The 72,089-nt window shown below is 31.8% G+C and overlaps 3 protein-coding genes and 1 long non-coding RNA gene across 5 annotated transcripts; all 4 read right to left on the reverse strand.

Moving 5' to 3' along the window:
• Positions 1-5,847: 5,847 nt before the first annotated feature.
• Positions 5,848-13,207, reverse strand: LOC127705562 (toll-like receptor 4). The gene is made up of 2 exons (XM_052209888.1): positions 13,077-13,207; positions 5,848-7,177 (listed from the first exon to the last, which is right to left on the reverse strand). The coding sequence occupies exons 1-2, from the start codon at positions 13,205-13,207 to the stop codon at positions 5,905-5,907; spliced, it is 1,404 nt and encodes a 467-aa protein (XP_052065848.1). The 3' UTR covers positions 5,848-5,904.
• Positions 13,208-27,627: 14,420 nt separating this feature from the next.
• LOC127704798 (toll-like receptor 4) lies at positions 27,628-31,682 on the reverse strand. Its single transcript, XM_052209014.1, has one exon. It carries the CDS (start codon positions 31,603-31,605, stop codon positions 29,104-29,106), a length of 2,502 nt encoding a protein of 833 aa, XP_052064974.1. The 5' UTR covers positions 31,606-31,682; the 3' UTR covers positions 27,628-29,103.
• Positions 31,683-46,318: 14,636 nt separating this feature from the next.
• Positions 46,319-52,254, reverse strand: LOC127704795 (toll-like receptor 4). Its single transcript, XM_052209005.1, has 2 exons — positions 52,094-52,254; positions 46,319-51,779 (listed from the first exon to the last, which is right to left on the reverse strand). Exons 1-2 carry the CDS (start codon positions 52,095-52,097, stop codon positions 49,195-49,197), a joined length of 2,589 nt encoding a protein of 862 aa, XP_052064965.1. The 5' UTR covers positions 52,098-52,254; the 3' UTR covers positions 46,319-49,194.
• Positions 52,255-57,739: 5,485 nt separating this feature from the next.
• On the reverse strand, positions 57,740-63,749 carry LOC127704806 (uncharacterized). 2 transcript variants are annotated; one of them, XR_007983529.1, is made up of 3 exons: positions 63,605-63,749; positions 61,434-61,624; positions 57,740-58,632 (listed from the first exon to the last, which is right to left on the reverse strand). It is a non-coding gene; the product is annotated as an uncharacterized LOC127704806 (long non-coding RNA). The 2 variants fall into 2 exon arrangements; XR_007983530.1 differs by lacking the exon at positions 63,605-63,749 and adding an exon at positions 63,190-63,246.
• Positions 63,750-72,089: the final 8,340 nt, after the last annotated feature.

Below are 72,089 nucleotides of genomic sequence, written 5' to 3' on the forward strand. Positions count from 1 at the left end.
ACTCAACACAATAAGGTATTTAAACAAATAAGAATATATTTCTTCTGTTATTATGCACATCTACATAGGTATCCGAATTCGGAAAAGAAGAAATTATCACATATTTCTGAAACTGATACCAGTTTTTTTTAAATTACAATAAAAATTCTTATCTGAAATCGGATAAAGGTGTTATATACAAATTCACCTTAGATGTTATCCGAATTCCGATTAGAATATGAATTGTTTCCACTGAGCAATGTTTTTTCTCATTATATTGATTCTTTATTCGAAAAGATATATCTACTATACAAATAAATGGAAGAACATACAGGACAGAGAAACACACAAAAAATAATACAATAGAACATTACGACAAGTTAATAGTTATCTAAGGTGCCAGGCCTAAAGATGAAGAGCATTGGTGACCCAGAATTCCAAAAAGTTGTGCCAGATACGGCTTGGTAATCTGGCTGGAATAAGAAAATATTGAGTATTTAGAATAATTCATATTTTTGCAAACAGTAAATTTATAAAACATAAAAATGACCATATAATTGATATACATGTTAACACCGAAGTGGTGACTAACCTTATAAGATAGCTTGAAATTGTTGAATGTCATAAAGTACCTAACATCCACGTTTGTCTTTTCCTCTAATAACAAAATATATGATCAAACGCTGCTCAAATGATGGTTAGTAGCTCCTTCAGAAGTCCCGACCCACTTCTTCATAGTTTTCTAAGGTTTGACTAGCGAGCTAGTCAGTATTTCTTTAAAGTTGCAATGTCTACTATACGCAACCATCGGTAGTTTTGGAAAAAGGGCGAAGTAGTTTTTAATCATGTTTACGCTAAACTATATTTATATTACCTAATGAAAAAAGATATTTGGTTACAAATACTAGTGGTATCTACTTGTCAGGTTCTGGGTCAAAGCGGAGTAACTCCGATCGTTTGATCCTGAACAAAGATTCAAAGTTACGATATATCATGCTCTTTATATCCCCTTTGCTTAAGATGACATTTGAATTCAAATTGTATCTTCTAAATTCTGGGTGTTACTTTTAATTTTTGGGGCGAATATCTTCCCCTTTTAAAAACTTTCTTTGTTTAAAATTTTATAAGTATTTTAAAAAAGGGCGATAATCATTTGATACTTAAAGAACTCCTCAACTACTTCTCTTTATGAATGAGCTATTATAAACGCATCGTCTATCGAAAAACAAAATCTTACCTTTATACTTATATTTTTCGATGATTTCAAATTTCTTGGCTGCATTTACTTGCCATACTGGCGCCTATTTTCTGTACAAAGTATCAGCCATTAAATGCAACACAACTGTTTTTCAACACTTTGGCTACTTAAGATTTCCCTGCTAGGTAATTTTATCGCATAATCACATTTTACTGCAATATTATAAACCCGTAAAACATATTGAATGATTAAATTGAACTCAATGTTGGTAGATACACACTGGTGAAGTAACACACAGAATGTAAAAGATATAATTTGTAAGTCCAAAGGTCATCTTAAGCAAAAGGTATATAAGGAGCATGAGTAATATCATAACTGTGAATCTGCTCTCAATATCAAACGATCACAGTTACTCCGCTTTAAAAAAAAAAAAAAAAAACAAGCACGTACCGCTAGTATTTGTTACTAAATATCACTTTTCATTAGAAAATATAATATGCAAAATGTAGGGAACTATTTCCTTAACCACCAATGGTTGCGTATAGTAGACATTGCAACCTTAAAGAAATACTGACTAGCTGGCTAGTCAAACCTCAGAAAACTATGAAGGACTTGGTCAGGACCCCTGAAGAAACACCCACCCTTCATTTGAGCAACGTTAGATCATAAGGTTTGTTCTTTTCTGTTCTGCAGAAACACGATGTGTTGAGTCCTAAGGAATAGACGTACGTTGCAGTTGGGTACTTTCTGACATTCAACAATGTTGTCTTATTTGTAATTACTAGGTTAAAACACGAAAGAAACTTCGCACCTTCATTAGTTTTACTCTTTATTTATGATTTATTACAAACCTTAGTTCAGAAAGTTAAAATTTATCCATTTGCAATTACTATTAACCGAATTGCTTTCTGTATCAGATGTGGTTGTCAGAATGTTCTGAACTCATATATTATTCATTTCTTTGGATTATGACCTTGTATTCTCCACCACTTATGGATTTTACAGAAATCAAGAAATATACTGATTAAAATAATAAAATTTCTGATAAATTGAAAAAAAAAAAAAAAGTCCTGTAAATTATCATGTTATATTAATTAAATAGTATATAATATAATCTAAATTAATTTATTAACATAGAATATGTGTTCGTCTATGTGCTTATATACAAATATCTTGATATATTGTCTTAAAGTTAATTTGAAAATCATATTTCAAACTGACTTTCATTGTATAACTAACAATTTACCATTTTATGACAAACACTTTTTCAACTTTTATTTTGATTTCAGCAGCTAGGAAAAATAAGGTTAAAGCAATTAAAGAATACTAGGAAACTAGTGATTTTGCGATCGACAAGATAGTTCAGTATATGACTCATAAGAAAGAATTAGCATTTATTCTCAAGTATTTTTATTAGTTGAAAATACAAAGGATGCAATAAATAAAGTGTCAAACTATTCCCGTAATGACATTCAAATACTTAATCTTTCCTTGTTTGGCGTGTAAAAATATAGAATTCAGTAAATAATGCTAAAAACGAGAACGAATACTTCATTAATTGCGTTCCGTTTATTACTTTTTTTGTCTGCATATTAGTATCTATCATGTATACAGTTTTTGAATAGGCTTGATCCTTCATTATAATATTAGAAATGAAAAAAAGGACGATAAATAACTTATTAAAGAATTGGAAAAAACATTGCATGTGTTTGTATATAGAGAACATTACTGTTGATAATCAATATGTCGTTCAACGATTGATTCCTAATCGCAGTTTGTCTTATGTGTAACTGTTTATTTTAATTTCTGAAATAGATGCACACATAACTAAAATATTTTTTATTCTGTTGATGATTTTTAGTTTATCGATGTGCAATGCTGTTGTATGTTATCTTAAACTTATATTATCTCATTCTTTTTGCTTGATTAGTACCAGATCAGACCAATTCGCATTACTTTTGACGCAATTATATAAACCTTGTGATATCTGAGTTGAATGGAATGAACAGGATATTTGTAATACAAAAGACAATAGTAAACCATGTTCGATTGTTTACAATCACATATTTTACCAATTAAACGTGTTGACTGTTTTATATTTTCCCGCAGTTTAACGTACCTGCATTTACCAATGGTAAAGTTGCTAATACTTTATCACTTATAAATAAATAACCTTGCTGGTGTCAAAAATTAACTGGTAATGTCACTTTCACTTACAGATACTTCGTATATTAACAATGAAATATGCAAAGATATTGCCAAATGCATCATCAACAATTCCAAGTGGCAAAACATCACATCATTCAACGATTTTCAACTGAATTATCTATTTTTATTCTTCTTTAAATTGAACGTGTAGCCATTAAAGGCAATATCTTATCTATTTCACAGATAATTTAAATTTGATACATTTTCTCTTTGGTTAAATCATGACAAATTTAAACAGTCAAGCCATTACAGTTATAAGGCCTGATTATATACAATTAGTTATTACAATTTTCACAATAGTTGCAAAACATTTTCATTAAAATATTTAAAATATTTAACCAAATGTCAGATTCTATCAATTTTTTGTTTAAATACCTTGTGTTTGTTATATAATGATTTTTTTTATTCTTTGTCAATATCATTAACATTGCATCCATATTGCTCAAAATGCTTTATCGCCGCGATATAGCCTTTTTGTACTGATGCAGCGTAAAGCAATCACCAATCAATCAATCAATCAAACAAAATGCTTTACTGCATACTAAAAAAAAAAACATTTTTGTAATTATATATGAAACAACAATAGTAATATATTTACATGTTAATCATACCTTACTACCTTTTACATTTATAGATACTTCTGAAACTTTATCTTCTTTCACTAATAATCTCCTTCAGTCAGATAAACGGACTTATACTGACTGTGATGCAATGGTTAAGGTGTTATAACTAATCAAATTTTCCAGACTGTTTTTTTTTCTCTCAGCCAAACAGGAAAATTGCTCAAGACTCATCGGGACAGTAAAAGTAATTTGGTTGACCCAAAACAATCCACTTATACTGTTGCAAAACGGCGATATGTTTTAACACAATTTAATCTCGTAGTACATCATATAGTTTTGCTTTCTAAGAAAAGTCATTTATGGACACATGGTATGTTTTCATTATGTTTAGTACATAAACAAATTGGACAGGGGTTTACGTCCCAATAGTGAGAAAATAAATAAAAATTTTGTTCATAATGTCACACATAATTACAAACTTACATGATTACAAACAAGTAAAATTAAAATAACTATTTGCATTTGTATCTTTTTCAAACATCAATGGATCAAGACAAAAAACTAAACAACCAACTAGGCCGTTGGTTTTCTCAATCGAAATATGTCATATTTTTCATGTCGGGGCCTTTTATAGCCGACTATACGGTATGGGTGTTTCTCATTGTTGCCTATAATGACTTACATCCACTTTATTTTAACTTTGGCGGATAGTTATCTCATTGGCATCATACCACATCTTCTTATTTTTAAATTGACCAATATCAAAAACAATCTATATATGTTTAAATATGAGAATGCTGAAATTAGAATCACGAACTGTTGACAATTGAATTAAAAATATCTTTAAACTGCTCTTCCTAAACAAAAACTCGCCATTTCACGAATTACTTCTTTTCAGAATTCAAACTTTCTTATTGCTTTGTCTCGGTTAATTTTCGACTAACTGTCTAAAAATATATGCATAAAATTCCATACTATATAAATTAACGATGATAAGCAATTGACTATTTCGTCACTTAATTCTATTATGTCATGATAAAACCGGTTGAGCGTATCTTAAAGAGAAAATATTTCAATATGTTGCTTTGGCTTAGATAAATCATAAGGCAGGTTCTTAAAAGTAAGTCGACCGGAATAGTCGATGATAATTTCAAATGCAAATGGAAAATGAGAGTTTGTGAATAGGCTAGCAAAGTGATTTGCAACACCATAATTAAAAGACCATTCAAATAGAGTTATATAGGCTTCTTAAACATGCATTGAGTTTGGCATATCTCTTTACATTAGTTGTTAGAATTTATGTCCATATCCCGACCGGACAGTGATGTTCATTTATACAAATCAACCACACCTAAAATGAACTTAACTTCTTATTAATATTAACGATCATTAATACAATACCAATGAAAGTTAAATTATATTCAGACATTAGTAGATTATACTCTGAGTAACTAGTTACTACGTTGAATATTTGACTATTTTATAGCATCCGTGATTATTCTTATTACATAAAAGATGCTCCACGTGATATAAAAATCAGCAGAAGATCTGCCTAAAAGTTTTGAACAAATAAAGATCCTAACATCTAATCAACAGCATTAATGATGAAAAACACACTCTTTTTATCTCGTATTCAGATTTAAGCTCTAGGTGGTATTCTAAGGCACATCGTAGTTCTATAACATTTTATACATTATAACGACATGCACAATGTGGCGAAGTCTGTAAATATGTGGTTTACATGCTTGAAAATTACATCATCAATTCTTGTTTGCTAAGGCGATAACAACTGTTCTAAATGAGTAGAAGTTATAATCTAACATGTCTAATGTACATATCGTCTAGACAAAAAATCTAAATAAAAACAAAATATAAAGCCAAATGCACGTCGAAAGTATTTCTTTATAATCATTTGATAATTCTAAAAAATATAGCGTCAAATTGAGATAAGATTCATCAGTAGGATTTAATTGCCCTTTTAAGCTGTTCCCAAAAGACAACATCGCCGTACTCATCATTTGGATACTCAATATATGATTGACAATGCACCAGTTCGATTATTTGCAGTGGAAGATTGCAAGCAGAAATTTGGTCGTAAAATACTAGAAAAAGGATGTTCTCACAATTGCTCTCATATATACTCTCCATTCTAGCCATATTATATTCGAACATACACCAGTACGAAGCTAAATAATTTGAAGACATTATGACAGTTGTTTTTCGGCTGTTATGAATTGCGGATGTAATATTAGTGGCAATGTCATTTCCGGGTAGGAAATTCCGCTTGTGCAAGCACAACTGAATTCCACCATATCTCTCTAATTCACGAAGAAGTGTATTGTGGACAAATGCTTGATCTTCATTGGCATATGATACGAAAGCATCATACATATATAGTCTTTCATCTGTATTGGCTGATTTATATTCGCTTTGGTGCAATTTGATATTGACCATGTAGTATAAATAGCGGAGTTTCCACCTGTATCTGTAGCTTATACCACCACAAAGAATAAAAGCAAAAATTAATATTCCTGTTGTAATTCCAATTATTATACCTTCATACGACATACATTCCTTAAGTATGGTTTCGTAAAGTTCTTTTGGGTTTCGAAAAAGAATGATGGTATTTTGAGAAGTTTTACATTCGTATTCCTCCCGACGATGAAGATTAGTAGGTGTGTTAACTATCCATTTGACGAAAGACAGAGATTCACAATTACATACAAGATTATTTCCACCAAGATCAATAGTGAGATTTTTTTTCATTTTGGCAATCGAATCCAACTCGGTCATTGCATATTCACCCAGCATAGATATTCTATTATTCCTTAAATTCAAAAACATGAGATTTTTCATATGTGAAAGTTTATAGTTGATATCCCAAATCATATTTTCACTGAGGTCTAATCTTTTTAAATTGTATTGCTTTTTAAATAACAGATTTGGTATATTCGTTATTTTATTTTTAGAAAGATTAATGTACACGACGTTATACAGGTTTTGAAATATTTCTCCCTGGACATCTGTTGGTAAAACGAGTCCTAAAAGATTGTTTTGCAGCAGTAAGTACTTTAAACTGACGAAATCTGGACTGAAAAATTTCTTTGAAATATTAGAACAAAAGTTTGTCGATAAGTCTACAACTGTCAGTTTTTTTACATTCGTTATTGGGCCTGTCCATGTGTGCAAGACATTGTCACTCAGACTTACATATTTTAACTCATTTGTACTGAAACGTAAGATAGGTATTTCATATTTCAGGTAGGTTGACCTAATAAAGACTTTTATCAGTTTTCTTGGCACAGGAAAAACAAACTTTGTCCACATTTCAAAAATTGGAAGTTCATTAAAAAACCAGTTGTTTATGGAATTAATTGTAACAGTCTCTTCTCTAAGAGGACATTCCTCTACGTAGGAAGACAAAACATTATAAGGAGAAACATTATCAGAAATGTCTAGTGATGTAATTGGCAGTTCCTTTAGATCAAGCACATATTTGCCTAAAGAAAAAATGTTGTCGCTTACATTTGCACTTTTTAAAGACTCAGGCAAATATTGTACCGTACCGGATTCTATTGTCTGAATACGGTTTCCAGCGGCTTCGAATTTAATAAGTGATGTATTTTTTAGGTTCCAAATGTGAGAAGTTTTCAGTTGGGTAGGCATTCCGAAAATACTATGAATGTTGTTTACTTTCAGGATTTTAACTGCCGAATGTTGCAAATCAGTGGTAATATTTTCAAGCGTTTCGAATCTTAAACATGTATTAAAAGACACATCAAGTTGGAATATATTTCTTAATATCTCAAACGTTCCTTTGAAAATATGTTGTATTTTGCATTTGGATAAGTTTAAATGAGTTATTTGAGGCAAGGACAAGAATGTCTTCTTTGTTAGTATATGTATTATGCAATTACCGGTAAAACCAGACATATCTATAATTGTAAGGTTTTTTAAATATACAAATTTTTCATCGAGAATTGCGATTTTGTCTGCAACATAATCTATTGACAGCGATTCTAGTGACCGTAATTTCCATAAACCTGGCACAAATGATGTGTTGACATTTCTTTTTAAATTCAAGCTTTTCAAGTTCTCCAAGAAATGAAATGCTGAATATTCAAACGACCTGTTTTCATATTTCAAATCATTGTTGCTGAGGTTCAAGGAGAGTAAATTTTGGAGTCCTTTGAAAGATGTTTTTCTTATTTGACTTATTCTATTAAAAGACAAATCCAAAGACTTCAGTAAAAAATTGCCTTCGAAAATCCCATCTTCTATTGTGCTGATATTATTATTTTGGAGATGTAGGTCTTGAAGATTGTTTGGTGACCTAGGTATACGGAGTAGCTCTTTTTCTGAACAATCCGCTATAAGATGTTCTGAACCAGGAGCGTTTTTGCACAGACAAGTACTAGCGAACTGACATGCTTTCCATTCGTTCATATCATGGACTATTGCAAATTTGCAACTTATTAGTAATACAAAAGCAGCAACCGGAATGTAAGAAAGGTTGATGTTCCCTGCAGAGAAAATAAGCACTAAATAAATTTCAGACTGCATGAGAAAGATGCACTGTTAAAACAAAATAAATGCAGTTGCGTTATGATGGGAAATAAGCTGGATTATAATTCACTGAAAATTGAAAGTTGTCGAACTCTGTGAACTGATGAAAGTTGCTGTCAATCGTAAATGTATCACTACAAACCAGTAAAAGTCTGAAATGGCCTATATCTTTACTCCACTGTACTGATTTGTACTCGACCAGTCTGAATTGTTCTGAATTTTACTCGATATAACTCGACCCAATCGTAACCGCACTCGACAGTCCTGATTTGTACTTGACCCTTATCTTTGCCATTGAAAAAAGTCTGTGCTATAAGTCGACTAATCTGAAACAGTCTTAACCCATTCTAGATTTGTACAAATAACCTCTACTTTTTTAAATTTTAACTATGTATGTAACTATCTATTGTCTATCTGACAAGACAACAGCAACAATAAAGAAAAGACATATTTACAGATTTTTACATCCTTGCATGATTATCAAATTTATCAAATCAAGATAGTCAAATGATCTAATTTTAAAGTTTGAGTCCTGGTACAATTAAAAAACATTTCCTTTAACCTGAAAACCCCACCTGTACTGAGGGTAAATAAACCTTATCAAGGTGCTTCTTGGTTGCCATTTGTTTTTTTTTAACAAAACTTAATTCATCTTTAAAAAAACTACATAGGTTTCATGGTTACATACAATAGTTGTATAACTATTTTTTTAACTGATATAACAACAGTCAACAAAATCACTGAAATTGTTAAACCTTATATCAAAAAATACATTTATTCTAAATATAATTTGGCCATATATATATATATATATATATATATATATATATATATATATATATATATAAGTCTAGAGATTTGCACAACGATACTAATATAAGATGGTATTATACTAAGATGTTGTTATATATATATTTATATAATATATATCTAAAAGGGATAACAAAAATAAGAAAAGTTTAAATCACGAAAATTGTTCTTCTGATTAGAGGTAATCTATAAAGTAATGCCTTCTGCTTGGGGTACACTTATTAAAAAGAGCACACCTGGTCAGAGAGTAACAAATTTTAAATAACATCCTTTGAAAATTAAACAACATCCTGTAAACTTAAATCACAAGGCCTTTTGAATTCGCTAGAAAAATAATACACGAGTTTAGAGAACAATAGGGTTTTCTACACACCTGTACTGACACACAAAACATGACTGAGGTAATTAAACCTTATTTAAGTGCTTCTTGTATGCGATGTCTTTAATTTTGACAAAAATTGAATAACCAACCTTTATTTTTATTGCAACTTTAGAACACAATTCCTTTTTTGAAAAGGTTATCAAGTATTGCTATGGAAGTTCTATAATATCATGTTCTTGGTTTGACAAAACACAGGTGTCAGCTTTAAACTTCATTAAGTTGTTTTATGTAAATATAAAAAAAATGTGCAGTGCGTTATTAACTAAACTTTACTGACACCATAAATGTATACCAGGCTAAGGTTAGTGTTGAAAATTTTCCCGTTACCATATAATATATCTGAAACATTTAAAACATTTTGAATTCCATTTAAGATATTTGAATAATGGTCGAAAGTTCTAGTATTTTCAATATAGTCTTACATAATGTAATGCGAACATGATCATGTATATTAAAATTCGTTTAACCTAAAACTTAATTTATTACATGATATTTTTTTTCCGACCAGAAATCACTTCCTTTGATCATCTTGTTTTATTTTTATTTCAAAGGTGATATACATTGTATTATATATATATATATAAGTGTTGATGATTATGAAATGTTGATTGTGAAATTTTGATTTCAATTCTATATTAAATACATTTAGGATTTCAAATTGTTGTTCACATTTCTAGCCAAGGGAAATATCTGTTGTTAAAAATTGTTCCTAAATTGATGAAATACAATAGATACATTGTACATACAGAAATAGGTCTAGGTTAGTTAAGACTTGATCGAGTATGGTTCAGGCTAGGTCGAGTATGGTTCAGACTAGGTCGGGAATGGTAAAGACTTGGTGGAGTATTGTTCAGACACTTATAAAATGTTTGAGTACTAGTCGAGTAAAGGTCGAATACAAATTCAGACTGTTAAGTATGGTTCAGACTACAGTCGAGTAATATCAAGTAAATTTCAGACCACTTCAGACTGGTCGTTTAAAAATCAGTACAGTCGAGTACAAATATAGGCCATTTCAGACTTTTACTGGTTTGAAGTGTATCAAACGAAGAAAAGAAAATTTAATTATAGTTTTAAAATACCCATCAATTATATCAGGCTTATATTTTGTTACGCAAGACGTGCTTTTCGTCTATGTAAGACACATTGGTGGTGCAGGAATCATTAGTTGAAAGGCAAAATTCAATACAAAGTTGAGAACCAATAGAAATCGAAACTTTGAAAAGTTGTGCCAAATAGGACTAAGGAAATATATGACAAGGGTTAGAAAAATCCTAAAATTTCGACGAATTCAACATTTTATACAGTCACACTATGTTTACAAAAAAACAAGAACTGGACGGATAATACTCTCGGGGACGAAACGTCCACCAGCAATGACATCGACCAAGTCAGGAATCTGAGAAGTGTTTTTTAAATAGGTCCTAGTATTTTTTCTGTAGGAATTTGGTGTTGATAACAGATCTTCAATATGCTATGTTCAATTTATTCACACTTTGTCTAGACTCTGTGCAATTTAGAGCGTCACAAACTGTGTAGTCACTTGTCTGTGATTTAGTAACCTCTGAGATGTCATTTGTCTAAAGATTGCTGTCTCAAGAACATATTTCCTTTGTATCAATTTAACTACAAATATAGAAGTTGGCATGACGCCTTTAATCGTAGTTGTCAATATCTAATCACTGGGGTTAGACAGTTGTGAACGAATCAATCAAAGACAACTAAAATGTCAAAATCCAATTTCTATTTGGACAAAACAAATATTATTTTGAAACGACAGTCATTGACAAAGTTTCAGACGTTTCTTTCGTGCTGTGTGGAAGGATAAAATTGTATCGATCTCAATTGACATGTAAAAATCACTCCAGAAATGAAAGGGACGAAAATTTGAATAAGGTTGCAGTATTGAATACAAGCATTAGTTTAATTAAAATTTTTCATACAAAATAGGTTAATTCTTTCTAAACATGTAATGATTTTTTGAATAAAAGAAAATATATACTTACACATCTTACTAACAAACTAAGAAGAAAGAAATAAGACGCACAATTCTATTGCTATTATAAAGTTACCGAACCCAGAAGAAGATGTCAAGAATTCAAGGTCAGGAAGTTATTACAGTTTAAAATTCAAAACACGGAGGAAGGAAGTCTTCACATATCTAAGTAGCGTTAGCTAGAACGATTTGAGATAACTTCATTTTATTTACATAAAAGTAATAAATAATTAATTATCGTTTCTCTTGTTCTAAACAGAGCAGTTGATTTTGATTGAATAGGAATAGTGTCATCATCTCAAATTTTTCAATTGTAGTAACACTTTCAGAACATGTTTTATAGTTACGGATTAGGAATGAAATCTTAATTGTGTATATTTTTTTGTCAGCAAATTGACAATAGTTCCAAATGGTAAAGTTGAAATCACCCCTTCGTAAATTTTACGGACGCCATCACGAGTTGGTTGACCGTTATGGAATAACCGTTTCACAGATGAGATCGGATATGTTCCTTATGTCGTAACTACAATGCCCTTCCCTTTTCCCGAATGTGACCTAGCGAATTAGACTATTTACCAAATTTGTATTAATATAAGCAACACGACGGGTGCCACATGTGGAGCAGGATCTGCTTACCCTTCTGGAGCACCTGAGATCACCCTCAGTTTTGGTGGGGTTCGTGTTGCTAAGTCTTTAGTTTTCTATGTTGTGTCATCTGTACAATTATTTGTCTGTTTGTCTTTTCATTTTTGGCCATGGCGTTGTCAGTTTGTTTTTGATCTATGAGTTTGACTGTCCCTCTGATATCTTTCGTCCCTCTTTTATAACTGCTTTGTATGGCAATATGAATCGTTGTACTACTAGTATCCTGTCCCAATCGAGTTGAATTGCCAAAACCTGATCGTTTTGCTCATATTTGATAACACTTCTTTGTAAATATGAAATGTACAAACTTAGTAGTCAATCGTCTTTATTTCATTGAAGACAGCATGTTGACTAGATGTATTCTGTCGTTCGGTTGCTGCATCAGGTACGCATGATATATGTAACATTTTAATCATATTTATAGAAATCAACATGCCACCTCTAGTCTTAAACAGTTGGGATTTTTTTACAAAATCAAGGAAAAATACGTCGCAAACATCAAGTACCTAGTGATGAAAAAAAAAACATTTATAAACAACTAATGTCACTGACAAGCATAATTTTTTTTAAAAGAAGTAAATCGGATGCATCATGAACTATGCACATTTCGAAAATTCATTTCTGGTTAGGTTAACTTTACAACAGTTGTATACTACCTATCCTGTTGTATGGTTCTGAATGTTGGCGAATGACAGAGGCAGACCAACAGAAGCTCTCTACATTCCATACCAAGAATCTGAGGAGAATCCTGAGGATATTTTGGCCACAAAAAGATCACCAACCAGGACCTCCTCAATACATGCAAACAGGAAGAGATCAACATACTCATTAGCAGGAGAAGATGGAGATGGATTGGCCATGTTCTACGTAAGAAGAACTAACAAAAGCAGCAATATTCTGGACCCCAGAAGGAAAGAGACGAAGAGGACGACCTAAGATAACATGGTGGCGCACAGTTGAGTCTAAGATGGCATATTTCCAACATACTTGGGGGAGCTTGAAGAAGATGGCACAAAACAGACAGATGTGGAGAAACTTCGTTGCTGCCCCACACGCCAATAGGCGTAATGGGCAGTAAGTAAGTAAGTAAGTAATGTAACTTTGTACTTGCTGCTTGAACAAAACATAAGAAATCAGAAAGAATCAAAAGAGAGCTAGGTAGTTGTTGGTAGCTGGACTGTTCATGTTTTATTACTGTGTGTTTTACTTTTATAACATTTGGTCTTGTCAGGTAAAGGGAGCGTGAATATAGACTTGTTTATAGACTGGTTCTCTGTCCTTTATCTATTTGGCTCTGACAGATATAAGACAACAAAGGTATATGTTGCAAGGGAGAGGACCAGCCTAACTTGTTTAGAAATACAACGTTGTTTTGAAACCGTACTGATAAGTCTGGCCATTTAGAGCATGTCTTGTTTTTTCTCAGAGCGGATTGTTGGTGATTGGTTTATCTGTTTTAATTGTTTAGACAGTTGTGAAATTTATTGTTCACGAAAGTACTTAAAAGGTTGACCAACAGGAGAAGGGGCAATAAGGCCCTCATTTGAACCAAATATTACTGCAAATCAAAAAGTTCTAATACATATTCTTAAATTTGTCCAAATTACACTAAGGTATAAAGGTATTCTGAAATAAAAACAAATTTCACATTAAACGAGTTACAAACATTGACGAAATTTGTATATTATGTAAATATTTTGTATTTTTCTTGTTTTACGCCCACTTTTAAGTATATCTTAGATTTGAATGATATATGTGCGCACCCAAGAAACAACTTTGTATTTGGTAGAATAATGTTGATAGTTGTTACAAAGTGTCAATTAACTTTGATGTTGACCCGATTGCTTACGGTGTATTAAAAAAAAAATCAATTCTGCAGTTTTCATGAAAACTGTGCATATTGTGACGTAATTGTGACGTCAATACATCAAACATCTTATGTAATTGATTTATATTTCTTGATTTTATGCATTTACAAACATTATGTGCATATTTGTAATAGTTCTCAAAAACTAAATTTTATTTGGCCAAAACCGACCTTTGAATACCCTATGGTGTGAAAAAATATAAACATGATAAATGAAATTGAAATTCTAAATTAGAAAAGAAGTTTTAAGTAACAAAATTTTACTAGGACCATTCTATTTTACATTGTTTTGACATGATCGTCATGTTAAAGTATGCTATTGATTTTGATTACAGCTGAAAAGGCGTAAAGAATGGGTCCGTTAGGTCGACAACCCAGTAGTCCAACAGTTCTTTGTTTCATTGGTTTAACAAATCAATCTGTAAATGCCTGTCCAAAGTCAAGAGCCTGTAATTCGGTGATTGTGGATGGTTGTTGTCTGTCATATATGTTTTCCGTTTATTAATTCAGCATTCACAGATCAGGCCGTTGGTTTACTTGTTTGAATTGTTTAACAATTATATTTTATGACGGAACCTTTTAAAGTGAACCGTATGGTATTGATTTTGTTTATTTTTAAAGGCCAGACGGTAATGTACAGATGCTTACACCTACGTCCTTTCCGACGTAAGAGGATATTGCAAAACCAAAAAAAAAATTATACGATGAAATTGGGGTATGTAAAAGAACAGTAATGCAGGATGTTCCTTCAAAAAGTATCACTGTACCAACAAAGTGTCATGCCATGGTCCTTTTGCGCAATAAACAAAAAATGTTTCCACACTGAAGGATGTTGACAAAACGTAAATGATGACCCTATTATTAATATAGGTTATATGTATTGTTTTGTGGACTTTCTAGTCTTTTGTAGTATTTTGGAGGGGGTGTTGCCAGTTGTTTTTTACTTATAAGTTTTGAGTGTTTCCTTAGTAATTTTTGCTTTTTTTTAGCAATCAACAGTTTGCATCGATTCTTCAGACACAAGGGAAAATTCAAAAACTACTAATCGATACATATGTAATCCTCAGTGTTATTTATTTTATTCAAAAATATATATTGTGCTCATTATGTAAAACAATTTAATTGGTGATGTCTATGGATAAAATACGACGGTTTCTGTCACATTATATTGTCGTATTATATCTTTCCAATGTTTCTGTCTTTAAGTTGATTACGCCATAAGATCCCGTTCAATCTAAATTAAACAAAGGCAACAGTAGTTTACCGCTGCTCGAAATTCATAAATCGATTGAGAAAAAAACAAATCCGGGCCACAAACCAAAACTGAGGGAAACACACCAAACACAAGAGGAGAACCACGACAAAAACATCAATGCAAATAAAACCAGTTAGCGTTAACGTTACCTTTTATCCCAACGATCTCAATTGGTTTAATCTGAACCACTGAGTTCACACTTCAAGTAAACATGCAATTAATCTGGCCTTATTACACGTGAAACTGTAAACAATTTGGATATAAATAGAAATATTTAACCAAATCAATGTGTTGATACTCACACTTGCAAAAAAAAAAAGACGAAGTTATTGTTTCCCTTGAATTACAAGTTCAAATGTTGATATCGCTGTTTTTACATCAGGTACAGTGTTCGTTAATTTTTAATAAAAAAACTTTCGAAAAGATGTTACAACATCGCGAGATGCTGCGGTTCCTGAAAATACAAAAAAAAAAAAAAAAAAGAAAAGAACACACAGATTTCAAAAATTTATGCTACGGTGAAGGCAACTATTTTTCCGTTGTTTTAGTTTGCATGAAAGGTAAATGTATCAACCCTATTGTGTTGGTCGATCATTTTGAAATAAATTGCACGTGTAGTTTTGCCTCCATAGATGCGCACAGATTATGTTCGATTCAATCGTACTAGTTTAGATCGATCCCTAAGTTCACATTCCAAGTTAGATCGGTTGATATTAGATCGATTCAAACTAAACTGAGGACTTCTTTAGGTGTTTTAGTTTATACTGATTCAAGATCGATTCAAAGCGTTCACATTGGACTTAAATCGATCTAAATGTCAAAAGGTAAACGGGGTCTAAGTTTCCTACTTCGACGTCTCGGATTCAGGAACATGTCATTTTTCACAAAACTAACTTGTCTTGTCTCATTAGATTTGATATTGTAACGCTGTGTATCATTTTATTTACTTTACAGTTTTCCCTCTACTTTTCTTGTACTATTGTGTTCCTTTTTTGGTCGTATGAATCTTAGCCATGTTAACGTTGCTCGGTAAACGTGCATCCAACTTTCAGGCTTTTTAGATTCATGCGTTACTTTGCGGGTGGTTGCTGATGCATGATGTTTTCATAGTGTTGGTTTTTTTTTATACCCCTTGTATCTATGTTTTACCTAATTTGTACTATGTACTCATTTTTGCACCTTTTGTTTGCGTTATACCATCTTTTCCGCAAGTTTATTGTTTTCTGTTTGGTATTAAATTAATAATTAAGATTCATTTTGTTACATCTGGTGATCCGTGTATTTGGCAATCGCCAATTGCAGTCAGCAGGGTTTAAGAACATCCGTTGTTTGACCTGCTAGTCAAATGCGTTTTATTAAAATATAAGTTTTCACTTTTTTTGGTCTTTTGGAAAATGTTGTTTGTGCTGTATTTAGACCCCTCTACCAAGAAATTTGTTTTGAATGCACACGTATAAAAATTGCGGTTTGTATCCAACGCAATCATAGGTTTGAACGTTGTCTTCAATTTAGACTTGTATATAGATCTTTGTTTAATAACGTTACGCTTAACTTAGTAAAGGAAGAAAGATAAGAAGTTAGCAATATCCTTTAACTTTACGTTCCGCTATATAGATGATGTTCTCTCACTAAATAATACGAAATTTGGTGACTATGTTGAACGAATCTATCCCATCGAACTAGAGATAAAGGATACTACAGATACAGTTAAGTCTGCCTCATATCTTGACTTACAACTAGAAATTGACAATGAGGGTCGGTTGAAAACAACACTTTACGACAAAAGAGATGATTTCAGCTTCCCAATTGTGAACTCCATTTCTATGTAGCAACATTCCAGCAGCGCCTGCATACAGAGTATATATCTCCCAATTGATATGATATTCCAGGGCTTGTATTTCCTATCATGATTTCCTTGATAGAGGATTGCTGCTCACGAAGAAGCTATTAAACGAAGAGTTCCAAATGGTGAAGTTGAAATCATCCCTTGGTAAATATTACGGACGCCATCACGAGTTGGTTGACCGTTATGGAATAACCGTTTCACAGATGGTATCGGATATGTTCCTTATGTCGTAACTACAATACTGTTCCCTTTTCAGGAATGTGACCTACCGATTTAGACTATTTACCGCATTTGTAATAACATAAGCAACACGACGGGTGCCACATGTGGAGCAGGATCTGCTTACCCTTCTGGAGCACCCGAGATCACCCGCAGTTTTTGGTGGGGTTCGTGTTGTTTAGTCTTTAGTTTTCTATGTTGTGTCATCCGTACTATTATTTGTCTATTTGTCTTTTTATTTTTGGCCATGGCGTTGTCAGTTTGTTTTCGATCTATGAGTTTGATTGTCCCTCTGTTATCTTTCGTCCCCCTTTTAGTACTAATAAATTCATAGTAAAATAAAAATCTCAAAGCATGAACTACAAATCACATCTTCTTCCAGATTGAACCCCCTAGACCCTTCAACTGAGTCCGTGTCTCCTAAAGAAACGATAAAAGTGAGCTAAACAGAGCTGACAGATTTAAACATGACATATGTCTATACTATGGACAGCGATTAACAACTAGAGTTAACACAGATTTTGTTGACCGATTTGTGTTTTATATTTCAATGTTTGCAAATATAGATCCAACCTGTTCATAAGCCCAATGTTATATAATTTATTAAACAGATCATCAACTTACTTATCTTAAATTTTGAATAAAAATTCATTTATAGTCAGTTAGAAGATAACTATTTGGGTGGGTAAACTTTTAAATTATTATACGAAATATAAAAGGAAACATGATCAGTTATTTGAATATGAATTGTATAAAATTACATGAAATCCGTTAAAAAACCCCACCTGTTTTGTATTATAATTTTGAACCGAGAGTCTTGGCACGCTTTTTAAATCAATATATGCTTCACGTGAGCATTACCTGTTAAAGGAGGAAGTTAACAAAAATGTTAATAATTTTCCATTGCGAAATAGTCTTTATAAAATTCATCTGCATAATCCTACTGATCGATTCTGATGATATATAAATTTATCAGCACATAATTGGGGATCAAAAAACGCATGGAGGTCTAGATAGAGTGAACATGGAGGATTCCGGTATCCTTTATTTCTTTTTTCTTTAATAACTTAGCCTTTTTCTCTTTTTCTTATGTGTAGCAGTTAGTCATATTGTCATTCATTTCGAAATGTAAAGGCATTGTCGAATTCTACTTAAAGAAATACCAATCTTCAATTGGTTTAACACGAATAAAGTTCGTATTCTAGATATAATGTTTGTTTAAGTCGTTTTGTTTTGTGTTTTTCTTGTCTTATTCTCGGGGACGGGGATGGGGTTTAATTTGTAAAATTTAAACAGCGTTCATTTTCAAAGTTTTCAAACCAGGTTTAACCCACAATTTTTGAAAAAAATGCCAGTACCATGTATTGAGAAAGACATTTAATTTTCATCTGTTCCGTTCGTTGATATATTTTATAAACCAGTTTTATTCATCCTTTATTTCTTTGCACATTGTCCTCTTTTCTTTGTTTCTTTATCATTTTTTGTTTTATTCTGTATTTCTTTATTCTCTACTAGTTCAACTCCGTCAAGTCCCTAGTGCATATGTATCATGCAAAAATATTTCTACTTTAATAAAACACATAAATGGGGTTGAGTTCTTTGGTTTGAATTAAGTCTTCTTATAAATGGTGATTGGACTACTTATCTTTAAAAAATATATCAACAAACAGAAAAATAAAAATTGTACATTATTTGAAATGTACATTTATTACCAGGTTGACTACAGTTGTGAAATTCCTGATAATTAACACCTCGTGAAAATAGGTTCTTAAATTCTGTGAGTAATTAATTACTCAGGCCTTTGTTTCAGCTTAGCGTTAATTGATCTCAATGCAATTGCTGTATGATATCACAAAAGTGATGATGTTTGTATGATTCATTTAACAAAAAAGGCTATCGAGAAAAAAATGTCAGTTAAAGTAACTTGTGATGGATATAAATGCAAAGACAGGACGTTTTTCCTATGTGCTCAAAGCGAAGGGTCCATTATGATAAAACTAAATTAAAATTCTTTGTTTGTGCGCACTGATATATCTCACGCTCCTTTTTGAGTTCATCGATTACCTCTCTTTTCGGTAAGGTTTTTGACTCTTTAAGTTTATCAATTATACAATAGGACCAGGCACATGTTTGTTTTAAAAAAAGGACAACGGTAGTATACCGCAAATCTCATCAGTCGATTCAGAAGATAAAATTAAAATGTTGAGTCAACCAGTTAATCGAATCTTGTTATATAGATATAAGAAGATGTGGTATGAGAGCCAATGAGACAACCCTACATCACAATTTGTAAAAGTAAACCATTAAAGGTCAAAGTAAGGTCTTCAACACGGCGCCTTGGCTCACACCGAACAGCAAGCTTTAAAGGGCCCCAAAAATGACTAGTGTCAAACCATTCAAACAGGAAAACAAAAGGTCTAATCTATATAAAAAAGAGAAACGAGAAACACTTATGAACTACATCAACAAACGACAACCACTGAACAACAGGTTCCTGACTTAGTACAGGTGCAAACAAATGCAGCAGGTTTAAATAAAGGCAACAGTAGTATACCGCTGTTCGAAACTCATAAATCGATAGAGATAAAAACAAATCCGGGTTACAAACTAAAACTGAGGGAAACGCATCAAATATAAGAGAAGAACAACGACACAACAAAAACACAACATTGAAATGTAACACACACAGAAACGAACTATAATATACCAATGGCCATTTTCCTAAGTTGGTACAGGACATTTCAAGAAAAAAATGGTGGGTTGAACGTTTTAACAGGCGCAAACCTTCACCTTTACCTGAAATAATAGTGTAACATCACAACATACAAAGACACACTATGAAATATCAATTGAAATGTCTTAACTCAATCAAAAGACATATCAACAAAAACATACACTGAAGGAATAAATTCTATGAAACAATGTAAATACAAATTAATAGAAAAGGGGGTGAGATGTAAAGCAATATCAGAAAGACAACCATAACCTTGGACAAAATGCCGTTAAATAAAATAACGTACACAGGTAAATCAAAATAATCTTGTTGTAAGAAGTACATGGAGTACAGAAATAAAAATTTGTTGTTCATAATACGAGAACAGAAGTGAAAATTATCGTCATACTAAATACTTATCGAAGGGGGTATATATAAAAAATATTGAGACGAGATAGAACACAAAATAAGTAAACATTAAATAACAGAAATGCATTACAAATTGTATCAACAGGTCAATTAACACGAAAGTACGATTTGAGAGTTAAATCACAAAAATACTGAACTCCGAGGAAAATTCAAAACGGAAAGTCCCTAATCAAATGGCAAAATCAAATACACAAACACATCAAACGAACGGACAACAACTGTCATATTCCTGACTTAGTACAGGCATTTTCTTATGTAGAAAATGGTGGATTGACCCGGGTTTTATAGCGCTAAACTTCTCTCTTGTATGGCAGTCGCATCAAATTCCTTTATATTGACAAAGATGCGTGATTAAAACAAACAGACATTAAAGGTAAAAATGTCAAAATAGGGGTAAAGAAGTCAACACCGTGTCACAATCTTAATCACAACAAAAACAAACAAATGTTTAACAAAGAAGCACAAAAAAGCATATATCACATTTAACAACCTCGTTCATTGCTTACTAGTACTTATTTTTGTATTTTATTTATGTATGCCAAATCAACCCATAAAGGATCGAGGGACTTTAAGCACTGAGCCGAATCGTAATTTTAACATTAACTCTTGCGTAGAATCGCGTGTTTGACGTAGGTACTCGCATTTACTGAAAGCTAGTTAAAAGCCAAAAACAATTAATAGTAAAAAATCATGCATCAGAGACTAAAATCATCTAAAACACATCCCAGGGATTTAGTATTTTAACGTCATGGACAGTCAAAGGAGACATGACTTGTGCAATGCCAAAATAAAAGTATCGACAGACAGTAGGATAGTTAAGATTTAACCTTTTAATAAATATGTATAATGTTATATATATACAAAGTAATCTATATATAGAAAATGAACGTGGATGTGTATTTATACATCCATAAAAACCATTTGAAAGGAATACAAATTTAGTTATATTTTAATTTGTTGATGACAAATTCGATATTTGTGCCAATGTAAACCATATTCAAAGATCTAATTACAACATTGATAAGATAACCTTTACTAATAAGTTTGTTTAAAGATTCCATGAGTTTACACGGATCACATAGTGATTTCCGCGCTTTAAGTACAATATGACCGTAAAATTTAGGATGTGGAATACCGTTTTTAATAAGTTTTCTACCAGTACAAACAAATTTACTAATCAAATATTTGTATCTATGAAAGAATTTAGTATAGGTTTTAAGTGATTTAGGGTAACGAAATCCCTGACTTAATAATTTACCAGTGATGCATTGATTACGATCGTTAAATTCTATGACATCACTACACACACGGGCATAACGAACGAGTTTGGATATAAATACTCCGTATGACGGAGCCAAAGGAATATCAAGGAAAATTAACAATAGGGAATGAAAAATCGTCTCTTTTGTCGTAATTTTTAGTATGGAGTTTCCCTTTAGAAATTGAAATGTTTTAATCTAGAAAAAGACAACTACTGCTGTTTATGTTAGATTTATTTAAAGCAAGTTCTTTTGGGTAAATTTTGGTAGTATATTTAGAGAACTCTTGATTATTTAACGAAAAAATATTATCAAGATAACGGTAGGTATTGTTGAATGTATCAATCAAATGGTGACCATAATGTCTACAGTATCGATTTCAGCCGTTCTTCCTCATAAATCTGTTGATGCATTATTTGTATCAGACGCTCACCACTGTAAATGAAGAATGTATAGTGCTCAGTCTTTAGTTTCTTCTGTGTTACTTTGTACAACTGTGGATTTTCGTGGATATCAATTTGTTTTTATTATGGAATGATTGTGACTTCGTGGATATTTGATATAAGCCTACATAAAATTTGCACTTTGTTGATCATTCAAATTCAAAGTTAACTTAAATCCAAAAAATCCATGAAAATTGTTATCCAAACAATAATAATGAAACCACAGTTTTCTTTATTTTTTGTCGTTTCTGTCTTTTGCCAAGACTGTGTAAATTTGTTTTCGACTTTCGAACATTCCTTTGGCATCTTTGCCGCTTGTTTGTATTACGTTTAAAAGAGGTCTAAAGGTAAAGAGAGATGAACAGAGAAACTGGTAAGTATTCCACTGAAGGTATTGAAGAAATAAAAAATTGATTTAACTATTTAATATATCTAAAACCGTGAAGCTACCAGAAGCAATGAAGCATTTTGTTAATAACTTCCGGAGCACCTGAGAAAATTGAAACATACCGGAGATATACATTTTACGATATCAACCATTTTTGAGACCACGTATGTCCCTTATTAGGAGATAACTGCATTCTAAGCTTTGACTTCGTAAAACGTAGAATTTACTGTCGCAAATAGAGTTTACCTAGCGACGCGCAGCAGAGCTAATAAACGGATCTTTGCGACAGTAAAATCAGATTTTGTGAAGGTAAAGCCTAAAATGCAATACATGTATCTCCATTCGTATGCCACATTTAAAAATGAATTCGATTTTAGTAAATTTGTTGGCGGCTTTAAAACGCCATAAATGAAAAAGTCCGTAAAACTGTTTTATCGTCTTTGGCATCTAACCAATGTGACGTCATACGTATACTCCCGATGTCAAACATAAACACTAGACGTATCTATACTTTTCGTACGCTTCTGAATGGTTCAAATATTGACAAAAAGAAAATTTTGAGGAACAGTGGTAGAACGTGGATTAGAACCCTCAGACTATTAGTCAACGTCCAATGAAAATTATTGTTTCAAACTAATTGCATTAGAATGTCATGATTTATTTCTGTAACATCGTCAGCACTGCTACTAGAACACCTCCAATTAAGTTTCATCGGCAAACAACCAATTATAGACTGTTTTTCCCAACATCGATGGTATATATCAGGATAAGGGGTCAAATACAGAGGTTAAAGGTACTCACGCAGGAATAAAAGAAACACATTACGCGAAACTTTTATTAACAACTCTTTGTTGTCTGTTTTGGAAAATTTTAGAACCGTGTTTAGTCTGATAAAAACTGAAAATGAATAATCTTGCCCAAAAAGGATGAAAAAATAGTCTGCCCTACAAACTGCAGAAAATAAACGGTACGAATTCGAAAATAAATATTCGCACATATATCTTCATCACTCAATAAGTTAGTCTATTTTCATATGATGAAGACATAATCTTTCAATCAGTTTAATTGAGGTCTGGAGCTGGAATGTCAGTAACTGCTAGTAGTCCTTTGTTTATTTATGTATCATTGTCTTTTTGCTTAGTTTCTTTTGTTACCTATTCTGACATTTGACTCGGACTTCTTTTTAAATGATTTTACTGTACGTATTGCTGTGTGTTTGTTTATTCTACACTGGCAAGAAGTTTAGAGGAGGGTTGAGATCTCACAAAACATGTTTAACCACGCCGCATTTATGCGCCTGTCCCAAGTCAAGATTCTCTGGCCTTTGTTATTCTTGTTTTTTTTTTTTTTAATTTTAGTTCATTTATATGTTTCGGAGTTTAGTGTGACGTCCATTTTCACTGAACTAGTACACACTGAAGTCCGCCTCCGAGTGCGTGATTTTCTCGCTGTGTTGAAGACCAATTGCTGGCCTTCGGCTTTTTCTGCAGTTTAGTCGAGTTGTTGTCTCTTAAACACATTCCTCATTTTCATTCTCAATTTTAGTGTACAGATGGAAAAATATAAATGTGTCCGTTAAATCCTCTTGTATCACCTCCTTTTCCTAGACTAAATGGTCTTCCTTTTAAAAAGGAAACTGACAAATGTGAAGATTCTTCGCCAACAAGAACTCAATATTATTTCTTTCCCAATGAAAACTATAAATGTGCTGATAAAGGGACCATGTTTCCTTACATTTTAATATGTATTTGCTAAAATTTTATACAGTGACTTCACGAACAATGCAACCATAAAATTTTGGGATTGAATTTGTAAATATAAATATAAAACAGAACAACATCAAAATATGAATGTTGTTATTCGGATTGTCGATAATATGAATTAAATGCTGTAATTAGTATTAGTTTACCATGTTAAATATCTTTAATCTATTTTGAACATGCATATCAACGTAAAAACATCTAAATTATCCTACTTCTCTGCCCTAGAAAATCTAAAAGTTCTTTGATATGCTTGCCTCAATTCGAGAACCTCTTTCATGGTTGATTTTGCTTATATTTTTAAATGAAATAATCATATAGTTAATGTTAAAGACATCTCTTTGATAGTTACCTCTACTTAGACTTTGGGCAGTTAAGATTTAGACATGTGATATTCCGATTCGTATTTCGTAAGGCTTACATATATTTTCAGATCATGTCTTTCCTGGTTTTTGCATAATTTTTTTACGATTCTTCCAACCAGCCAAATTGTTAAGTTTGGTTTGAATTGATTAAGTTGTTCTTAACAAGAAGTTGTCCTAATTTATGCCAATCATTTTTGTTGACACATCTACAATGATATATGGTATTTGAAAATAATGAACAAGAATTTATCTTATTTTCAATGGATTTTTTTAAATTCAGTTATTACATAATATGCGAGCAATTTGTTTACAACTGGACATCAATCATCTTTAACTAGTCAAGCCTTTCTTGAGTGAAGATACACCATTCCGTTGAATAAAGGCCACAGAAAAACCCCAAAAATCATACAAATATTGGTTACATCTTATATTACATAAACATACATGATAATGAGATAACTTTACAAATATAGATATTGATGAAATAAGTGGTGCTGAAAAACAAACAATTGATAAATACCGTTCCTATCGTCCTGTTCAACATTTGGAATTTTGGAAAACTAAAATATTTTTCAATGGCAACTTTTCTTGTGATCAGTTTAAAATTAGTAGAAATAAATGCATCGAAATTTTAACTTTTGAGTTTTGTTGTATTTCCATAATAAAATGCAAGCCATTTGAAATAGTTTATACTTAACAACGTATACTTTATTCAAGTTATCTGAAGTGCTAGTCCGCAAAGGGAGGTTCAATAAAATATAACCTTCCTGCTGTTAAATTTTAACTGTGAAACAAGGTGATTGTTGATAATAAAACTTTCGCTTGTCCAGGGAACGCAGTTATTTCGGAGCGATTTTTTTTTTACATGCAATTCTTTTTTTTTAATCACCTACGTTTTCTAAATACTATTTTTGCAGTAGTGTAATACTTTTGAGACAAATCATATCAAAATTATAGAAAACTTCATCTGTTCTAAATTAAAATATGGACAATTCTATGTTATATGTGTCTTGCATTCATTTTGACAGCTTTTAAATATACCAATATTTACCGTTTGCAACTGGAAGAAATTACCTCTTTACTTATAAAATCATGACGTTATTTTTTTTTACAGTGTAACTTCATCCCCCTTCTTTCTGTTTGAGGCATAAAACACTAAGAAAAAAAATATTGTATACATAAGGGTCTATATTTATAGACAACGGATATCAAAAGGAGGATAATTGTGTTCCTAAGCCACTTACACACATTTCGAACATTACTTACGTAATATGAAAGATATTTCCGTGTGTATCACCATATCATATGTGGCAAAAAACGTCACAATATAGAACGGTTTTCAACTGAATCCTCCAATTTATATTATCATTCCCTTTCTAATTTTACATCTAATATGTTTAACATTTTAAGGAAATATTTTATCTTTTTCAAAAATTATTGACATTATTTTCTCATTAATTGAAAAACACAAATTATATATAAAACGTTATTATAATTTCCATGACAGTTGCATAAGATTTTCATTAACGTTAAAAATTGTTCTATTTACCGTCGAATTCTACCAAAAGTTTATCAATAATGGTGTATCAATAACGCTATATCAAATACGATATGTATCAAAATTTTTCCCTTTTTAACGGTATATCAAATACGATATGTATCAAAATTATTCCTTTTTTTAGTCAAAACTATCCTTTCTATTGTTCTCATATTACTCAAAATGTTTTATTCTATACTTTAACAAAACTAAAGGAATAGTTATCAATGGTTATTAGGTAAAATGTATAATAAACAGTTTTGGTAAATGATCATAAAACAAAAAACAAAATACATGAATACATGGTCATTTATACCTTGACACCTTCTACAGATATAGCCATAGCTGCTGATAACTTCTTTTTGACATTTTAACAGGTCATGAAAAGAAAAACATACTTTGCACTGCTAACTTACTTTAGACAAGTGTAACGAATTATGCTGGCTGTCAAAATACAATGGTTAAAAGAAAATAACTAATTAAAATTTTCCACACTGTGTTTTTTCGGTCAAATAAAAAAGTTGTCTTTATAATTTATTACTGTAACTGTTTAGCCTATTTTTGGCATTATCCATTTGATGTGGCTCGGTACTTGTACATCCGGTCATTGTGTTGTCGTGCTATGGTAAATTTTGGTATTATTGTCTTTCGTTTTTGCTAATGAGCTTTGTCTATATGCCTTTTTGTTTGTCTTTGTTGACATATTTGCTTGCTTTTGTAGTGATTAAGATTATAACACAATGTTGACTGCTGACTATGATGTCTATTTGTTTTGTTCACACATCGTTGTCAATAAAATGGACTTTTTTGCGACTGTCATACAAGTGAGAGGGTTAGCTAGCTATAAATCAGGTTTAATCCACCGTTTTCTAAATAAGAAAATGCCTGTACCAAGTCAGGAATATGACAGTTGTTATCCATTCGTTTGATGTGTTTGAGCTTTTGATTTTGCCATTTGCTTAGGGTCTTTCCGTTTAGAATTTTCCTCGGAGTTCGGTATTTTTGTTATTTTACGTTTTCCGACGGACAATCTTAAAAAGGGATAATTTTGATACAGAACGATTGAACGAAACCGGTACAGCAATGCGATATTTTGGAACAAATGTATATTCACATTTTATATCATATAGATCTGCTGTCTAAGAAAAGTTCATTAATTAAATGTAAAGGATTTGTTTTCATAATATTTAGGACATACGAAAAATGAACATGTTTTATTTTCAAATTAAAAAAAAAGATAATACTATTTCTTTTCTAATGTAAGATATTATACAAACTAAGACAATAATAAATAAATAAAACAAAGCAAATCTTTCCACTGGTCCTATTTCAAAAACCATTGGAGCAAGAAAAAAAACCTATGCAAAGAAGATAAAAAACGATTCAAACAAATCATGTATATCGAAACATGAGTATGTTTAAATTAGAACTACAAATTCTTGAAAAACAAAATCAAAATATTTCTAAATTGTTTTCCCTAAAATAAATTGGCCATTTCACAAATTACTTCTTTTCAGAATTCAAACTTTCATACTGTTTTCTCTTAATTTTCATTATATTCATTACACTCCAGATTATGTAATACAATGTTGATAAGCAAGTGAATTTTACGTTATTTCTATTAGTTCATGATAAAACTGGTTGAAGGTAGCTCTAGAATATTAACTTTTGTAAAACCTTTTTTTTTTGTCTTAAATGTCATTCAACTTCATTCTTTATTTGGCTTTTGAACCTTTTTCAGTCGAACGTCACTTACGAGTCTTTTGTAGATGAAACGTACGGCGAACAAAACTATAAGCCAGGTTTCTTTGACGAGTTTTTTTTGGAGGGACAATACTAAAAGATGCTGTTTGTTCAATTTCAGGGACAAATATTTTATGCATATTCAGGACAAAAAATAAATCTTTTGACAGCTTTTTGAAAGTCAGTCAATCGAACTATTAGAGGATAATTTCCACTTCCAATGGAAAATGAGAAATTGTTGAATAGGTCAACAAGTTACTTTACAACAAAGCAATTTAAAGACCATTTAAGAGTTTTGTAAGGTTTCTTAAACGTACAGGGAGCGTAGCAACTTCCATTACGCTCTAGGCATAGGATGTTATTTCAATATTTCGACCAGGCATGGATTTGCATCTATACATCCTCCACAGCTACAAAGAACGATTAATATAACAATACCAATAAAAGTTCATATCTATTTTGTTGTCAAACGTTAGTAGGTTGTCCTGCGAGTATCTTGTTACTATGTTAAGATTTAACTAGTTTGTAGCGTAACAGGCGATCCACGGGATAGAAATCTCATCCGAATATCTGCCAAATAGTTTTGAACAAATGAAGATCATCAAATCTAACCAACGTAATTGATGGTGAAAAAACACAATTTTGGCTAGTCTATTATTCAAATTTAAACTCTAAGTGGTACTTGAAAGCACCGTGTACATTAAGTTTTATAAACATGTACGTATTTGGTTAATATTTACTTACTATAAACGGGCATGAGTAATTCCTATCTGCGAAAGCGATGATAGTTGATCTATTTGAGAAGAAGTTTTAATCTTATTTACATAATGCTAGACAAAACATATAATTAAACACAAATAATAAGGCAAATTCATGCCTGACGTCGTTGTATATAATTAAAGATATGTAGCGTCAAATAGAGAACAGATTTATTAGTAGGATTTAACTGCCTTTCTTAGTTGTTCCCAAAAGACAACATCGCCGTACTCATCATTTGGATACTCAATATATGATTGACAATGAACCAGTTCGATAATTTGAAGTGGAAGATCGCAAGCAGAAATATGCTCGTAAAATACTAAGAAAAGGATGTTCTCACAATTGCGTTCATATATACTCTCCATTTTAGCCATATTATATTCGAACATACACCAGTACGATGCTAAATAATTTGAAGACATTATGACAATTGTTTTCCGGCTGTTATAAATTGCGGATGTAATATTAGTGGCGATGTCATTTCCGGGGAGGAAATTTCGCCTGTGCAAGCACAACTGAATTCCACCAGTTTTCTCTAATTTATGTAGAAGTGTATTGTGGACAAATGTTTCATCTTCGTTGGCATATGACACGAAAGCATCATACATGTATAGTCTTTCATCTTTCTTGTTGGATTCATGTTCGTGGTCATGCCATTTGACTTTGATCATGTAGTACAGATAGCGTAGTTTCCATCTGTATCTGTAAATGATACCACCACAAAGAATAAAAATAAACATCAAAATTCCTATTGTAATTCCAATTATTTTACCTTCATATGACATACATTCCTTTTGTATGGTTTCGTAAACTTCTTTAGGGTTTTGAAGAAGATTGATGGTGTTTTCTGATGTTTTACATTCGTATTTCTCCCGACGATGAAAATTAGTATGTGTGTAAACTGCCCATTTGACAAAAGACAGAGAACCGCAATTACATACAAGATTATTTCCACTGAGATCAATAGTGAGATTTGTATTCATTTCAGCAATAGAATCCAACTCGTTCATGGCATATTTACTCAGCTTAGATATTCGATTATTCCTTAAATTCAAAAACATAAGCTTTTTCATTTGAGAAATTTTAAAATTCACGTCATCGAGCATATTTTCACTGATGTCTAATCTTTCTAAATTTGTTTGCATTTTAAATAACAGATTTGGTATATCCGCTATTTTGTTTTTAGAGAGATTAATGTGAACGACGTTCTGAAGATTCTGAAATATTTCTCCATCGATATCCGTTGGTAGAATGAGTCCCAACAGATTATTTTGCAGCAGTAAAAATCTTAAGTTGATAAAGTCTTTGCTGAAAAATGTCTTTGAAACATTAGAACAGAAGTTCGACGATAGGTCTAAAAATTTCAGGTTATTCACATTAGTTATTGGTCCTGTCCATGTGTGCAAGACATTGTCACTAAAACTTATATAATTTAATTCATTTGCACTGAAATTTAAGTTTGGTATTTCAAATTTCAGGTTGCTTGATCTAAGTGAAACTTTTATCAGTTTACTTGGCACAAGAAAAATAAACTTATTGGATTTCTTTTTCCACATTTCCAAAATTGGAAGTATGTTAAATAACCAGTTGTTTTCGGAATAAATTGTAACAGTATCTTCTCTAGTAGGGCATTCTTCTACGTAGGAGGTGAGAACATCATGAGGAGAAGCATTATCAGAAACTTCTAGTGATGTGATTGGCAGTTCCACTAGATCAAGCACATATTTGCCTAAAGAAAAAACGTTGTCCCTCACATCTGCACTTTTTAAGGACTCAGGCAAATATTGTATCGTACCGTATTCTATTTCCTGGATACGGTTTCCAGCGGCTTCGAACCTAACAAGTGATGTATTTCTTAAATTCCAAATGTGAAATGTTTTTAGTACTGTAGTCATTCCGAAAATACCATGAATGTTGTTAACTTTAAGGATTTTAATTGCCGAATGTTGCAAATCGGTGGTAATATTTTCAAGCGTTTCGAATCCCAAACATGTATTCAAAGAAACATCAAGTTCAAAAATATTTCTCAATATCTCAAACGTTCCTTTCAAAATATATTGTATTTTGCATTTGGATAAGTTTAAATGAGTTATTTGAGGCAAGAACAAGAATGTTTTCTTTGCAAGTATGGTCATTTTGCAAAAACCTGTAAAACCAGATATATCTATAATTGTAAGGTTTTTTAAATAGACAAATTTTTCTTCGAAAAATGCAATTTTGTCTGAAACATAATCTATTGACAACGATTCTAGAGACCGTAGTTTCCATAAATCTGGCACAAATGAGGTGTTGACATTTCTTTTCAAATCCAAGTTTTTCAACTTCTCCGAGAAATAAAAGGCTGAATATTTAAACGACATGTGTTTATATTTCAAATCATTGTTGCTTAGATTTAAAGAGAGTAAATTGTGGAGTCCTTTGAACGAGTTTTTTCTTATTTGACTTATTCTATTAAAAGACAAATCCAAAGACTTCAATAAAGAGTTGCCTTCGAAAATCCCATCTTCTATTGTACTGATATTATTATTTTGGAAAGATAAATCTTGAAGATTGTTTGGTAATCTAGGTATACGAAGTAAATCTTTGTCAGAACAATCCGCTATAAGTTGTTCTGAACCAGGAACGTTTTTGCATAAACAAGAACTAGCAAACAGACATTCTTTCCATTCCTTCATCTCAGTACCTATTGCTGTAACAGTTTTGCAACTTACTTGTAATACAAAAGCAGCAAGCAGGATGCAAGAAAGGTTGATGTTCCCTGCATAGAAAAGATGTTAAACAGACTTTGAAAAATTTGATGTTGAAATAATGAAATTCAATAACGTTATGAGGGAAAATAAGCAAGACACTAATTCACTGCAAATTCGCAAGATAAACTATATCATTTAATATCTGTAACAAGACAGGAATATGGCAGTTGTTTTTCACTTGTTTCGTTGATTTATAAGGTTTGAATTTGTCATTATTTATGGACTTCCCCGTTTTTATTTGCATTGAAGTTCAGTATTTTTATTATACTATCATAAACAAACATCGATAAATTTTCACTTCTGTACTCGCACAATGAACAACAAATGCATTTATTTTGTACAAGATATTTCCGTACTTCTAACAACAAAATTATTATATTTGAATTTACCTGTGTACGTTATTTTATTTAACGCCATTTTGTCCCAGGTTAGAGTTGTCTTTTTGGCATTGTTTTACGTCCCCATCTTTTTATTGATATTGTATTTATATTGTGTCATAGATACAATTTATTCGTTCAGTGTATGTTTCTTTGTGTTTGTTAAAAGAACAGAATTTTTTTGCCGTTGTATAATATTCTAACAAAATGGAAAATATTGGCACCTTTACTTGTTATGCGACAACAAATTTTGTTATAGAGAAAGTCCAAATAACTGTCCATTCCTGGGAAATAATGAAGAGGAGGCCCGTAAGGCCGACGCCCATTATTTCCCAGGAATGGACAGTTAATTTGACTTTCGCTAGCTTAAAATACACCTTTAATATTCAGAACGAATCTTTAGATTATAACATTTAAATAATTTTATTTCATTTTGTAATGGTTTTCTTTTCATTTTCCCCGTGGTGTACCCAATAATCCACAGGCAAAATTTAAGACCAAGCTGACCATATACTCACTTAAAGAAGTATCAATGAACAGTTGAATAATTACTATAAAAAAATCTTGCATAAAGTTCATCCAGATTTATGTTTTAAGTCATTTGATACGCACGTCTTTCTTGTGGTGGGATTGAAAGGATATTTATGTGTCCCTTCCGGAGCACATGAGATCACCCCCAGTTTTTGGTGGGGTTCGTGTTGCTTAGTCTTTAGTTTTCTATGTTGTGTCATCTGTACTATTATTTGTCTGTTTGTCTTTTTATTTTTGGCCATGGCGTTGTCAGTTTGTTTTCGATCTATGAGTTTGACTGTCCCTCTGGTATCTTTCGTCCCCTTTTTAAGTGGTATTTCGGGAGAGAGAAAACCCTAATATTTGTTAATAGATTATGTTTATTTTTCGTTTGGATGTAGAATCGTTCGACAAAAATGACATGGTACAACTAGAATAAATTTCCAAGTATGTAACAATTTAGTATAGGTTATTTAACTAATAAGGGTGTGCTCGATTTGAAATCATATCTGGAACAAAATATGATTCTATATTTCAAACCATTCTGTTAGATCAAATACAATTAAACAAGAACACACTGTTTCGTGCTTCGTGCATAATCCCAAATTTGTTTTTTTCGCTCCCTTTGCTCATAACTGCGAGACAAAAAAATGCTATGCATGTTTTAGAGTCTTAAATATAGAAAAGTGGCAAACAATTTTAGAGAAAAAAAACCCGCGTGATTAAAAACATTTCTAGATTGTGTTTTGTTTGTCTTTAACTTAAGTGGAAAACTACTTTTTGATTTCATTTAAACAGTTAAACAATTCAAGATTAACGCCGTCATTTGCATTGCCGATATAACTGTTATATTTGCCACTGGACATATAATAACAGTGAAGGTATTCGATTGTGTTACGCGTTTCTGTTGAAATTAAATAAAAATCCCACCCAATATTTAACACAAGCCTTTTCCAAATGTTATCCGTACCCCCTCAACTTCTATTCATTAGAACCATATACAAATTATAACAACGAAAAATCAAATAATATACCGAATACGTCATTTTGAGCATTTCACTTTCTTGAACTATTTATTCTATTTAACCACAATAGTATTGTAGAAACTGAGTAATATTTCTTTTTTTAATGTATATATTAAAATGGAAAAAACGATTTTTGATGTCAAAATCAAAATACAACACTTAAAATTTCAAGCATATGATATCTTAAACGGTAAAAGTAAAAGCAAATCTGTAAGTTTGTTTCTCTAATTTTCCTTATTCTATAATGTTAATGTCTAACTGAGTTAACATATTTGATATTTTGTAGATGCTCAAAAGAGGAATGGCATTCAATGGAAAATATGCGTTTTTTACCCGCTTGGATATTATCCGTGACAGAAATTCAGCCAAGATTAGCATCGGAAAACAAATTACGGATAATGTTGTGGAATTTTATCGAAAACGATACTATATATAATACGATGAAATTACGACTCGCAAATAAAAGCTGTTTATTAATAATGAGATATTTGGTGTTCATTGTATTACTACGAGGTTATCCGAATTTAAAAAAAAAATCCATTTGATATCAGCCGTTTTAGTAAGTTTTCAACTTCATTCAATATCGCGTTACGTCCTTTAGATGGGGAAATCATCCCTTCGTACATTTTACGGACGCCATCACGAGTTGGTTGACCGTTATGGAATAACCGTTTCACAGATCATATCGGATATGTTCCTTATGTCGTAACTACAATACCCTCCCTTTTCACGAATGTGACTTACCGAATTAGACTATTTACCGGATTTGTAATAACATAAGCAACACGACGGGTGCCACATGTGGAGCAGGATGTGCTTACCCTTCCGGAGCACCTGAGATCACCCCCAGTTTTTGTTTGTGTTCGTGTTGCTTAGTCTTTGGTTTTCTATGTTGTGTCATCTGTACTATTATTTGTCTGTTTGTCTTTTTATTTTTGGCCATGGCGTTGTCAGTTTGTTTTCGATCTATGAGTTTGACTGTCCCTCTGGTATCTTTCGTCCCTCTTTTAGAACTATTCTTAAGAAAGTGCCCATGGAAATACCCAAAGGGCAAACTGTCCGGATGAATGAAGATGTACAATAGAACAAAACTCTCCATTCCTGAAAAATAATGGAGAGTTCAAACAAAAGATTTACGTCACAGGTGTATTTTAAGCATTTTTAAACTAAACATTCTTCACTTTTATGTCTAACAATCCATCCTGAGGTATAAAAAGTACTCAAAAAGAAATATTGTCACTTTATAGTGTTATCGACATAAATATCAGTAACCGTAGACTTATAGTCTATAGCTCTCAATATGTGTAAAACTATTCATCCTTAGGGACAAAAAGAACAGAGTCTTAATGCCGTTGTATAATATTTTAACAAAATGGAAAATATTGGCCCCTTTTTGATGATGAGAAAACAAATTTTTCAATTTTAAACTTAAATTTCTTCACTTTTATGTCTAACAATCTATTCTGAGGTATCAAAAGTACTCAGTAATCCGGCCAGTACTATAAAATCAATTAGACAAAAGAAATATTTTCACATTTTATAGTTATCGACATAAATATTAGTAACCGTAGACTTATAGAGCTCTCAATTTGTGTAAAACTATTCATCCTTATGGACAAAAAGAACGGAATTTTAATGCGGTTGTTTACGACAACAAATTTTGCAATTTTAAACTTAAAATTCTTCACTTTTATGTCTAACAATCCATGATCCTTAGGTATAAAAAGTCTCAATTACCAGGCCAGTACTAGAATACAATAAAAGAAAGAAATATTGTCACTTTTTATTGTTATCGACATAAATATTAGTAACCATAGACTTATAGAGCTCTCAATTTGTGTAAAAATATTCATCCTTTGGAACAAAAAGAACAGAATTTTAATGCCGTTGTATAATATTCTAACAAAATTGAAAATATTGACACAATTCATTCTGATGTATAAAAAGTACTCAATTATCAGGCTTATTACATTTCAAATTTGAGATAAATAAAAAAGTTATAAGCACTTTCATTTGGTCTTGTCATTGTCGGTATTGGTCCAGTCATTGTCGACGTTGCTCAGGTCATGTTTTCGCAATCTTTGAACATATTTTTTCGGTTTTTTTTTTTTTTATCTAACATGTCTAAATATTAAATAATGAAATCCTATTATATTTCAAATTTGAGATAAATCCTGTGATAAAAAAAATATTAGCATTTTCATTTTGGTCCTGTCATGATCCAGTCATTAGTGTCACCCACAATGCAGTAGTAAACGTGCGTTTACTTTTTACACATACACATAAGACGCGCCACGTTCACGTTAAAGCGGAAGTAAACGCGGAAGTAAGCGCCCATTTACTATGAACAAATTAAGAAGACGTGCCTTTTTCGCGTTAACGCGGAGGTAAACATAAAAGTAAACGCCTGTTTACTTTTTATGTCTACTAAAATTTTGAAGTTAACGCAGAGTTAACGCGGCGTTTACATACATTACATGCGAGTAAACGCCGCGTTAACTTTTTCCGCGCGTCTACATGTAATGCTTGATCTGCACCCAACTGTATGTCTTTTTGATCGAGTTAAGCCATTTCAGTTGATATTTTATAGTGTGTCTTTCTATGTTGTTATGTTACACTACTTTTGCAGTTTAGGGTGAAGGTTGGCGCCTGTAAAACGTTTAAACATCTTCTTATTTCTATGTAAATATTAGTTTGGTAAGTTGTCGAACTGTGCGACGGTTTAAAAGTTTGTCATAATTGTAAAGGCATTAAAAAAAAAAACAGAAATTTTAGGATAAACTTTAATGAGAAAATATTACAGACATTTGTACTTTTAAGGTCTTTCTACTTTTTCGTGGAAAGACCTTTTGCTTTTGTTCTGATTATTTTTTTTTTCTTCCACCTAATTTTTTTCTTGCGCTGTATTGATGTTTCATAAGATGTCGCTTAAATATTTTGTATATGATATTGTAGAGTTAATACGCCTTTGAAGCTGACCCTGTTTAAAGAACACTTTTCTTTGTACGAGTTAATATCCTCAGACACTGTTTTTCTTGTTATGAGATCTCCTTCGCAACCGTAAAAGTAAGCGACAAATTTATTTTTCCAAATTGCTCGTAATATATTCAGAATGTTACGTTTTATTTTGACCGAAATCTTACGAAGACTCCATATGAGAGTTATTCCCCGCTATGTATTTGAAATAAGTGATATGTATTTGTAACTTGTAAACCATAAGTGATAGAGACCTAGGGTGTTTTGATTTGAGGTCCTTGGTCCACTAAAAGAAAAAATAGGTCAAGGTTAAAGGTCGAGGTCATGTTCTAAATTGTGGTTTTGGCTTGTTATTACTTATTATCAGAAGCCGTATAAGATATCGACAAAATAGTTTTATTAAATTGTTATATGCGACATGTCGTTACACATAAATTTTGTTGGTTTGAACGGGTACGTTGACATAAAATGGGAGTTTTCTCCCCTCGCATATTTAAAACTAGCTGTTTGGTGAAATAACTCATTAACCATATATAGTACAGACCTAGAGTCTTTTGATTTGAGGTCATTTATTTATTACCTTGAAATTAATGTCAAGGTCATATGTAAATTTGACGTTCTAGATTTTGACCTTTGCTTTAACTTTATATTTGTTGGTTGTTAGTATTGTCTGTTGTTTTGTCTTTTTTTTTCTCCATGTCATCCTTTTCATTTATATTTGGAAAGTGAAAATAAATGACTCAATCAATAGTGTGAAAAAAAATAAAATAAAACGGAAACTTTGATTTGGAAAGACGAGTATAGTAATACAATAATATCTAGTACAGTTCTAGTTTGATTTTTCTTTGACAAGTTGCTAAGAAATGGTCTAATAGCCCGATAGCCCATTATTCCGACAGTTTGTTTGTTACACAACTCATTATGTAAGTGTCTGCCCCAAGCTAGATCCTGTTATTCAGTGGTTGTCGTTGGTTTCTGTTTGTCGTATATGTTTGTCATCTATTGTGGTTGCATAGATCAGATCAATGGTATTGACATATGATATATGATAATTGGTTTAGTAGGATAAAAGAAGATTAAAAGATAGCTTGTAAAAAGAACAGCAATACAAGGTTTTCCTTCAAAACGTATCACTGTACCAACCAATTATCGTGCCTTGGTCATCCAGCACAATACGCTTACTTTCTACCTTTTTATTTCTATATTCCGTACATTCATGCAGATACCCCTGATTCATGTTTCATACAAAACAATTTTTTTATCAAATCATGGGATTCAGGAATGGGCTTTTTTTTGCCATGATTGTGGATCACGTTTTGTTATTTTATTATTGTACCTATTTGAGAGCCTGGTACTACAGGGTTTGTGTATGTATAGCGTAGAGTACCAGTAATTGTCGTTTATGATTTAATAATTTGTAGAAAATGCAGTTTATTTAAAAAGAAACAGCAATTGTAACTTACTACCAACGGTCAATGGTCTTTTCAAAGAGTTGTTAAACGTTTTTTTGCATTTCCCCTCTATGAAGGCATCACATATTAGATATGACGTCTCCATTCCGACCTGACGTAAATGCGTTATTATACATCTGAAATAGCCCAAAACGGATGTCTTTTTATATGATCAGCTTAACTGCCGAAAGAAGTAAATTAAATTGACTCCATTGGAAAATGAAATGGTTATTTTGATTTGAACCGGTTTAAAAACACTGAACAATAAATTATTTGCATGGTCAGTATTGTAGACAATTTTCAGGCTTATCCTATGTTGTAAATTCAGTTCAGTCATATTAATATGTTTAGTCGATGTTGAGACTATAGTATCTGTTACTTTCCTGTAGCTTAAAACAACATCTGAATTGTCTCAAGAGCTACCTAACCGCACTGAATCAACAGAAAGGAAATATCTGAAAATTAACCTCAGCTAAAAACGAAAGGACTTCACGTGTTCATTTTAAACTTTTCAGATGATGCTACAATCGAAATAAACGTTCGAGACTATAAATGATATACTAGAGAGTTCAAATTGTTTCCTAGATAACTTTAGAATGCGGCAAAGAGAACGTTTTTGTTTCTGGAATACAATGTTTAGTGTGAAGTACAATGAAGTTGTTTGGAATACATAAAAACATTTGAGTGGTATGTTTTTACTTTAAGTATGAAAATAATTGTCGTCTACACTTAATACTTATTTTTGAATTAGACCCTGAATAGTATATAGTTCAATCATACAAAACAATTCATTGTTTAAGCTTGACTGAATTATAAGAGAGTTTCTACATTGAATGATTTTGACGCAACGTTATTGATGTCTGAATTGTCATTATAGTTTCTCTATATTGTTTGGTTGACTTTTCTTTTCGGTTTTTTCGTTTTTTTTACTTTTTTTACTTTTTTGTCATGACGTTATCAATTAATCTGTTTTATGGAGATCAATCAAAACACTATATTTAAGACTATTCGTGCTAAACGATTTTGATAAAAGATTCGTGTTACCCATTTAAATGTCTCCAAATATAGATAGTATCTGGTGAAATACCCTTTATTATAATACTATTAAATCAATCATTAACTTCCTTATCTTAAATTATGAATAAAGAGTTCATTTATAAACTGTTGAGATATAAATGTGTGTGTTAGTGTGTGTGTGGTGGTGTAGGTGGTTTGGGGGGTTGGGTTGGGGGGGGGGGGGGGGGGTAAACTTGTAATTTCTTCTAAAGAAATACAAAATAAAACATGATAAGTTCTTCAACATGTATTATATAATACTACATGATATCCGTTAAAATCCACCTGTCTTGTATTATGCTTCTGCACCGAGAGTTAGGGTACGCCTTTAAATTCAATTTATGCCTTATGTGAGTATTACCTGTTCAAGAATTTTGCAACATTTTTTTATTGTTGAGCCTCAAATTCTTATTAAAAGTCACTTTATCGTAGCTACATGTATATATAAATTTTATAATTGTATTTAACAACAGATTCAAAATTTTACCAATACGTTATGAATTTTGAGTTGATTTGATATTAATTTCATTGAAACGTTGTGTATAGTGATGTTCAAATCAACTTTGATTTGTATGAATTTCAAGATTTATGTAGTAATATCTAGTTATTTCCTTTGCTATTAAATTAGTGTTGTTTAAAAAAGACACAATTGATGCTCGTCCTTATGGTGACTAGACTGTGCAGATTTTTCATTTGCATTAATTTTACTTTCTAAGACATAAAGTCTAGATAAGAAATATGAACTGTGGTGATTGTTCTGGTAGTTGGTCCGAAAGTGGACGTTAAATTTATCGCCTCTTGTCGGGAAAGTGTCACGCTCCTTGCACGTACAAAACCCTTTATCATGTTTATCATGTTTTTAAGCCGGTCTACCGGTATTCGTTCGAGATTTGTGTGTCAATTGTATGTGAAGTTTAAAACGCCCCAGTCAACTAGCATAAATTGTTTACAAAACATTTATGATATGAGGCCCTTTTTGTCAATGGACCTGAACCGATTTGAAATGGACTACATATGTGTAAAACAATAGACAAATGTTTGATAAAGAGTCTTACATTTTATATAGGAACAACCATCTTATGAATAATAAGAGATAACATTGTATACACAAACACATTTTTTCTTCAATTATTTATCTTGAATTTGTTATTTGTTATTTTAATATTGTGTTATTTGTGTTATTCGAAAAACTTATATAGAACAATAACTATAAAACTTTTCCTGTAAATTTAAGAATTGTTCTCATAACATACTGCGATGTGCTTTTTTTCACCAAGCTATTCTAATTAAAAATATACATATTATAATTACCTAACATTGAAATGTTAAATTCAGAAATGTCACATCTGTGTGGGAGTTGTGACCTACGCCACACAAAATCGCCATTAGTGGCTTGGTGTCAAGAATGTGACGAAGGACTATGACTTGACTGCAGAGAACACCACAGTTTATCAAAGGCTACCAGACAACAAACAACTGTACCTACTGTTGATTATCAGATATCACCTCGATATATATTTGAACATGCACAATTTGGTGCTAACCATAACGAAAAGTATCAGTTATTTTGCAACCAAAACGAAGAATCATGTTGTAGTAAATGTGTAGTCGACATTCACAAGCTATGCAAAGATGTTGTTAGCCTCTGTGAGATGGTTAGATATATAAACATGTCTACTGAATTTCAAGATGTCGAGCAATTTATATGTAATTTATCAGAAAGATCCGACATGATTATGGAAAGAATCAACCATCATTAACCGACAAAAAGAAAACAAATAGAGCGCGAAGTAAAAAAAGACGAGGGAAAGATTCATGGCTTGAGTATATTCAGGAAAGTATAGTCAAATAATTGCAAGAGTTAGAGGAAAACATTAACAAGTAACAAGACAATACAAACGAGAGTTGTAGAAATTATAAAAAGAAATAGAAGTACATCAATATAATTTGGAAAAAATAAAAAAGCATGCCTCGGAGCTTAAAACCTTTCTAGTAATGAAGCGAATTGAGAGCGATCTCAATGAAAAGGAAAAGCTAGTTCAAGCTATGATCAAAGATAGAAATCTCGCTCAATTACCCTTAAACTGCAGCATGCATTGATGATACATGCAGAATCTGGCTACAGGTATTGTTACATTTGGTAAAATATCCATAGATACAAGGCCATATGATACTTTGTTTGCTGTTTACAAGACTTAACAGGCCCAGATGATGGTTCCGACAGCCGTTCCCTCAAACACTATTCAGCTGAAACTGTAACAGAAATTAAAGATCAAAAATGGAAGAGTACAACACTGCTGCCTCTTGCCCCATCGTAAATTGCAACCAACACGAACAACCATGTTGTAGTAAATGTGTAGTCGAAAATCACAACTATGCAAAGATGTTGCTAGCCTCGTTGGTATGATTAGAAATATATAAATGTTTTCTGCATTTCAAGATATCAAGCAATTTGTATGTAATTTATCCGAAAATATCAGAAAGATCTGACAAGATCATGAGAAGAATCGACTATCATTGACCGATAAAAGAAAAAAAAAATAGAGCGCGAAATAAAAAAAACGAGAGAAAAAAATAATGGTTATGTTCTTAGTTCACGATGTTCAAACGAACATAACATATTTATGTGCTAACTTGCTCTAATCTTAATCTAAGCTCTATAACTCTACCCCTGATTTCTGTTCTAAACTGGCTCATATTGTATATATCTATATAAATAAGACAAGACTATTTCTGATAATAACAGGCAGGGTGACCATTTCTATTTAATCATCCTAATTCACAATCTAATCGATTTTCTAAAAATGTCTTTTCATTTCATCAAAGAATAATGTTCTAAACGTCTCTGCATAAACACTTCATCATATCAAATCTATAAAATAAACATTACACATCAGTATACTAGAAATACATATTCACTGCACGTGTCTTCTACACATTTAACAATATAAAAAAAATAAATTGTCTGCAAGTCGAGTGGTCGCCGCCCAGCCTTCGATAAACTTGAAACCCGTTTTCAATCTATTAAATACCCTACTAATTTGCATAACTCGTTTATTCTCTTGTTAAACAAGAAACTAAAATAGATCAGAAAATTCATACGCATACCGCACATACATTTATTTATGTTCTTAGTTCACGATGTTCAAACGAACATAACATATTTATGTGCTAACTTGCTCTAATCTTCTTGTATAACTCTATCCCTGATTTCTGTTCTAAACTGGCTCACATTGTATATATCTATATAAAAAGACAAGACAATTTCTGATACTAACAGACACGGTGACCATTTCGACGTACAAAGAAAGCAGAACGTGTAAATGCTATAAACCAAAATTCTTAGAAACTGTTAATCGTTTTTCTAAACTATCTGATACGTAACCATCTTTAGCTAAATCAGATTTCCATCTTCCATGTATTTTAAAAAGTCTGTCTGGTATATCATATTTAGCGGCCGCAGTGGCACCACCTGCTCTGAAACTGTGTAAACCAAATTTGTTTACAGTAAAACCAATTTGTGATAAAGCCTCTTTAACTAACTCTCTTGCTCGAGTATACGAGATTTTTACATTTTTACTTCTCAATATAAAAGAATTAGTTTTCTTTAAAAAAGACAATGCACGAAATATAAACATGATAAAAGATTCTGAATTATTCTCAATCTTTGCTAAATCTAGATAACTTTGCAAAAGCTTTACAGGACAGTAAGGACTATCTTATCTAGAAATGACAATGTTATGACCATGTCTATAACAATCTGTTTTACTCTTATAAATAAAGATATTGACATGCGAAGTATGAAAAACTCTGTCTTTAGCTGTAATGTTACATAACTCATTGAAACGCAAAAAACCCTGTATACATTAACGAACACATTAACAATAATCGCACTTCTTTCAATGAGTTACGATCTTGGTATTTATTAAACAGTTTAATTAGTGAGTTCGAGTCAACTGTTTCTTTTTTCCTTTTTTTGGACGAGATAATATTCTCTTAGCACCCTCTAATATATTTTTAACTAGTTCAGATTCGCTTTGATCAGATACGCCAGCAATACGATGAGCCCATTTTATGCTATAAAATGTTGTATCTACTGAACTGAAACACTTAGATGACTCAATCAAATGTTGCAAGTATAAACCTACATAAAGTTTATTACACGGAAGTACGGAAGTTATCTCTTTGTATTTTTGTGTCCACCTAAGAAAACGTTTGAAACCTCCAATATATTTTGTAACGGTCGTCTTGGCCCTTGAATTTAAGACAGTTGCATTTAAATGTGAGTTAAGTAGTCTGAGTTTTGTGTGCTTAACCAAACTTAACTGTGACCAGAATCCAGTCGAAAAAATGTTCTAAAAATAGATATACAGTAATTATAATCTTTACTAACAATTTTAATATTACATACATAACATATTTACCTGAATCAATGCATATCAATCAGGTCCAGTGACCATACAGTATTATTAAAAAGATTCAGTCCAGTGACCAAAGAGCATAACGTCCAGTGATCGACAAAAACGTCCAGTGACTTCCAACACACACATTACATCAATATTCATATAGTAAAAACAATTCTGTAAATAAAAACTGTATGACAGTCGTATCAAATTCCATTATATTGACAACGATGTGTGAACAAAACAAACAGAAACAATAGGTAAAATGTCACAAATAGGGGTACAACAGCAACACGAACCACACCAAATTCCGGGGTTGATCTCAGGCGCCCCGGAAGGCCAAGCAGATCCTGCTCCACAAGCGGCACCCGTCGTGTTGATCATGCTATTACGAAGCCGGTAAATAGTCTAATTCGGTAGGTCACATTCGTGAAAAGGGAACGGGATTGTAGTTACTACATAAGGAACATATCCGATATCATTTATGAAACGAATATTCCATAACGGTCAACCAACTCCTGATGGCGTCCGTAAAATTTACGAAGTGATAATTTCAACTTCATCATTATGAACTCTGGGTTTAAATGAAAGGTCACAATTTGGAAGCCGAAATCATCTCTTATGTCGTAAAGTTTTGTTCTGACCCTCATTGTCAATTTCTAGATGTAAGTCATAATCAAATGGCAAAATCAAAAGCTCAAACACACCAAACGAATGGATAACAACAGTCATATTCATTATTATTGTTTGGATAACAAAAAAATAAAACTGAACTCCGAGGAAAATTCAAAATGGAAAGTCCCTAATCAAATGGCAAAATCAAATGCTAAAACGAATGGATAACAACTGTCATATTCCTCACTTGGTACAGGCGTTTTCTTATATAGAAAATGGTGGATTGAACCTGGTTTTATAGCTAGGTTAACCTCTCACTTACATGACAGTCGCATCAAATTTCATTATGTTGACAACGATGCGTGAACAAAACAAACAGACATAATAGGTAAAAATGTAAAAAAAAACAGCAGTCAACATTGTGTTATAATCTTAATCACTTAAAAACATACTAATATGTAAGAAAGAAGCTCAAAATGGCATATAGACCAAGCATATTAGCAAAAATTAAAGACGAGAATACACACATTTACCATAGTACAATAACACAATGACGGGATGATAAGTACAGGTACAGAGCCACGTCATATATGTACCAAAGAAACATAAAAAGGCATATAGACAAAGCACATAGCAAAAATGAAAGACGAGCAACAAACCAGTTTTAGAAGTAACACCAAAAGGCATATAGACAAAGCACATTAGCAGAAATGAAAGACAAGAATACGAGAATATCATAAACAATAATGACAGGATGTATGTACCACAAGTATCTTAATAGCAATAAAAACAAACAAATATTTAACAAAGAAGCAAAAAAGGACATTTTTCAAATTTAACAACCTCATTCATTGCTTTCTTATTATTTCTTATATACAGAACAATTAATATTGAAAAAAATAAGAATAGTGTCATTATCTCAAGTTTTCATGATGCAGTAAAACTTTCAGAACATGGTTTATTGTTACGGATTAGGAATGACGTATTGATTGTGTCTATTTTAATCGGCAAATGGATACCTGACCACTGCTTTGTATGGCAATATGAATCGCTGTACTACTAGTATCCTCCACTAATTGCCAACCCTGAATTGTTTTCTGATATATGATAAATATTCTATGTAAATTTGAACTGTTCTTACTCAGAAGACAGTTGTCTTTATCTTATTGAAAACAGGAAAGGAGAAGAGCAATAATGCCCTAATATTAGAGCAAATCAGAAAGTTAGACATAAGGAACAAAAGTAAAATCACAAAAGTACTGAACTCCGAGGAAAATTCAAAACGGAAAGTCCCTAATCAAATGGCAAAATCAAAGGATAAAACACATAACTGTCATATTCCTGAATTGGTACAGGCATGTTCTTATGTAGAAATTGGTGGCTTGAACCTGGTTTTATATCGCTAAACCTCTCACTTGTAAGACAGTCGCATCAAATTCCATTATATTGACAACGATGAGTGAACAAAACAGATTTAATAGGTAAAATTGTCAAAATAGGGGTACAGTAGTCATCACCGTGTCACAATCTCAATCAGAACCAGGTATTTTTAAATAAAAACAAATATCACATTTAACGAGTTACAAACCTTTACGAAATTTTCATATTATCTAAGTAATTTGTATTTTTCTTATTTCACACCAATTTTTAAGCTTATGTTAGAATGGAAAGGTATCTGCGCACCTACAAACAACCTTATGTTTGGTAGGATTATTTAGATAAGTATAACAAAGGTTCTTTTATCTTTGTTGTTGTTTTCAATGTTTTCATGAAATACATACATATTATGGCGCAATTTTGACGTCATTACATCAACAATCTTATGTTAATTATTTATATTTCTTGGGCCAAAACCGACTCCTTAATACCTCTATGGTGTGAACAAACATAAATGAAATGAAAATTTTAAATCAGAAACGTTTAGAAGTTTTTTAAAGTAATAAAAGTTTAACAGGATCATTCCATATTACTTATGTTAATTTTGTATTTTTCAAAGCCAGACGGTAATGCAAAGATGCGTACACCTACGTCTCTTGGACTTTTTTCCATAGTTGTCTTTTGCCGATCATCATTTGAAATTTAGATAATTTATAGATAAACTAAATCATAACGTGTTAGTGTAAGTTAATTTCATGCAAAGAATGCAGTTAGATGAATTATAACATGTATAATTCATTTCAAAATGTGAAGGCATTGTCGACTGAAAGAATAACAAAATATTAAAGTGGTAAAACATATTTAATGACACACGATACAATGTAATCCGTTCAATCACCCACCAGTATGTGGTATGTTTTGAAACGAGTTTAGTCACGCGTTATTTCGATATCTAGATCTTTTATTTTTTACCTGTTCAAGGACAAAGTTTAAAGTTATTTTGTAATCATTTGCTGTTTTAACATAAAAGTGATTTATAAGTGACGGTATAAATGTTTATAATACCAAAAGAATAGAAATCTAAATCATAATATGCACGAACGTCTTGATGGCTTTTCCTCATTATTGCCTTATGTATTTTATAAACCAGTTTTCTTTGTCCTTAATTTTTTGCAAATTTTTTTTATTTTTTTATTATGTTTTGTTTTATACCTTCTTTCTTTACTCCTTATCCATAAATAGTTCAACTCTGTCCAGTCCCTAGTTCATATATAGCATTACTGCTTTAATTAAAACACATAAATGGGGTGGAGTTCTTTAGTTTAATGTAAATCTTCTGATAACTTGTAATTGGACTACCTTTATCTAATGAATAACAAACAGGAAAAATTATAAATGTACATTATTTGAAATATATCTTTATTACCGATTGATTAAATTGTAAAATTGGCGACAATTTACACATCGTGAAATATGTGCATGCTCAAATTCGGTGTGAAACTAAATACTAAAAATAATTTCACGATTAAAATAAGAAAAATGTTTTTTCCTATCATTAATGGTTACATTTGAGAATAAAATCTTCCATTTTGCATATTTTTGTGTATTGCTGAGCCGCCTCGAACTCTTATTAAAATTAATTTTCTTTATCTAGATAGAAAGTTTATAATCGAATTAACCAACAGATTTGAACTTTGACCAGAACATTTTCATCTATGAGTTGATTTTATAATAAAATTATTGACTTGACACGTCGGTATAGTGTTTGACAAAGATAACAAACTAACCCGGTGTACCAACCTTTCCGGATTTGTTTATCAGTTGTGTGTTAAGTTTGGTACACACCAGTTGACCAGCATACATTTTTGATCAAACTATTTTTTTATATGAGGCCTTTTTGGGCATTCGGTTCTGTCCCAATGTACATAGCATAACTATTTGATATTGAAATTTCAAATTTCAGAAATGTCACATTTGTGTGGAATTTGAGACCTTCGCCACATTTATAGCCATCAGTGGTTTGGTGTCTAAAATTTGACGGTGGATTATGTGTTGGCTGCAGAAAACTACACATTAAATCATAGATACCAGAAAGCACAAGCAATTACCTGGATAGGAATTTCAAAAAGTAAAGTTTGTGCTAACCATAAAAATATATATTAGGTAGTTTGCAAATACACGAACAACCATGATTCTAGTACATAATCAACGACCGCGAAGGCATATCGTTGGTGAGTTCATACATAAATATATCGTTTGGGTCAACCATTTCATAATGGTGACCAAATTGTTGTTCAAAAGTTTTGCATTAGAATGTCATGATTTATTACTGTAATATCGTCAGCACTGCTTCTACCTAAAATGAACTGTAATGTTTCCCCAACATTGATGTTATATATCAGGAACGATAAGGGGTCAAATACAGAAGTTAAAGGTACTCATACATAAATGAAACGCATGACGCTTAACTTTTGTAATCTGTTTTGGAAAATTTTCGAACCGTGTTAAGGATGTTCGCTACTCTTATCTTTGACTTTTTGTCAGATGTTCGGAATCCTGTAGTTTTATCCTTGTAGTGTCAATAAAAATGTTTCCCGCTAACCCCTACTTTTCTTTACATAATGTTAGAGCATATTGTTTAAAAAGCCATTTTAAAAAATCTTGTGCCAATGTTATATATATAAAAAAATCTATAGATAATCAGTTAACGTCAAATTTTCAATGGCTTATATCTCGAAACAAGCTCACAGACCTTTCATTTTTTCCAACTTTTTCAGTTCCTTTTATTACATACTATCAAATTATAACAGTCGTTTAAATAGCTTGTTATTTCGAAAAAGAGTAGCGAACATACTTAAGTCTGATAAAAACTGAAAATGAATAATCTTGCCAAAGAAGGATAAACAAATACTCTGCTCCACAAACTGCTCAATACAGGTTACGAATTCGAACTTCGTCATTTGACAGGTACTTTCAAATTAACCGACCGAATTATTGGAGGATGATGTCCACTTCCTATGGAAAATGACAACTTGTTGAATAGGTCAACAAATTACATTACAACAAGGCAATTTACAGATCACACTTTTGAGGTTTTTTAAACGTACAGAGAGCATGAAAACTTCCATTACACTCAATGCTTAGGGTGGTATGTCCATATTCAGACCTGGCATGGATGTGCATTTACACATTATCCACAGCTAATGAGAACGATAATTATAACAATACAAATAAAGGTCCAACAACTTATTGTCAAACGTTAGTAGGTTATTTTATTACTACGTTAAGATTTAACTAGTTTGTATCATAACAGGCGATCCGCGGATATAAATTTTATTCGAATATTTGCCTAATAGTTTTGAACAAATGAACATCATCTCATCTAACCAACATAATTGATGGTGAAAAAACTAAATTTTGGCTAATTTCTTATTCAAATTTAAACTCCAAGCGGTTCTTTAAAGCACTGTGTTAATTATGTTTTATATACATGTATTTGGTAAGTATGGCGAAATTGTAACACAAATGGTCTACTTACTCGAAAAGGGAATCATTAATTTATATTTGCTAAATCAATGATGGTTGATCTTTATGAGCAGAAGTTAAAATATTTGCATATTGTCTAGACAAAACATCTAATTAAACATAAATAATAAGACAAATGTATGCCGGAAGTCCTTGTACATAATTAGCAATAAGTAGCGTCAAATAGAGGACATATTTACTAGTGGGATTTGATTGCCCTTTGAAGCTGTTCCCAAAAAACAACATCCCCGTACTCATCATTCGGATACTCAATATATGATTGACAATGAACAAGTTCGAGTATTTGAAGTGGAAGATCGCAAGCAGGAATTTGCTCGTAAAATACTAGGAAAAGGATGTTCTCGCAATTGCGTTCATAGATACTCTCCATTTTAGCCATATTATATTCGAACATACACCAGTACGAAGCTAAATAATTTGAAGACATTATGACAATTGTTTTCCGACTGTTATGAATTGCGGAAGTAATATTAGTGGCAATGTCATTTCCGGGTAGGAAATTCCGCCTATGCAAGCACAACTGAATTCCACTATTTTTCTCTAATTTGTGAAGAAGTGTAGTGTGGACAAATGTGTGATCTTCGTTTGCGTATGACACGAAAGCATCATACATGTATAGTCTTTCATCTTTGTTGACGGATTTATGTTCGGGGTCATGCCATTTAACTTTGACCATGTAGTAAAGATAGCGTAGTTTCCATCTGTATCTGTAAACAATACCACCACAAAGTATAAAAATAAACATCAAAATTCCTGTCGTTAATCCAATTATTAAACCTTCATATGACATACATTCCTTTTGTATGGTTTGGTAAACTTCTTTAGGGTTTCGAAGAAGACTGATTGGGTTTTGTGATGTTTTACATTCGTATTCTTCCCGATGACGAAGATAAGTGGATGTGTCAATTATCCATTTGACGAAAGACAGAGAATCACAATTACATACAAGATTATTTCCACTAAGATCAATAGTGAGATTTGTATTCATTTTGGCTATTGAGTCCAATCCGTTCATGGCATATTTACTCAGCCTAGATATTCTATTATTCCTTAAATTAAGAAACATGAGCTTTCTCAGATGAGAAAGTTTAAAGTTTATATCATCAATCATATTTTCACTGAGGTCTAATCTTTCTAGATTTTGTTGCTTTTTAAATAACAGATTTGGTATATTTGCTATTTTATTTTTCGAGAGATTAATGTGAACTACGTTATGAAGATTCTGAAATATTTCTCCATCGACATCCATTGGTAGAATGAGTCCCAAGAGATTATTTTGTAGCAGTAAATATCTTAAGTTGATAAAGTCTTCGCTGAAAAATATCTTTGAAACATTAGAACAAAAGTTCGACGATAAGTCTAAAACTGTCATATTATTTACATTTGTTATAGGGCCTGTCCATGTGTGCAAGATATTGTCACTAAAATTAAGATTTGTTAATTCATTTGTGATGAAACCGAATTTTGGTATTTCAAATTTCATTTTGCTTGACGTAAGTGAAAGTTTCCTTAGTTTTCTTGGTACTGGAAGTCGGGCAACAAAATGATCAAACTTCTTTCTCTTGAAATCAAAGCGTGAACGTAAATAAGACAACCAGTTATTTTCAGAATTCATTGTAAAAGTATCTGATTGAGAATCACATGTCTCCATGTAGCATGTGAGAACATTATGTGAAGAGGAAATTTCTGAAATATCTAAAGATGTTATTTGTAGTCTAACTAATTCAAAGAGATATTTGCCGAAGGAAAAAGCATTGTCCCTTACATTAATACTTTCAAATGATTTAGGAAAGTACTTTGCAGCACCATATTCTACTCTTTGAATACGGTTTCCAGCGGCTTCAAATCTAGCAAGTGATGTGTTTCTTAAATTCCGAATGTGTGAAGTCTTCAGTATTGTGCTCATTTCGAAAGTACTATGAATATAGTTTACTTTCAGGATTTTGATTGCGGTATATTGTAAATCTGTGGTTATATTTTCAAGCACCGCGAATCTCAAACAAGTATTAAAAGAGACATCAAGCTCCGAAATATTTTTCATACTTTCAAAAGTTCCTTTGTAGATATATTGTATTTTGCATTTGGACAGATTGATATGGGTTATTTGAGAGAGAGACAAGAATGTCGCCTGTGTAAGTATGTTCATTGTGCAATTACCAGTAGAACCGGATAGATCTAAACTTCTTAGGTGATTCAAATATATAAAATTTTCAGTAAGAACTGCAATTTTGTCAGATATATAATCTATAGACAGCGATTCTAGTGTCCGAAGTCTCCATAAATCTGGCAAGAATGAAGTGTGAAAATTGTTTTTCATATTCAAAATCTTCAAGTTCTCCAAAAATTGAAAAGCAGAACTTTCAAACGACATGTTTTCATATTTCAAATTGTTGGCGCTGAGATCTAACGAAAGTAAATTTTTGAGACCTTTGAATGTGTTTTTGCGTATATTACTTATTCTATTGAAAGACAAATCCAAAAACTTCAATAAATGATTTCCTTCGAAAATCCCTTCTTTTATTAGACTGATAGCATTATTTCGTAGCGATAAATCTTGAAGATTGTTTTGTAATGTAGGTATACGAAGTAGATTTTTGTTTGAACAATCCGCTTGAAGTTCTTCTGAATCATGCATGTTTTTGCAAATACAGGAACTAGCGAACTGACATTCTGTCCAATCCTTCATCTCATGGACTCTTTTAGTGTTACAACTAGCTTGAAGTATAAAAGCAGCAACCAGGAAATAAGAACATTTGATGATCCCTGCATAGAAAATATGCATAATTATGATTTTGAATTGTCTTAGATAGATGTGATGTTTATAATAAATGAAATTAATATGCGTTACGAAGGAAAATAAGCTTGACAATAATTGAATGCAAATTTTCAAGCTAAACTAGTTCATTCATACATGCAAACCATATATTTTGACATTTGTCGAGCGATATGACGTTTGTACATGTCAAACATTTATTTATACATATATTCTTTCGGATTTGTAGTGTTGTGTACCGCCTTAATTTAGATTGGCATAATGCGACTTTTTGTTTGAATCAGATAGCATATATTGTACTTACACATTGTCAAGTTTGCTGAAGATAACAAGAAATAAAATTCAACACATAATTCTTTGGAAAGAATAAAGCGACTAAACTTGGAAGTAGAAATCCATCTAAAAATAAACTGATTAAAAATTCCAACATTGTAAGGGTTAGAATGTCGAATACACAAAGTAGGTGTTTACAAAGGGAGTAGCACTACTTATAAAAATTATAAAATGCAACACACGATTCTATAGAAAGTGTAATGCGACTAAACCCGGAAGAAGATATTGATATAAAACGTCAATTAAAAATCCCAAAATTGTAGGAGTTAAAATGTTGCATACAAAGAAGGTGTAAATAAGAGAAGTATTAAAAAGGCTACCAATAACAGAAATGAAATCCAAAACACGATTCTATAGAAAGTGTAAAGCGTATAAACCCGGGGGAAAAAAGTAAAATCACAAAAATACTGAACTCCGAGGAGAATTCAATCGGAAAGTCCCTAATCACATGGCAAAATCAAATGACAAAACACATCAAACGAATGGACAACAACTGTCATATTCCTGACTTAGTACAGGCATTTTCAAATGTAGAAAACGGTGGATTATTGATAATATAGTTTTTTAAACACAAAATCAATTAATAATCACAAATTAGGAGGACTTACACTTCCGAATATACAGAAGATGGTGTGAAAAAAAGTATGAATCAACAAGCTGTTAATGATTAAAAAAGGACGAAATGTACACTTGAACTATATAATGACCTGTTAATTGTTTGTTGACCTCTAGATATATTTTATCGTTAGGTTACCTTTTCAAGTAGACCAATAATGTGTATCCTTTTAGTCATATAGACTGAAGGCACTATGTCTGCTCCAATCGTAGGTGTAGAGCTTAAATTGCTCCGGTTTAAACAGTTGTAAACAAATTTTACAAAGACAATGCAAAAAACTGATTCAACAGAAAATCTCTGGCCATGACAACATTGTATTTTCTGCTTAAATTAACCGGACTGTTATATTTTATAGTGTGTCATACTTTCACGACGTACGGTCTACATACAGCGTAACTAATATAAAACCAAAACAGGCCACTTTGATCACATCTTGCTTTGGGTTTTTTTGTTTTTGTTGTTTTATTTTCTTTTTTGTGTTTTTTCCTATTTTTTTTGTTGTTTGTCAGTGCAAATCTGTTGTTGGTACTGTCTGTATTATTGCCTACAATTTTTAGTGTTTCCTATTTTTTTTTTATTTATTGTATTTAGAAAGTAAAAAATTATGACCGAAATTCATGACGTTTATAAAGAGTGGCGAAAGACATCAAAGGGACATTCAGTTGATGAGTCGAAAATAAACTGACAATGTAATTGTTAAAAGGAATAAAGACAAACAAACAACAGTACACAAAACACATAGAAAACTAACGACGGAGCAATACGAACCCCACCAAAACCTAGAGTGATCTAAGGTGCTCCGAAAGGGTAGGCAGATGCACCTGTCGAGTTGCTCATGTTAGTAAAAACCCCGATAATAAGTCTTATTCGGTAGGTCACATAGTAACGACATTTGAAACGTATCCGCTATCATTTGAAAAACTAATATTCAATAACGGCCAAGATACTCGTGATGGGGTCCGTAAATTTAAAAGGGATTATTTCAACTTATAATATAGATGGAAATGGAAACGATAAAATTGCGTAGGACGTCCTTCGTTATAAAGAAATAACTAGTGCAGTTCTATTTTAATCTTTTTACATGATTGTGAGACTTGTAAAAAGGTGCTAAGCTGAGTATTATAGCGCCTGACTATTCAATATCCAGACAGTTCGTTAGTTGTTTAACTTATTATATAAGTACCTGTCCTGAGCCAGAGTATGTTATTCGTTGTTTGTCGTTGGTTTGCGTTTGTTGTATATGATTTTCCTCAATTATATCATAGATCATGCTGTTTAATTTTTATTCGCTTGAATTGACTAAAGATAAAAAAATTAGTATGATAAAACAAACAATTGTAAGTGTTATTGACATCACAATGATCAATCACTCTAACATCTTATTGTTATATTACGTACTTTCGATTATATACTATTTTTCGACATTTTTCTTACAATAAATTAATTTTAATTTGATCAAGGGATCAAGGAATTTATTTTTCCCCAATTATGTAATGGTTCGTGTTCAATGTTTCAATACATAAATGTATAGATTAATACATCAACTGGTCATACGCCCAAAATTATATAATATCGATAAAACCCATCATTAATTTCCTTATCTCAAATAATTTGAATACATGATATAGTGTTCATTTATAGTCAGTTTAAAGATAAATATGTAGCGGGGTAACCTTTGTATTTTTTCTAAAGAAATATAAAATGAAACATGATAAGCCATTTATACATGATCAATATAACATTACATGAAATCCGTAAGAAAACCACCTGTCGTGTATAATGTTAAAGTTTCGGCGCTCTTTTCAATTCAAACTATACATTTCGTGACTATTATTAATTACCTATTCAAGGACATGAAGGTGGAAGTGTACAGAAATAATTGGTGTTAATAGTTTTTGCGTCATGGTGTTTTAGAAAATGTATCTGCATAATATTAGATTTCTACAATCTTAATCATTGATTCTGATGATATATGAATTTATAAGAAGCAGAAACTTCGGAATAAAAACATACATGAGGGTCTAAATGGGGTGAAGGGGGAGTATTCCCTAAAAATTAGCCGGATTTAACTTACAACGTGGCATTTTGTCAGACCATTTTCTATAATTTCTGCATATAATTTGGTACAAACAAAAATGGCTAAGTCTAGTATTTACATTAAAACCATCAAAATAACTATATCAAAAACATGAAATAGTAGATACACACGTCAAGTTCTGTAGAAGTAATTTTGTAAGCTTGAAAGCCGTCAAGAAACAGAAAACAAAAAACACAAAAAGACTCAGAACTTTTTAAGTTAGATGCTTTAACAAATGATATTATAATTAAAACGTACAACCCAAAACTTTTCAAAAAGGAATGATTTAAAGTAACAATGTATGAAATAGAAAAACAAGTACTATTTCTGTATCATAATTGCTTCTTGAATAGTTTAATTTCCCACTCAATATATCAATTGTAGACTTCCGGTTTATTTAGATTCTCTAAAGTGGATATTTCAGCATTACATTTTCTCGTGTGAAAAAAATGTCGACTAATATATAATTAAAAAAAAAACATTCACCAGGCATGTAAAATTATTACATTGTTTTTTATTGGAAGATAACATTACAGCTTTTGAAAATTCAAATCAATAAGAGCATACGAGAAACCTTTTCCTTTATTAGTACTTTTAACAGATACCATTCAGTAGGACAACCGGATGTGCCTTTTTGGCCAAAATGTGATTCGGCGGCGCTCAGTAGTCCTACGCCGAAAATTGGACTATTTTGCGTCGGCCGACGTCAACTGAAAAATGGCGCGCTTTTGTATTTTTTTTCGTTCGTTTGCGGCAAAGTACCGACGATAAATACTGTTGATTGTAAGGAAATCTATATGAGAAAAATATATGAATTTACATATTATTTTCATTTTTGAACATTAAAATAAAAGGAAATCTCATTTTTTTATATCTGAACATAGAATTTCGGATATTGATTTTCTGCACTGTAGGATAAAATGCCTACATTAAAAATGGGAACAAAAAAATACCTATCCTTCGATTTAAAAAAAAATTCTACATCATATTCTCGCTAGTTTTTGGCATCGAAATTCGTAAAGAACGTGAGTGTTCAAGCCAGGGCAAAAATTTGTTCCCATTTTAATGTAGGGGTCGCAATTTTTTATAGGTTTTTCCTTGCATGGTCGGTAGATTTAGAAATAGGAAGAGTTTCTGTTTTTAAAGTAAATATTCATTCAATTATCATGGAAAAGTAATCAATAGATATTAAACCCCATTAAAAAATAACAATATGTGTCAATAAATTGTAAAATAATGGATTTTTTTCGAATTTGAAGAAGGCGCCATTTTCGTCTTTTTATCTATTACGTCAATTGGTCTGCTATAATTATTAACTGTTTCTAAAAAATCTCCGCCTCGATTTTTTTTATACTTTCATATAATTATCTTTGATACATAATGTATATGTTATGAAAAAATTAGGCACTTCTATCGAGTAGAAATGGAGAACGGTCATTTTTATTTTGTATGTTCCCACCATGGGGGCGTGGTCCTCCCTAAATCTTGTTTCTGAAGTACACGATAGCTATTCTTCTCTCAAAAATAATTATCCACTAAAATTTATTGAAACATAACAAATATATTTTAAGACATCAATAAATTCTAACTGCAAGAGATTTTTAGAAGCAGAATTGCCGGAATCTACCTCAACCGATGTTGTGTCAGTATATATATATAGACCAACGTTGTCAATTTCCGGCGCCGAAAATGTCAACGTAAATGTCATTAAAAGTTGGATTCTTTACTTCTTTGTAGCAATTTTGTTTATCTGAATGCCAAGGAAGTCATGCGATATGTTGAATTCATATAAACGTTATACCAAAACAGGCCGAGCTTGGTAAATTAACAGTTTTAGGCCTACATCATCATGGGATTGATTTGTTGATATCGTACTTCGTTGATCAATCCATATTTATTTCGTGAATATTGTTAGTATGTTATCGGCCGGTGAGTTTTTAATGACCATCTAATCTGAATAGGCCATAGAAAAGCTATCGGTTTTTTCATAAGTTTCCTTTCGCTAATACAGTTATCGTTATGTGTTTTATTTTGTTTCTTTTTTTAAAAAAAGGGGGGGGGTAATTTTGTCAAAGGCATGTGTCATTTTATTGATTCTTAATTTCTGGTTTGCAGTGTTGGTTTAAACTCTTCATGACTTTACTTTTTAAATATTCAATGTGCAGTTTCTTAGGGCATTGGTATAACATGTACATGTATAATGACTATTAGACTAGTATTAATATATCTATGCATATGGGGAGGACCATTTGCTATGCCTATTCTAGGTAGGTGGTGGGAAGGGAATCCTGGTCTGTTCGCACTAATACTTGTTCGCTCTGGGTCCTTTCGCCCTGTTCTTTTCTTTTATTTTGTCTTGTTTAATCACGAACATATATTGACAGATATACTGTTCCCAGGTTTAATGTAAATTAGTTGAAAGAAGTATGTAAAAGTTTGTTGACAAAATAGTGAATAAACTGCATAAGCCATAATGTGTGAGGTAGTAGGATTTTTTTCTAGATTGACTTTTTATTTGCAGCCATTGGTACACATGCTTTTCTTTCTAAATATATTTTCAATTTTGCAAACTCACTGATGCAGAATATTTATTTTCAGCCTATTTTGTGTCATGTTATTTAGGGACCTTTTATACATGTAGCTTACTATGCGTTATTGGTTCTGCTCATTGATGAAGGCTGTCAGAGACCTATACATATATTTATTAACCTTTTCGTCATAAGGTATCTGGTGGAGAGTTGTCTCATTGGCAATCATACCCCAACTTCTTATTTTTATATTGGAACTGTAATCAAGTCTTAAGCAGGCAAACTAAAAGGGAACTGTAGTACCTTTAATGAATAACTACTGACAAAAAATCAATGAAATATTCAAAGGATACAATGAAGCTAGCCATGTGAAATATTTTTTTGGTTGTTGTGCACCTCTTTTCTCCTTTCAGTGGCAGGGGCTATGTTATATGGTTGGCTGTATCATAACTTGTAATAGGATATAGTTATGCAGTGTTAAATGCCCGTCCCAATGGGACACAGATCCCCAGGCAACCCCAAATTGATAGGGATAAAATAATTAAATTATTTCACTCCAATCTCAACAACAGGGCAAAAGTGAAGGAAATTAATCTAAGCATACTAGATTATTTAAGTATGTGATATGTGATAAATATTCAAAAGTGAGATTATTTGATCAAATCTAGCCTTGTGATACAATTTCTTGAAAAAGTATTAAAGCAAAATTGAGTTCTTCTACAACATATGGGCAAATGTCTAATTTTCCATGAATAGAGTCCAATAATTCTGGAAAGGCAAAACTTGAATTGGCCAAAAGCAAAGTGAGCTTTCTGTAAATTACACTCATACAAAATAAAAGGGAAACACTTGAGGCCAGAGCTGAGGGAAGATATATTCGGTTGTCAAAAGTATACCGGTAAAATAAAACATATGGAATCTTATTAATTATATAACAGTGATATTGTTTTGATAAAAAATTTCATGAAAACAACTTGAGTCAATAATCTGAATGTTTTACTAAATATTGTAACATTTCACTTATGCACATTTTAATGTTTATGAGTCTGTCATATTTAAAAATCCTCTTTTTACTACACTTTGGAGCCCATAGTCTGCTAAAGCTTCATTTATTTAATCCTACATTAGTTAAACAAAAATGTCTGCTAATAATCACTTGAACCACCTGAGTTATTTGGTGGGGTTACCATTCTGTACATGAATATATCTCTCTTAATAAATTTCATATACATTTTGTAAATTGCTGATTCCAGGTATTAAATTTTTTATCCTCCAGTAAAATTATTCTTCTGAAAAAAGAAAATATTTTGTTATTGTTATTAAATTAAGTTTGTTAATTCAATCAAAATGTAATGAAGAATGATAATTATAATATATTGTATTTCATTGTTAAGGCCATCTATTACCCCAATACAGTCGGCTTAAGTCATTCTCTTATCTGAAAATAAAATGCTCCGCTGGGTTGCAGCTTGATACAACTGCAGAGGTCGAACCCTGAACAGTTGGGGCAAGTATGGACACAACATTCAAGCTTGATACAGCTCTGAATTTGGATTGTGATTAAATATTTGACACAGCATAGGTTTCTGACACAGAATGAATGTGGTCTATGAACTTAATTTTTTTTAATTTACCTATTATGGTCTGATATCCAAAATCTAAATACATGGTTAGATTCAGCATATCAAAGAATCCAAAGAATTCAATTTTTGATGAAATCAAACAAAGTTTAATTTTGGACCCTTTTGACTTCAATGAGGACCAATTTGATAACGGGGCCCAAAAATCAAAATACATGGTTAGATTCAGCATATCAAAGAACCCCATATATTCAATTTTTGTTGAAATCAAACAAAGTTTAATTTTGGACCCCAACTTGGACCAACTTAAAAACTGGGCCCATAATCAAAAATCTAAACAAATGTTTAGATTCAGCATATCAAAGAACCCCAAGAATTCAATTTTTGTTAAAATCAAACTAAGTTTAATTTTGGACCCTTTGGACCTTAATGTAGTCCAATTTAAAAAACGGGACCCAAAATTAAAAATCTAAATACACGGTTAGATTTGGCATATCAAAGAACCCCAATAATTCAATTTTTGATGAAATCAAACAAAGTTTAATTTTGGACCCTTTTGACCTCAATATGAACCAATTTGATAGCGGGGCCCACAAATAAAATATCTAAATACATGGTTAGATTCAGCATATCAAATAACCCCATATATTCAATTTTTGTTGAAATCAAACAAAGTTTAATTTTGGACCCCAATTTGGACCAACTTGAAAACTGGGCCCAAAATCAAAAATCTAAATACATGTTTAGATTCAACATATCAAAGAACCCCATATATTCAATTTTTGTTGAAATCAAACAAAGTTTAATTTTGGACCCCAACTTGGACCAACTTGAAAACTGGGCCCATAATCAAAAATCTAAACAAATGTTTAGATTCAGCATATCAAAGAACCCCATATGGACCCTTTGGACCTTAATGTAGACCAATTTGAAAACTGGACCCAAAATTAAAAATCTAAATACAAGGTCAGATTCGGCATAACAAATAAATAAATGTGGTCAAAGATTTTACAAATCTAATCGGCCATACTGTGCAATTAAAGATTACTTCTTGAAATTTTTCAACATTTGAAATTTGAAAAAAAAAAATAATATTTGAAGAATAATTCTCTTTAATTTCTGAAATCTGAAATGAGAAAAAAATTGACCCCCCACAATTTCTTTTTACCCTCCCCCCCCCCCCTTTTTCCCCCAAAAAATTCTTTCCCTCAAGATATGGTCATAATCTCAATTCAAATTTCCAATGGAATTTGCAACCATAATTACCCATTTAAATTTACCATAGTGCTAACTTAATCTATTTTATAATAGAATTTAAAATATGGTGTCAAATCTTTCATATGGATTTTTTTGTAAAAAAAAAAGATGCAACTTTGCAGATATTTTTACTGGTCTTCCTTTATAAATATGCATTTCTTTAAACATAATTTGAAAGCAGTGTAAGGGAAGTAATCAAAACGTTGTATTTGGATTACCTCCCTTACACTGTTTTGAATTTTCTTAATTGTTCATTAACCATTACTTAATACATAATTTAAAAGCAGCATAAGGGAGGTAATTCAAATGCTGCATTTGATTTATCTCCCTTACACTGCTTTAAATTATGTTTTGTACTAAAGTATTTGTCCATTAACCAGGACAACCTTGGTTTTCCCCCTTTTTTGCCCCTAATTCCTAAATGATTTGAGCCATAACCCCCCAAAGCAAATCCTAACCATCCCTTTGTGGTATGGAAACTTGTGGTATAATTTCAGAGAGATCCATAAACTGTTCCACAAGTTATTGTCTAGAAACTAGAAAATGTTTATTTTTGGCCCCTTTTTGGCCCCTAATTCCTTAACTATTGGTACCATAACCCCCAAAATCAATCCCAACCTTCCTTTTGTGGTATTTAACCTTATGATAAAATTTCATAGAGATCCATCCTCTTAAACTAAAGTTATAGTGCGAAAACCAATGTGTCTTCGGACAACACCGGACGACAACGACGACGACGCCAACGTCATACCAATATACGACCGCAAAATTTTTTGCGGTCGTAAAAAAATGGACTAATTCATTAAAAACACTTCATTAGGATATAATGCACATCTTGTAAGATTACTTCCCTTGTATTGTTTTAAATCATTTAAATTAATTTTAAATTACTGTACCCTTCATTCTTGAAATTAGGTTTTAAATCCAAATGAAACAATATTGACATTTATACAGCATAGATAATAGAATAAAATCTTTAAACTATTAAAAGTATACCATTTGGCCTTAAAGTCTGAATGATTCCTTGGCCTATATATCCTATAAATTTTAAGTTCCAGGCCCAATTTATTACATTGGCAACGTTCATGTCTGACTGTTAAATGCAGAATATTTTTCAGTCTGTTTCCTTATGAAAACAGTTTAAATACCATGTATAATTTATTATGTTTTTGTTTCATATTTGGGGGATTGAAATCATAGCACATTGTCAATTTTTGTAACCCTATTAAAACAGACAATTTTGGATTACTTACCCTTAATATATTGTAGTCCTATTGTTTTCTGTTAACAAAAATAATTTTGCTTTCAACATCACTGGACATTCCATTTGATTACTGTTTTCTTGTTGTATGTACAGAATATCATAAATGTACAAGTATTTTTGTTTGAATAAAAAGATCCTCTGTTTTGAATTTTTGATCCAGAGTGAACATCTTTCTCCATCCTGTAAATATAAAGCAAATATACATACAATTACTATTAATGTTTATTTACTAAATTATTCAAAGCAAAATTAAACTTTGCATTGTTCATGTTGTTATTATCAACACATGAATACAAATTTGCCAAATAAATTACCAAGAAAATACATGTACATGTATTTATTAAGTATTACAGATAATTATGCCCCCAGCATTTTTGCTCAATACATGTACATAAAAGTTTCAGACAAAGAAAACATTTCAAAAGTCTTGAAAAATAATTTTTAGGTTTAACAAGGAGCAAATTTATGTTATACCAAACCTTTTGATAACATTTTTGTATTTAATAGTTTGCATAAACATCATAAGATCATAACATGTCTATTGTACAATGCAAGCTGAAATTTTATACATTTTGGGGGCACTCACAACCCAGTTTTATTTTAATTTAAATCCTGGAACCACCACTGTCATGACTGTATTGTCACTAAATTGACACCTTGAATTTAACAATATAAATGAAGTTTGAGAAAGTAATATTGTTAAGGATTATCATTTCTAATTAGATATATATAATCATTGGAAGAATATAACATGTCAGATATAACATGTATTAAGAAATTGTAAATTAATTAGTTTCTGGGGATTCATGTAATGCAAAGCAGCATGTGTACAAGCTTTTCAAATGGGTGGGTGATTGGTTAATTTCAATGTGTAAATTTCTTTTATAATTTCAAAGTTATGATTTAGAGGATGGCTATCTTAATTAATTTTTTTATGCGAAAGATCTGGTACATGTCCATGTAATCATGGTAATAACCGAACATAAAATAAACATTGCTCTGACAAGAGTGCTGACACAGGATGAACATGAATATTCTGTCCAATAAAAAGGAAAGAACAATTGTGTACAGATTGAAAAAAAATTAATAAGCCATAATAGTAAAATAAGAAGATGAATATAATTCCTCCTACCGACCCACCCACATAAAAATAAAAATTTTCGTATGAGTATGGATAGTGAACCCCCCATTGACAGAAACAAGTGCTTGTGATTGATTTCCCTTTGTATTATATGTTAATATAATAATGAAAGTTTTTTTAAATATTAAATTTTGGTGTATATGAAATGGGACGAATCTATTAATAATAGACCAGCTATAAAATAGCCAACAGTAGAAGTGAATATGTCTTACATTCTAATGATTTGCAGTGGCGGATCCAGAAATTTTAATAAGAGGGGGCCTAGTCCAAATAATTATGACGTCTTGCAAGGCTATTTTAATTTTTTTCTGGGACGCCTAGGAAGGCGTCCCAGAAAAAAATTAAAATAGCCTTGCAAGACGTCATAATTATTTGGACTAGAGGGGGCCCACTAACTGCCTAAGAGGGGGCCCGCTCCAGTCATGCATCAGTGATTCCCTATACAATCAACCAAATTTTTCCCACAAAAGGGGGGGGGGGTGGTCCACCTGCCCCCCTAAATCCGCCTCTGATTTGATAATGGACTTTTGAGTTGAATTTGAGACGGTCCGCAAAATTCATGTGTATTTGGGGGAGAAATTACTCCCCTTTTTAGAGAACTTACAGTCGGCATTACACGTGATCATCCGTGCTTTCAAATTTGATTAATTTTGGTCCGTATAATATTTGCTGTTAGAGGTTTACAACGTTCTATTATCTGAACACGAAATGATAGCGTCAATATTTTCCAGGGAGATTGTGAAGAACACTTTGAACAATTTGAAAACGGATGTTGACAACTTGTGTGGGTATAATATTCCCGGAGACAAGGACGGATACCTAAGACCGAAATCCGAATATAATTCAGCAGTGGTTGGTGTAAATAGTGTATTCAATATATGAAAAGGAAATGGTGAAAAATGGGATTTCATTTTCATGTTTCATATAATTTTACACTTTATTTTTGCCGTTTAAATCATTTTTTGGGATCCCACTTATTTGAAAATAATTAACTCGGTATATCTGAAATAATCCTTTACCTTTTATGTTGTGTGGCATTAAGTTTTAGCATCCAAGAATGTCATAAATGCATCTTTACTGCGTGGAATGCCAAATCCAACGTCAAACAATGGCCGCCATTACGTGTTGACAACGTCGTCTAGTGAACCGTATCACTGAGCACCGAAATCATTACTCAGGCGCTTCCGGTTGTCCTACTGATTTACAGACAAAAAAAAAGTTAGATGAAACAACAGTCAAACAAAAAACAACAAAAACATTCAAAAATAATTTCACATGCACACTATGAAGTAAAATCATAGATGGTATAATCAAAATTATCCACCAAACTTCCGCTCTCATATGAAATTAAAGGTATTTTAAATTTTTCAGCAAAAGTCAGGATAAGGTATTTTTTTGACATACAAAGGCTTTCAATTTATTTGGACCAAAATAGCTTTAAATGCCAGCACAATTAAATATTGGAAAATGAGTTGAAATCGAGGTGGAAATATAAAAACATCCTTATCGCCTGTACTTTTAAAGCATGTCTTTTTTATAGGTAGTGTGCTCAATCGCGAGAACAGTAAATATTTGACTTGATATAGAAAGCTTCGATGCAAACAATGGGCGTCTCTGTCCTAAATGTTTTATTTCTTGAGGTAACATTTTAGGCATTAATGGCAAATCCGTGCTAAAATCCTTATTATTCACATCTCCATGATTTATTACTTTTTGGCTTTTCTTTCTTCTCTTTGTCGTCGTTCCAAACTATTTTAACAAACTCCATTGGATATAGGTGCAAATAAATAAGACATAGACTGCTAGTTTAATCTATCAGGTGGAAAATGAAAACGCATTGAAGGAATATTAGAAGAAGAAAAAACATAAAACTACAAAATATAACAACAATAAAAAATATCATTGAACGTTCATTGCTAGCAAAGGCAGTCACTTATTTGTAAACTTACGTTTCTTCTCCTTACTTGAAAATCAAACGATAATATTTGCGATTTATAAAAGGAGATCCTAGTAACATCAAACTTGACAGAACAAAGATCAATCCCAATACTATGTGCAAGAGAATACTATCTAATCTTGTACAAATGCTGGTTGCTGAAAACAAAACAAACAATCGTGCAGATCTGCTATCAAAAAAAAAACTTCACAGGTTTGTGAATTTAACAATTTTCGCATATTGAAAAAAAATTAAATAGATAGACACAAACAAGAAGCTTTGAGCATGTATTTATGTCTGATACACCCTAAACTAGAATGTAGGGTCGAATCCAATACGGTATCATTATTTTCATAAAATCTCTTACATATTGATATAGAGCAAAAACTTTGAAAACACTTCGGTATTACGGCATTCGATTCTGCCGATTTGGTAGGTATATGAAAGACAAATGCAATGAAATGGAAAAATATGATTTTGAAGTGTGAGGTCAAAAAAAATTGGGCTTATTTTGTCGTTCCTACGCTAACAGCATACTTTATCGTAGAAAAACTTACTTCTTAAAACGAATTTGTTGTCTCGCTCCCCTATATATTAATATCGATAAAAAAGAATGTTTTCGCAACAAAAGCACATCACTTCTAAACAAAGAAATTTTAAACGGAATGTCATGAAATCGCAATTAAACTTGAAAAGCTATTTTGAACCAAAGGTTCACTTAATTATGCTAGAACTAACATAATGTTGGCCTTGAATATGTCGTGAATCAAATGCCACTAATGAGTTTGATGTAAACGAATAGCGAACGTGGCGTACTAAATTATAATCCGGGTATTTTTGTGAGTATTTTCCAACTCACTTTGGCAAAGTTGAACTTAAATGAATTTGGCTAGTTTCTTTCGGTCCCTTTTGATTATGTCGCTCAGTTATGTTACATGTATGTATTATTGTCCGTAGTTCGCCTTTTAAAAACATAAAAGAATTGTGAATTTTAAAACGACCACAATTCACCAAAACATCCGTTATTTATTATGAACAGAAACCTGAACAATTATATTTTGAGAATAACTGATCATATCTCTAATTAAATCATATTAAACTTATAACAGATAATTCACTTTGAATACATTTTCCAAGCTTAGGGTCAGTGTTCATCTTTTGTGTCTTTCTTCGCCTGCTAATGCACATGATGCATTAGCGGATCCAAGGGGTCAAGGGGTTAGAATCATCTTTTTTTACGATTTGTCTTTAGTTGTGAACGTTTCATGGTGTTCTAGTGGTTTGAACGCCCACAACCAAACCCCACTTTTTCCAAAATTGATGGATACGCGTCTGTGATACGTGTACATTCCCCTAAAAGTTGAATAAAAATTTTCAAACTTACTTTTTCTTAAATACAGGTAATCCATATGTAATTTCTCTTGTTTCTCTTCAATGTCTTTTAACAGTGAAAAGTAGTATAATAGCATCAGAAAAAGAAACAATTGATACAGTTACTTTTTTATTTTCCATACACCCGATTGTTTTATTTTTGTGGTTGTATCTAGGAATTTGAATTTAGATTCTAGTACCTCTAGTTATACACATTTTAGAAATAAAATACTACTTACCGAAGCCAGATCAGCCTGAGTGTTTAGAATCCTCTGTCATTCATTCCATTGTTATGCCACATCAAATTTTATTGTAAGTGATTGATTGAACTCCATATCATTCGGGAGTATTTGAGTTCACTCCCGGTTTTTGATACGGTTCGGGTTCCTCAATTTTTAGTTTTCTTGCATTTTATATATCTAAAATTTTGTTTGGTCCCTTTTTTTCTAGCTCCTTTGTCAGGTATTAATAGCTCGTTCTGGTCAATTCCTCTGCTGGTGGACGTATCATCATCCCAGGATTCAGTACTTCGGGACTGGCATGAAAATCCGGATATTGTTTGATTGATACTTAGTGTTATAAAATTTTGAAAAAAAAAATCCCTTTCATTCAAAACTCAGATTCCATGTCTGGATTTGTATTAAACTGTTGCATTGGGTTTGTCATTTAAAATATGGTCGACTCACGCATCACTGAAGAGATATTATTTCTCGAAATGCACATCTCGTTGGATAAATTGGTACGCTAATGTAATTCTATCTAAAATTGGTCAATATTTGGATATATTCATGTTGGTCAAGAATCCGAAAATAATGCTATTTTGAAATTTGATGTATCCGGAAAATGCGCATAGTATTTGCCATTGCATATTAAGCGCTCATCAATTAATCTGTTTTCCCATTGAGAGAAACACATTTTCTATTATGGCAACTGAAATTTACAACAGTCGTGCACATATTGGTTTTATTTTACAAAAAATAAGCATAAAAGATTTAAAACAATATTTATATCAGAATGGAAAAAGAAGAACGTAAAGTATATGTACAAATATCCTATTTACAATAAAACAACAACAAAATGAACATGTTCCCCAATAAACAATGCATATTACATGTATCTGATTAAAATTATAGGTATGTTTCATAATAATCAGCGCATTTTTTGTTTCTTTCTAAAAAGTCTAGATTAATGACTCTTTGTCATTAGAAATCAATAATACATTATATTACTCCCTGTTCCCTCCTCACTACTCTAAGGTTTTTTTCAAAAACAAAAATAGATTTTCATATGCAGCTTCGATTATGAATATGTTTAGATATTAAATAAATAAATGTTGTTACAAAACATTCAGATATCCATGTTTTGCAATGCAAGTCATTTGAACTTCAGCACTCCTTAAGAATTCTGAATTACTAGTAAACAATTTTAAAGTTCATTCCACCAATCATATTTTCACTGAGAACTTATCTTTTTAAATTTTGTTGGTTTTTGAATAACAGATTTGGTAAATTTGTTATTTTATTTTTAGAAAGATTAATGTACACGACGTTATGGAGGTTCTGAAATATTTCAACGTCGACATCCGTTGGTAGAACGAGTTCTAAAATATTGTTTTGTAGCAGTAAGCATCTTAAATTGATGAAATCTGGACTGAAAAATGTCTTTGAAACATTAGAACAAACGTTTGCCGAGAGGTCTAAATGTGTAAGTTTTTTTATTACATACGTTATAGGGCCTGTCCATGTATGCAAAACATTAGCACTCAAACGTATATTTTCTATTTCATTTGCATTCAAACCTAAATTTGGTAATTCATATTTTAGGTGCTGGACCTCACTGAAACTTTTAACAGTTTTCCTGGCACAAGAAAAATCAACTTACCAGCTTGATTTTTCAACATTTCTAAAATTTGGAGTTCTTTAAATAGCCATTTGTTTTCAGATTTAATGATAACATATTCTTCTTTGATATGGCCTTCATCTACATAGGATGTGATCACATCAAGAGGAGAAGCGTTATCAGACATTTCTAGTGATGTAATTGGCATTTCCATTATACCAAGCACATATCTTCCTAAAGAGAACATGTTGTCTCTTATATCTGCACTTTTAAATGACTAGGTAAAGATTTAATTGCTCCGGATTCTATTCTCTGAATACGGTTCCCGGTGGCTTCGAGTCTAACAATTGATGTATTTTTTAAATTCCAAATGTGAGAAGTTTTCAATACTGTAGTCATTTCCAAAATACCAAGAATGTAGTTTACTTTCAAGATTTCAATTGCCGAATGTTGCAAATCGGTGGTAATATTTTCAAGCGTTTCGAATCTTAATCATGTATTTATAGAAACGTCAAGTTCGAAAATATTTCTCAATGACTTAAAAGTTCCTTTTAAAATATATTGTATTTGCATTTGGAAAAGTTTAAATGAGTTATTTGAGGCAAGAAAAAGAATGTCTTCTCTGTTAGTATAGTCATTTTGCAATTTCCTGTAATACCAGATAGATCGATACCTGTTAGTTTTTTGTAGATTTGCAAATTTCTCATCGAAAATTGCAATTTTGTCTGAAACATAGTTTAATGCCAGCAATTCTATTGACCGAAGTTTCCATAAATCTGGCATGAATGAGGTGTTTGCATTTCTTTTTCAATTCAAGTTTTTCAAGTTCTCCAAGAAATAAAAGGCTGAATAGTCAAACGACTTGTTTTCATATCTCAAATCAGTGTTGTTGAGATTCAACGAGAGTAAATTTTTGAGTCCTTTGAACGAGTTTTTTTCTTAATTGACGTACTCTATAAAAAGACAAATCCAAAGACTTCAATAAAGAGTTGCCTTCGAAAATCCCATCTTCTAGTGTACTGATATCATTATTTCGGAGAAAATAAATCTATGACATTGTTTGGTAACCTAGGTATACGAAGTAGATTTTTGTCTGAACAATCCGCTATGAAATGTTCTGAACCAGGAACGCTTTTGCATAGACAAGAACTAGCGAACTGACATGCTTTCCATTCCTTCATTTCATGGGGTATTGCATGTTTGCAACTAATTAGTAATACAAAAACAGTTACTAGGATGTAAGGAAGGTTGAAGTTCCCTGCAGAGAAAATATGCAGTTAATATATTTCAGACTGACTTAGAAAGATTCGCTGTTAACAAAAATAAAATGCAACTAAGTTACGATGGGAAATAAGCTGAAAACTAACTCACTGTAAATAAGCAAGATAAATTAAATTATTCATAAATGCAAATCACAGTTTGAAAAGTTGTTGAACTCTGTGAAATGATGAAAGTTTCCTTCAATCTTATAGGCATTGAATGAAGAAGAGAAAATTTAGGCTAAACTTTAATGAGAATTCAACACAAATTTTTGTTCATTACTGTTGAATATATGAGTTTGAGGTGTATGCTCCAATATTGCAAGGTATGGAGTTTGTGATAATTTCCAACCTTGCTGTTGTTATATATATATATATTTTTTTTCATTTCAGTTATAATTTTAAGATACCTCATCAAAGATAACAGGCTTATAATTGGTTACCCGAGACGTGCGTTTCGTCTATTTAAGACTCATCAGTGGCATTCGAATCAATAGTAGCAAAATCGAATACAAAGTTGAAGATCATAAAAAATCATAATTTCGAAAAGTTGTGCCTTAAACGAATAAAGAAATATATGCCAAGAGTTAGAAAAATCTTTATATTTTGAGAAACTCAACATTTTATAAACTCTAGATTTGCAGAAAAAGAACACACCAATGATAATTCATATCAACTAAAAGTGTTGACAACTGGATATGTGATACAATCAGGAAGGAAACGTCCACCAGCAATGGCATCGACCCAGTCTCGGAAGTGTTTCTTTTAATATGTCCTAGTATTTTATCAATATGGAATTATGTGTTGCTCTCTGATCTTTAATAGGCTATGTTCACTTTTTTTCTAGAGTCGGCGCCATTTAGAGCCTGACAAACTTTATAGTTACTGTCATTTGTTGACCTCTAGATGTCTTTTGTCATTGGGTTGCTGTCTGAAAAACATATTTCTTTTGAATTCATTTAATAGATGTCGACATGCCGCTTTTAATCGCAGTTGTCACATCTTAAAAGCGCGGGTTTAAACATTTGTGGACGAATCATACAAAGAGAACTAAAGTGTCAAAACTAATTAAAATCCTATTAGAGAATTTTAGGTTTTTGACGTACTTTAACGTGATTTGCCTTAACATTTCAAACAAATGTTATGTCCCTTTTGCCATTAAACTTGTAAATTAAAAAAAAACGAACATTTTGACGTACGTTATACACCTAAACTTGGTCATTGAAAACTTGTGTTTGTCTCTCTTTCTCCATTTAGTTTAAATCTATTTGAATATAACTAATTTAACGAAAGATAGAGTTTTACTTATATTTGAACATACTCAACTAATCTTTGTTAAAATGAATGATCTGTGTCATGTTTGTGGCATTTATGTGAAATTTATACGAGAATATTCTACGGTTTCTATGCAAATCATGATAATTGTGAGCCACCTGTTGAGTAAGCTTCCTATAGAAAAGCTACTGTTTGGTTCGATTGAACCCGTCGTGCAGGGACGGGTATTCCTGTGCTATTGTTATTGTGTGTTGTTATTTTGCGTGCAACACCCGGTGCGCCAGCACCTTAAAGTACCACAGCTAAGATTGTCTGGTAAGAAGCAACTAAATTTTACATACACATTTTGGGTATAGTTATATCGGCTTCAAAATGCATTTTGGGTATAGTTATATCGGCTTCAAAATGCATACAAATCCGGCACTTCAAATATCAAACAACAAAGCAGTACACTTGCACCACCAATACACGGCCGAAATCTATTTGCGCCAAAAATAAATTCGTTTGTGCTACAAATTATTTGCGCCAATGTTTCTTCTGCGCCACTTCATTTAAAAATTAATAGGTGTCATTTGCCTCAATAAAACAATTATACAATTGCGCCATTTTTTCATTTTATTGATTTTCACTTATATATTTCTACTAAATTATTTTAGAAGGTCGCTTAGTTGTTTTTCTTTTGCATGTTGTTCTCAAAATCAGTCTTACTAATTTATTAGTATTATTTTCATGTATATGGTCTAATTCTGCAGTCAAAATAACTGTACGAGTTTCTTCTGCAAAAGCCTAGCACAACACGACTTACCTGTACATTTCCATCAAATTCTCCATTTTTTTGGCATCAGATATCAGAATGCGAGTTCTTTATATTGCGATACTCACCCAGTTGCAATACTGTAAAAATGTATAACATTCAATATTTCAAATATCCTGTAAAAGTCGACTGCAATTGCATATTTTTGTTGCCAATGACTTCGACCGTCAACCTATGAATTGGTGACAGACGGCATTCAATCAAATTAGATTGTCATTACATGCCAAATTGCATTAGAATATTTAACAATGCATTTAGTCAAATTTCATCTTAAACATTTGACGATTTTGTAAAAATAAGACAATATATAAACTTTACTAAATCAGTTATTTAATTCTTGTCCTTAATTCTAATGATGTATGAGTTATAGGAAGAGTTTCTATGCGTAGTCTAATGTCATTGAAATGTTTGGCGTTTAACTCATACAAATACGTTTGGAAAATTGACATGATTTTATATGAAATATTTGATTGCAGTTTTGATTTATGACCAATTGATGACAGAAAGGATATTTTTTGGAGTGTGCGTCCGTCCGTTCGTTCGTTTCGTTCGAAATTCAAAACTTTTGAAATTAAATATAACATAAGGGTTGGCCCGGTTAGAGTGGTTTACTGAACATGGAAATGTGATAATGTAAGATTGCCCTGTGTCTTATATTTCGAATATACATGCACTTTAAAATTGAGAATGGAAATGGGGAATGTGTCAAAGAGACAACAACCCAACAAAACAGCAGAAAACAGCCCACGGTTACCAATGGGTCTTCAACACAGCGAGAAAATCCCGCACCCGGAGGCGGGCTTCAGCTGGCCCCTAAACAAAATGCGTACTTGTTCAATGAAAATGGACGTCACACTTAACTCCAAAACATATAAATGAACTAAAATTAAAAAAAAACATTCAAGATTAACAAAGGCCAGAGGCTTCTGATTTGGGACAGGCGCAAAAATGAAGCAGGGTTAACCATGTTTGGTGATATCTCAACCCTCCCTCTATACCTCTAGCCAATG

Source organism: Mytilus californianus, unplaced genomic scaffold (genome assembly GCF_021869535.1).
Source record: "Mytilus californianus isolate M0D057914Y unplaced genomic scaffold, xbMytCali1.0.p SCAF_6, whole genome shotgun sequence".
Lineage (NCBI taxonomy): Eukaryota > Metazoa > Mollusca > Bivalvia > Mytilida > Mytilidae > Mytilus > Mytilus californianus.

What these genes read in the sequence shown, in the direction of transcription:
- LOC127705562 (XM_052209888.1), bottom strand. Translation starts at nt 13,207, where the DNA reads ATGGCCAATCCATCTCCATCTTCTCCTGCTAATGAGTATGTTGATCTC. An exon ending in GGATTCTCCTCAGATTCTTG is followed by an intron (nt 7,178 to 13,076) that starts GTATGGAATGTA and finishes CTTACGTTTCAG; the next exon opens with TACAAATGAGTTAAAATATG.
- LOC127704798 (XM_052209014.1), bottom strand. Translation starts at nt 31,605, where the DNA reads ATGAAGGAATGGAAAGAATGTCTGTTTGCTAGTTCTTGTTTATGCAAA.